Source organism: Notamacropus eugenii, chromosome 3, assembly GCF_028372415.1.
Source record: "Notamacropus eugenii isolate mMacEug1 chromosome 3, mMacEug1.pri_v2, whole genome shotgun sequence".
Taxonomy (NCBI): Eukaryota; Metazoa; Chordata; class Mammalia; order Diprotodontia; family Macropodidae; genus Notamacropus; species Notamacropus eugenii.
Genome location: NC_092874.1, coordinates 71944419 through 72008703, shown reverse-complemented (window position 1 = coordinate 72008703; position 64285 = coordinate 71944419). Strand labels below are relative to the sequence as shown.

The 64285-nt window shown below is 42.2% G+C and overlaps 2 long non-coding RNA genes across 3 annotated transcripts; one reads left to right on the top strand and one right to left on the bottom strand.

The window, feature by feature from the left end:
* The first annotated feature begins 4813 nt into the window (after positions 1-4813).
* LOC140532871 (uncharacterized) lies at positions 4814-42680 on the top strand. 2 transcript variants are annotated; one of them, XR_011976710.1, is made up of 4 exons: positions 4814-5352; positions 7827-7933; positions 15327-15426; positions 16124-17578. It is a non-coding gene; the product is annotated as an uncharacterized lncRNA (long non-coding RNA). The 2 variants fall into 2 exon arrangements; XR_011976709.1 differs by lacking the exons at positions 15327-15426; positions 16124-17578 and adding exons at positions 39143-39255; positions 40398-42680 and having other exon boundaries at positions 4817-5352.
* LOC140532870 (uncharacterized) lies at positions 36176-55470 on the bottom strand. Its single transcript, XR_011976708.1, has 4 exons — positions 55384-55470; positions 48770-48891; positions 46647-46777; positions 36176-36310 (listed from the first exon to the last, which is right to left on the bottom strand). It is a non-coding gene; the product is annotated as an uncharacterized lncRNA (long non-coding RNA).
* Positions 55471-64285: the final 8815 nt, after the last annotated feature.

Here is a 64285-nt window from a genome sequence, read left to right as displayed (position 1 = left end):
TCAGGTCTCTTGGTTCTTTTTCCCATGCATTCTTCCTCCATACATACTTGAACAGCTGATGTAGAGATCTCTTTCTCTCTGTCTCTCTCTCCTCTTTTTCCATTACCATGCACATATCGGATTATGACTATATGGTTGGATCTCAGTGGTCATCTAGTCCAAGGGCCACTCAAATGGGAACAAGGGTATTTGTATTTTACCTCCCTCACAGGGATGTTGGAAGCAAAACACTTTGCAAAATTTTCAAGAGCTATTTTTTGGGGGATGGGGACATAGGATGTTCTAGCACAGAAACTCCCTCCACTGGTGAAGATCTTCAATTCCTCTAAAACTTAATGATCTTAGAGTTACTTGAGGCAATGAGAGGTTAAGTGACTTGCTCATTATTAGTCTCAGTTAGTGTACATCGGAGACAGGATTTGAACTCAGACCTTCTCAATTTTAAAGCTGACTCTCTAGATACACTACACCAAGCCACCTGACAAAGTGCTGTAAGTTATGGTATAGTGGTATTCCTCTACTCCAAAGACGCAAGGGAATTGAACTCTAGCAGAGGATAGATCAAAGATCTCCTAGGTATTACAAATGGACAAACAAATGAGCAGAATCTTAGAGGGTCCCAGAAACATTTTCCCTGCCTGGCCACAACAGGAGGAATCAGGGAGAGTATAACCCACTTCTTCTTTCATTTATATATTTGGCTGTTGCTTTTCTGGTCTGAAAAGAAAACTTAGGATCGGGTAGGGAAGGGTAGGATCATGTCTGCTAGGGGTTCTAAAAATCACTTGGGTCTTGCTAAGGTTGCAGGGTCACCACTATTTTCTCCCAGATTCCCTCTGGGATGGTTTGACCCTAACTGATCTCTAGAATTAGTGCTGGAGATGAGCCTGAATTTCTTTCTTTTCTTCTGTAGCAATGGTCTCTCCTTCCTTCCCTCCTCTCTCTTTCTCTTGGGAGTAGATGAGAGTGGTAGAGGTGATGATTGTAGCTGGGAATGGTCTTTTTGGCTGAGGGGATGAATGACCCTCTTTATAGTCCTGTGCATATGTTACAATTTACCTGTGCAGGGCTGAGACTTTAGGAACAATGAAAGGACAGACTAGTGTATTCCTCACTGGAATTCAGGGTCTTTTTTTAGATTCCAGTGCTCTTTCCTGCCTAACTTGTCTCCTCTTCAGAGACCTTTGGGACAGAGAAACATGCTCTAAATGGTCTGTCCTTAATGGCTGGCTGTGTTTCCTGCAGACATCACAAGCCTCCTATACACCCTAATCTGGCAGTACTTCCTCAGATCTGAGCAGAAAGTAATTTAGAAACTGAGAGGGGGTAGTCTGGGGTGAAGGTAGGGATAGAGAAGAAGAACTTTAGGTGGTGAATTTGCTGAATTCCCAAGATATCCCACAAACTGTTTCAGAATGATATAGAGGTGCTGTCCATCCTGGAGGAATGAGATCTGAGGATAACAGCCTGATTATAATCCTAGGTCTCATATACTTAAAAGAATTTCTTATTTGAGAGAATTCTTAGAAATCATCTGATCCAGCCTCTTACCTAATGCAAAAATTGCCTCTAGAACCTCCCTGACCTCTGCTTGAATACTACCAGTGATGGTGAACTTACTACCTCATAAGCCAGCCTACTTTACTATTGAACAACACTGGTTGTTAGAAAGTTCTTGCTTACATCACATTAAAGTCCTCTTTCTTGTACTGGTTGGTCCTAGGACTGCCCTCTGTAGTGACAGGGAATAATCATTGGTTCAGATTATTTTAGGGCAAGACTTTCCAACACTTCTACTGTTACATCATTTATCAATTTCTAAATTTGCCACAGCAGGAGGTGAGAGTAAGTACATATACAATGACCAAAAAAAGTGTGTGTGTGTGTGTGTGTGTGTGTGTGTGTGTGTGCGCGTGCACACGTGTGCGCATACGCAAGTACTCCTGAGTGAGTGTGGGTATGGGTGTGTACTATAGAAGTAAGACTAAGGGGGCAGCTAGGTGATGAAGTGGATAGAGCCCTGGCCCTGGAGTCAGGAGGACCTGAGTTTAAATCCAGACTCCTTAATAACTGAATTATATAAACTTGGGATCTCCCCTAGTACCTAGTTCAAAGCTGCATAAAAATGGATGCTTAATGTTGAAGTTAAGTGGAGACCTCCCTCCAGTCCTGTTGGTCCCAGCGGTTAGGGGGCATTGTGGTATGATAGAAAGCACTCTGGATTTAGTCAGAAGACCTAGGTTTCAATCCCTTCTTTGTTACCCACTAGATGTATGACATGGGATAAATTGCCTAATCTTTATGGATTTCTTCAACCTACAAAACAAAGGGGCTGAAGCAGTGGTTTCTGAGGGATCTTCCAATTGTAACTCTGTAAACTTACAGGTAGGGTTGGTGATGGTGATGACAGCATCACTTGGAAATTTCCCTTTATAAACCAGAGATGTCTCCAGTGGCCCCTCTGTTTTCCTGGAACTTGACAAGGTCTATCTAGGCCACCAGAGAAAGGCCAAATTGCAGTTTGGATCCTGTATAAATCAAATGTGGAAGGATATGTCAGACAAAGAGTATAGAAAGTCCTCGTTCCCATCCCTTATCCCATTTCTTATATACTTGATAACTTTAGTCCATGGTTAAGTAGATAGTCCAAGGTTTCCATAAGTTATAAACCCTTGGGAAAGTTGGGACTCAGCGCTGGCTGAGTTAGACAGTCCAGATGTTACAGGCCTGTAACCCTAACAAGATGCTGCAAACATAAAAATTCTAAAATTTCCCAATTGCTTAGAAAGTTCCTTCTTGGTTCTCTTGCTTAACCTGGGCCCAAAGGAATGTCTTGGAAAATATTTAGAATGTATTTTTCATCATTATTAGTAAAACACAACAACAATAATAATACTAATATTTTATATATATATATCCCAAGGAAAATGCTTTGGTGAGGTACTAATCTTATCAAGCACAGCCCAAGGAAACTGTGCTACACACACACATACACACGCAGACACACATACACACACTCTGTCTCTGTCTGTCTGTCTCTCACTCACTTTGATCTAAGTCTCTAGCCCCTAAGGCTCTCAGTTACTGTCTTAGGTCTGTGAACAAACCATGAAGAGAAGAAAGAAAGCAGTCTTTCTGAGGGGAGGAGAAAAGGAAAAATAGGAATGGGACCAGCAAATACCTATGATCACTGTTCAGTAAAAGCTCTGACAGGTTTATAATAAAAACTACCAGGGGCTCTGGTCATACCAGGGCCAGTCATTTCTACCAATTGGGATAAAAATCTGTCATTCTCCATAAATCTTGCCAACAGTAGGGTGTATGCATCATCCTTGCCTCGCTACATTAGAATATATTGCACCACGTGATATGATGGAAATGGATGTAAGCAAATGGGAAATGATGCATGGAACAGGCATTTACTCCCTGGAGGTAAAAGCTGGAGGAGAGAAGAGAATATTCCCAGACCTGAAGAGGATGGAAGCAGCAGGTATTTGGATAACCGAGGCCTTTTTTTTCCTCCCCATCCCCACTTGCCCCTCATCCCAAGGAGAGCTCCCTTTCTCTCTGGTGTTCAGGTCTTAGGGATTGATTGAAATAGCCAGTCTCTTCCTCTCCCTCCCTCTTCCCCTCCGTCCTCACCCCCGTCTCTAAGGGGAAATTCATAAACAAATAGGCAGGTTGCTACAGCCTCCAGGGATCGTGCAGCAAAAAGTATCTGGACAGTAAGAAAGCTCAGGAAAGCCAGGCTGATATTTAAGGCGCCTCCAGAGATTCCAGGCCCTTTAAGGGCGGCTTCCTTTGTAAGTGGGATCTGGTATAACCCAAGATGCCACATGAAGGGCTTGGCCCAGCTTTCCAAAAGAACACAGAGATGAGGGATTGTAATATATGCACATTTGAGCACTTAAGGAAAGGAAAACACACACATACACACATCCTGCAAACTGGAAACAGAGAAATCCATTTAAAAAATACATGAGCCTACTTTTGCCTTCACCAGGCAATGAATTAAAGATGACAAAGAAAAAAATGTCTTGCGGCTTGCTTTGTGTGTGTGTTGGTGGGGTGGGATTGAGAGGGGAACAGAAGGCATACAAAAAATTCTTTCCCCTGAGAGGCTAGCTTTACTACAGCGTATTAGTGGACATGAAAACAGCCCGATACCTAAACACCCAATAAGGACGTGGCCTCCTGGGCAGAGGATTCAGGGAGACTTTTCTCATCCCATTATAAAACTGAAAACAAAGTTGGAGCCCTCAGGAGCCTGCCCGACTTGCGGCAAACAGGAAAAGGACGAGTCCGACCTAACGTCAGATTTATAACGCCCCCCTGTCCCCGGGCTGCTCGGACCAGGAGCAGCCCAAGGGACAGGGGCATCGAGCCCGCAGAACTGGGGAGATGAAATACGGCCTTGCGAGGTACGAGGCGCTGCTCAGCATCTCTCGCAGACCTGCGGTGTGCGCTATGATTTACACCTCCAATACTGCATTCGGTTCAGAGGAGCCCTCCGGAGGGGCCGGGTCTGTTAGATTAGAGTCAGAGGTCTCTAACTGCAGAGAGTCCATCTCTGGGCCACACTCTCTAAACCAATGCCCTGGATTTATCGCTGCCCTAAGGAGAATACTGAGAGGCCTTCAAACTTAACACCCTTAGCTTGACCAGGATCTCCAGAGTGCACCAAGCCTCCCCGGAGACCCCAGCCTCCCCCTCCCCCTCCCGAAGGCCATCCCACCGGGCCTCCTCGGATGAGGTAGGCCGCCCCAATGAAGTAGGCTGCGCAGTTTTGTTTAAAGAAATCGCTCTGGGCTGAGCTACAGCTGGCCCAGCCTCCTGCTGGCTCTCCCTGACAGGCTTAGAGCAGCTGGAAAGATTCCTGCGGGTCATCCCTCTTGGCCCCGGCCTGCGTCTCCCTGGGCAGCAAGGGGGCCCGCCTCCTCCAGGACAGGACAAGGGTTCCCACAGAGAATCTGCCCTGGGAAAAGTCATTCTGGCTGCCCCCAGGGGCAGAGAGCTGGGCTCCCGGTGAATGCCGGGGCCAGTCACATGGCAGCCAGGGCTCAGGGCCTCCCGCTACTCTGGGGGCATTGGGAAGCGGTTTCTTTGTGTCCAGCGGAAGATACCAAAGTCCCCCCTCGGAGGGGGAGAGCCAACCAGACGGGGCAAACCATTTCCCCCGGCAAAATCCTCCTCCCGCCCTGACAGGCTCACAGGCACAAAAGTTCTTTCTTCCCAGCCAGTAAGTTGTGCATATTATGTAAGCAAGAGTGGATGGCCCGCTGGCGAGGCCTGTTAAGGAGGCAGGATTCAATTAGTTCGGTTCAGAGCTCTTCTTTGTGGAGTGACGGCGGGGTGAGCATCTGCCATTGTCTGACACGCAGGCCGCGGGCCTGGGAGAGGCTGCCCCTTGGCAAACCCAGGGCCGGCCTGGCCCGGCCCGACCCAGCCCCGCTCAGCCCAGCCCGCTCAGCCCATCCCGACCGGACCCAGCCCCCCTCAGCCCAGCCTGGCCCAGCCCGGCCAGACCCAGCTCGCTCAGCCCATCCCGGCCCGACCCAGCCCCGCTCAGCCCGGCCTGGCCCATCCCGGCCGGACCCAGCCCCGCTCAGCCCAGCCCAGCCCGGCCCGACCCAGCCCCGCTCAGCCCAGCCCGGCCCCGCCCTATCTAACCCATCCCATCCCAGCCCATTCTGGTCCATCCCGGCCACAATTATGCAGAGCACTCGGTCTATACACTAAATTGGCTCCCATCTGCTCTAAGACCTTGAATTTAGGCTGGTGTCACTGGCTTATAAATAGATGTCTAATCTAAGTGCTAAATTAAATTAGACTTAAAATATTCACATAGTCAACACCTGGTTTACTGCTAATGGCAACTAACAACTCCCACATTAGTAAATGTTCATTTGGGGTGGCGGGTCTTCTCTCCCCTCGCCGGGGATGCGGTGGGGAGGCAGGGTGAGGAGTCTGATGGATCCCTGCTGATGGCTAATTGTCCCCCTCCCCTTTCCCTGCCCGCCCCCTCCCAGCACCCAGAGCACAGGAGTACCCGCCTCCTTCCCCCTCCCCTCCCCAGCTCATTTACACCCATCTCTTCCTTTCTCTGAGCTAGTGGCTCTAGGGCCTGCCCAGGGATGCTCCTCTGTTTCCCAAAGTGTTGTGCTACAACAGGCCGTCCTTTATGTGGTTTGTTGTCGCTGTTTCCAGCCTTTTTTTTTTTCCAGTTATATCTGACTCTTTGTGACCCCATTTGGGGTTTTCTTGGCAAAGATACCAGAGTGGTTTGTCACTTCTTTCTCTGGTTCATTTTTACAGATGAGGAAACTGAGGCAAACAGGGTTAAGTGGCTTGCCCAGGGTCACACATCTAGTAACTGTCTAAAGCTGGATTTGAACTCTTGTCTTTCTGACTCCAGACCCGGATCTCTGTGTTACCTAGCTGCCCTATTTTGTGCTATTACTGCTGCAGAAAAACCATTTTTTTTCTTACTTTCTGTCTCAACCACAATCCTGGGTTGTCATTCACTCCTTCAGAAAAAATCTAATTTCTTCCCCTTAACGTTCAGGTTATGTCCATTATACCCGTTTATTTTAGTTATTTTCATCCATGCCTTATCTCCCCAGTAGACTAATGCCCATGAGAGTAGAGAATGGTCATAGGATCATAGAGTTGTAAAGGAAAGGAATACACATTTGTGAAATTGCTACTATGTGCCCAGTATTGTGCTAAACACTTTATTAATATTATCTCTTTTGATACAACAACCCTGGGAGGTAGGTGCTATTATGATTTACATTGTATAGTTGAAGAAACTCAGGCAAACAGGCTTAAGTGACTTGTTCAGGGTCACCAAGCTAGTAAGAGTCTGAAGCCAGATTAGAACTCTGGTCTTCCTGACCCCATGCCCAGAGTTCTAAACACCTAGAAGTCGTCTAGTCCAACCCTTTTATTTTAGAGGTGAGGAAACTGAGGCCTAGAGATCTTTAGTGACTTTTTTGAGATCGCAGAGATAGCGATGATCAGAACTGGGAACTGAACGCAGGTCATTTCACTCCGAGCCCAGCCCTTTTCTATACCATTTCATTTCATTTTTTCATAGGTAGCAATAATAACTGACATTAATATAGCACTTTGAGGCTTAAAAAGCATATTATATTCATGATCCTCACATCAGCCCAGAGACATAGGTACCACAAGTAATATAATAATTATTTTATAATGAAGTTCATCAAAGTTAAGGTAGTGACTTGCCCAGAGTCACACAGCTAATACAAGTGCCAGAGATGAGATTCCAATTCAGGTCTTTGGCCCCAACTACCATTCTTTTTACATTATACTGCACTGGTGTTAATAGTAATTTCTGAGTAGTAGTTCAATTGAATAGGTGCACATATTCATATATATTGCTGATGTGTGTACTAACTAGGTGGCAATGTGGATAGAGCTCTGGACTGGAAATCAGGAAGACTCATCTTCCTGAGTTCAAATCTGGCCTCAGTCACTTACTAGCTGTATGACCCTAGGCAAGTCATTTAACTCTGCTTCAATTTCCTCATCTGTCAAATGGCAAACCACTCCAATATCTCTGCCAAGGAAACCCCAAATGGGATCATGAAGAGTTAGACAAGACGGAAACAACTCAACAAGTACTCCTTCCACTGATGCAGACTTAGTTGATAATTTGAGAGCTATCTCCAAAATATTAGTCTCTCCAACCTTAGCTAGGCCACTCCTTAGATAACAGGCACATTGTCATAAGGTCATAGATCTGTAAGGGAAAGGAAGGGAGGTCAGAGCTCATCTAATCTAATCTCTACATTTTACAGATGAGTAAACTGAGACCCACTGACTTGGCCAACGTTGTACAGAGGCAGTGTTTAATCAAAGGATATGGTATAACTATCTAATTTTCTCTTCAGTCCTGCCAGTAAAGGTGTGTACTACTCTAGGGAAATCTGCAGGAGACATCTGTCTCCTATTGGCCATTGATCATGACAGTGTGAATGCCTTCAGCAGTAGTATGATTTGAAGCTGAAATGCTGAAAGCTTATTTTTATAGCTTATCAATAAAGTTTCCCTTTTAATCTGGCCTTGAAGGTTTTGGGCATCTGCTAGAGATCACAGGACAAGTAGCTGGGCTCATAGGAGGTCTTTCTGAATTCGTGGTGGGTCTTTTAGGCAGCTCAGCTTTTCAACAGCCTTGAGAGTTGGTTGTTATTTTCACTGAGAGGAATGTTTCTAGGGCGGGTGTTCATAATTATTCTGAGACCTTCAAGAAGTTGCTGTTATCTTAGAGCTGGACAGAGAAAGCCTGCATGGTAAGTCTTCTCACAAAAATTACAAAGGGGGAAAAAAACTGTTGACCTGTTAAGAGGCAAACGAAAAGGTTACAAGCAGTTGTGATAAATCTTTCAGAGAAAACTACTAAGTTGACGGTAACCAAAAGGGTTACAATTAGGGGTGTGGTGGAGCCAATTTGAACAGAGAGCTGATTGGTAAATTTTCAGTGTAAGCATTTACACTTCAGAAACTGGTAAATGCTACAAATCACAGTTTTGTTGATTGTCTAGACTAAAAAAAAAGTGATGGCTAACGTGTTAATAATACAGATTAAATTTAAAAGTGTTTTGTGGGCACATTTCCTCCCTTCTCTCCACCCCTTTCCCCCACAAACTGGTGGTTCAACATTTACCGGCACACCCTTAGTTATTCTATATCATACAAGAAAAAAGTGTTTTTGTATCAACAATGGGAAGGAGGACTTTCCTAAAATGGAAGTTTTATTGGTGTTTTCACATGGATGCAGTCTCTTACAAGGGCTTGGTCTATAACATGGTCTTGTTTCTACAGGTAGAAATTCATACATTTTGAATCTTGAGATTTCTGCAGCAATCATACAAGGCACTAGCCAGTAACCTTCCCCCTCCCCCCTCCCCCGCCCAGTATTCTTTTCCTCCATATTCTTCCAAAGCTTTACTCTGATTCCTCATCTCTATGTGGAAATTATCATGGGTTTCTTCTTGGCATCTTCTGTGTAATCTTGGGAAAGTTGCTTCACTACTCTGTGCCTCAATTTCCTTATTTGTAAATTAAGAGTATTGAACTGGATGACCTTTTTTTTTAAATTTTCTTTTTTTATTAATTTATTTGTTTTCAGTTTTCTACAATCACTTCCATAAGTCTTAGATTTTCTACCCCTCCTTCCCCCCTCCCTCCTCAAGATGACATGCAATCTTAAATGGATTCTACACAGACATTCTTATTAAACACATATTCACATGCATGGAGGAATTAAAATGAATAGGAGAAACCATGAGAAAAACCCAAATGAAACAAAACATAACACAAGAGAAAATATTCTGCTTCATTCTGCATTCCAATTGCACAGTTCTTTCTCTGGATGTAGATGGCATTTTGCCTCAAGAGTTCTTTAGGAATGTTTTAGGTCCTTGCATTGCTGTGAAGGGCTAAGTCTACCAGAAAAATGCCTCACACACTGTGGTTGTTACAGTGTACAGTGATCTCCTGATTCTGCTCCTTTCACTAAGCATCAGTTCATATAAGTCCTTTCAGGTCTCTCTGAAGTCTTCCTGTTTGTCATTTCTTATAGCACAATAGTATTATTTCCTTACATTCATATACCATAACTTCTTCAGCCATTTCCCAATTGATGGGCATCTCCTTGATTTCCAGTTTTTGGTCACCACAAAGAGAGCTGCTATAAATATTTTTGTACATGTGGGACCCTATCCCATTTTTATTTGGGATTGATTGATTTCTTTGGGATACAGTTCTAGAAGTGATATTGCTGGATCAAAAGGTATGTATGTTTTTGTAGCCCTTTGGGCATAGTTCCAAATTGCTCTCCAGAATGGTTGGATTAGCTCACAGCTCCACCAACAATGAATTAGTGTTCCAACTTTCCCGCATCTTCTTCAACATTTATCATCTTTCTGTTTTGTCATGTTAGTCAATCTGATAGGTGACTATCAGACTGTTTTTTATTTGCATCTCTCCAATCAATAGTGATTCAGAGCATTTTTGTATGATTATAGATAGCTTTAATTTCTTCCTCTGAAATTCCTTTCTCCCTGTTCATATCCTTTGACTATTTATCAATGGGGGAATGACTTGTATTCTTGTACATTTGACTCAGTTCTCTGTATATTTTAGAAATGAGGCCTTTATCACAGACACTAGTTGCAAAAAATTTGTTCCCAGTTTTCTGCTTCCCTCCTAATCTTGGTCACATTAGGTTTGTTTGTGCAAAAACTTTTCAATTTAAGGTAATCAAAATTATCCATTTTGCACTTCATAATGTTCTCTGTCTCTTGTTTGGTCATAAATTTCTTCATTCTCCATAAATCTGACAAATACACTATTCCTTGCTCCCCTAGTTTGTTTATAGTATCAGTCTTTATACCTAGACCATGTACCCCTTTGGACTTTATTCTTGTGTACGGTGTCAGGCATTGGTCTATGCCCAGTTTTGGACTGGATGATCTCTAACATTCCTTCCAACTCTGATCCTCTTGACTCTAAGGCCTACTAAGTCAGAAAGGTTTGGGTCTGGTGACAGACTATATGTTGTTGGATGACTAATTTAAGTTAAGGAACTGTTAACTCAGTTATACTGCCTAACTTCATTTGTGGTATAGCTCAATGACTGAATGAAAACATTAAGATAAAAAACTATTTCAGTGGGCTAGAAGGATGAGTCAGATCCAATCAAATGAAATATAATAGGGATAAATTGGGTTAAAAAAACCCAATTGTACTAGTGCAAGGTAGACAGGCCTGGATTGTGTGTGTGTGTGTGTGTTTTAAGGCATCCTGAATAGATGGACAGCAGTTCGTGTGAGAAGAAACAATAGGGGTAATAGACTTCATATTCAATGAGACAACAGTGGAAACCAAAATAAAGGAACTGGGACCAAGGGCTGTCTTTGTCAAAGTACGTGGGATGAGGGAAATGAGGGTAGCTCTGATATAGTCTGTCCTATCAGACTACATCAGGAAAATTGTGTTCAGATCTGGATGACACATTTCAGGAAAGTCATTCTATAAACAGGCATGTATTTAGAGGAGACTGAGGGAATTCAAAACCATCCCACAGGCTGATTGGCTGAAGGAACTGGGAATGTTTAGCCTGAACAGGAGATTTTGTTGGGGACAGGATAACTATCTTCTGGTATTTGAAGAAGGCTTAGGTTTGTCTCACCTGTCTACAGTAGTTCTATAGGGTGAAACTAGGAAAAATGAGAATTTATAGAGAGACATTTCTTCTTGATAAGAAGGAAAAAATTCCCAACAGTTAAAGTTGTCCAAAAGTGTTGCCTTAGAAAACAGTGAGCTCCAAGTGAATGTTGAAAACTAAAACTAAATTAATTAATTTTTTAAAAAAAGGAAAACAAAGAAAGTAGTGAACTCTTCCTCATCTCTGGAAACCTGCAAGCAGAATTTGGGTGACTATTTATTGGGAATGTTTTAGAAGAGATTCTTTTTCAGGTATGGGTTGTATGAAGTGGATTTGTGGCACCCCTTCTAATTCAGAGACTCAGAGTTTCTGAAAGTTTGGAGAGTCTCAGTGTCAAAAAGTCTCTCTCCAAATAATTAATTTTTTGGCCATAGCAATTCATGAAATAGTCTAATGAAGCATAAAGTAGTTGCATTTTGTAGTAGTGAAAGATAGATCCTAACTATTTAAATAATGGGCCACTGACATATTGAAGTACCATAACAGAACCCAAGGAATATAGTGAAGTTCACAGAGGTCACTGGAACAATATCCTGAGCCTGGAAATGTGTAGACAGACCTAAAAAATGGTACTCCTGAGCTTTGGGAAAGAGACAGAACCCCCCACTGCCTTCTCCTGCACCTTAAGACCCACACCAGGTCTTTATTTTTCCATCAAGTCTTCCCACAGGGATATCTCCCTCCTCTGGAGTCATAACACTTACTGCCTGTATGACGTAGTTGAAAATTAATTATGTAAGCTTTTGTGATGTCTCTTAAAATTTTGTCTTTTCTTGTTATTTAATTTTTCATGTAATGTATTTAGACTTTATGTTCCCTGCTAGAGACTGAGAATATTTTCTACTCTCTTCAATTGAGGGTTTAGTAATTAAAACCTTATACATAATTTCACGACATCATAGAAGTTTAGATCTGTAAGGGACCCATATAACTTCCTTATTTTATAAATGAATTTAACTGAAACCCAGAGAAATTAATTGACGTGCTCAAAGTCAGACAACTGATTAGTGGCACGAAGCCTGAATTAGAATTCAGATTTCAAAAGCCCTCTTTCCCCAGGCTATGTCTGTACCTCCAGCAATGCTCCTAGAACTTAGCACATTATTTTAGTTAGGACCTCTGCAAGATTGCATATGTATGTATGTATGTGTGCATGTATGTTCCTATCTTCTATAGCTAAGCTTTGGCCCCTATGGTTGAGTCATTCTGAGCTGTAATGGAAAGCAGGATTATGGAAAATCCCAAGGTTTTAGATAGTGAGAGGATGGGAGTGGGAGGGGAAGGCCAAGTGTGTCCTCAGATTCCAGGAGAGGAAAGTAAGCAGTTTTGAAAGGCAGTTTGGAGGATTGAAATATAAAACCAGAATTGGCCCTAGATAATTATAACAAGTCTTATTTATATAGCACTTTATGGTTATAAAGGACTTTACATAGATTATCTCATTTCATAGGGTATGATTTGGAGCTGGAAAGCACCTTAGAGATCATCTAGTTTAACCTCTTTTACCTTTCAAAGGAGGAAACTGAGGCTCAAAGGGTCAAATGGCTCATCCTGAGCCAAACAACTAGTAAGAGGCATTTTAGAGCCGAGATCTTCCAAGACAGTAAAGTAAATAGGGTTTATTTTTGGCTTCTACCCATGTTCCTTTGGCCAATCCCTACTCTCCCTTGAACCCAACTCCTTCCCAGATCCCCAGGTTCCTTTTTCACCTAAGCATCTCCCCCTCCTCTCCATTGGGGTTACCTTTCCCTGAAGAGCTTGTAAGTTCCAAATTATACCCATCCCCTGACCCTGAAACCCTGGAGTCTCATTTTCTCAGGGCCATGTGTAATGTTAATGTAAGGTTAATGGTGGGTGAGGGGAAGAGTTAAAGGTCTTCCCCAGCAGGTCTCAATACCTTTCGTTAATTTCTATTGAGGCACTAAGTCTGAGGGTCCTGCCCTCCTCTGAAAAAATATATAAATGCTCTGGTGGTACAGTAGATAGAGCACCAGTGCAGGAGTCAGGAGGACCTGAGTTCATATCTCACCTCAGATGCTTGACACTCACACTTAACCCCAATTGCCTCATCCTGGGTCATCTCCAGTCATCCTGATGAATATCTGGTCACTGAATTCAGATGGCTCTGGAGGAGAAGTGAAGCTGGTGACCTGCACAGCCCTCCCTCACTCAAAACAAAGTCAAGTGCAAGTCATGTCATCATTTCTCTGATGACATGGTCTTCTTCGGCAACGAAGGACGAACACACACACACACACACACACACACACACACACACACACACACTCTGAGGTGAGGTTTTATTTTGGGGCTTCTCATTGGAAGTGTTTGTTTGGCCAGACTAGACTCTGGGTAGTCATTAAGGAGCCCCCCAGTTTTGAAAACCCAGATGTTGGTGCTTCTCTCTCTGGTAACTATGTATGTATGTAATGGTCAGACAGTTGGATCTGTCTGTCAATCTGTGATGTATGTATTGCTTATGGTCACACAGTTGGAAGCCCTGCCTGTTGGTCTTTATTTCTCTGTATTTTCTCTGAAGTTCAAGGTGCTGACTTTTTCCCCTGAACTAAGTGAATGATATATGTGCTTGATTAAAGTAGATTGTTGACCCCTCTAAAGTTGCTTTCCATTTAGAAAAGCAGGTCTAAGAACTTGTCCAGCAGGCCCTCCTGGGTATGCTGGGGTCCTTGCTGTTACACCATGCTAGCCCACTAAGGAGAACCTGATTGTCCTCTTCATGCTAAGGTGGTCTGGGCTGCTAGTGGCCCAAGATGACCCCACCCACTTGAGTTTCTATGTCTCAACTCAAACAAGAGACTGAAAGGGGAGGGGGGAAGTCATTGGGAAGCATATTATAGTCAGAAGTCTTGATTTAAAGGCTCTACTGTGGGAGTTTGGGCAAATCATTTCATATTCTGTACCTTAGTTTTCTCAGCTAAAAGATAATACAGGTGAAAGATGTGATTTTTCAGATCTTTCCCATCTCACATTCTACAACATGGCCTTAGGAGGGACATGAAGGGACACAGGGAATGGTTGTACAAGGGAGGATTTTGGATGATTAGAGTCTCGGTGCCTCTCAAAAAAATCCACACAAATGATGTAAAGCTGGTCCTTCATGAAGATGACAAAACTGAGCAACACTTAGGGAGGCTGATGAAATATTGACCAAGTGCCTGAGGAAGTGGCGTTCAGCAGCTCTTTCCCTGTGTGGGACTCTGGCCAGCATAAAGCCCACTCAAGTGCTTGGATCCTTCGACAAGTGTTTCCAATAAACAGATTCAGGTGGTACTAATGGAATAGTATTTATTTCTGTGGCTTGAGGGCCAAGGTATTTAGATAATTCTGGGGACATCAAAATGTAAACACCTTAACATTTGCATTTCTTCCAGGAAAAAGTATCGCTCTGTGTGTGTCTGTGTATGCACATATGTGTAGATGTATGTATGTGTATATGTACATATATATTATCGACTTAGATATGTATACATATATTATCAACTTAGCAGGCTCCTTGTCTACATTTGTCAGCCCTAATCAGACAAACCTTGATGGGTTTAGATTTAAGCTCACTTAAGTCCCAGAAAACTCTTCTGAAGCTGTCATCAGACTTGTGAAATTGGAGAATATTTAACTTGTTGATTAGGTACTTAACATTACAAATGAATGCAAAACTGTCTATCAGTTGGAGTGTGACTATGTTGGCAGTGTTGGAAGTTTCTACTTTGGTGATAACGAATGACCTAACAATCTTTCAGCCTCAGTGCAACAGCCAGGCTCCTTGCCTCCCACCCTAGCTCTCTACCTAAGCCTTAGGAACTGTTCAGTTCAGCTTATTTCTCTTCATAGGGAACTTTGGATGATGTTTGGAGCTGCATTGGGGCTGGATAAGAAAGGGCAGAATTAGAACATGCATGCTTGTTTTTGCATCTATGAGTAGATAGAAAATAACAAAGACAAAGGAATATTCTAAGGACACAGGAGGAAAAGTTGGTGGGGGGTAGTTGGTGGGAGAGAAACAGAACAATTAAGTTGTTATTATTAGATGTTATTTTGTTACATTTTATAGGTGTCTCTGCAAGATAGCATGGCATCAATGGAAACCAAAGTATTAGGCATAGAGGCTGGAGACCTGGCTTTGGATCCTGCCTCAGACATTTATTTACCAGGTGTGTAATTGTGGGCAAAACATTTAACTTTTCAGAGCCTCATCTGTGAAGTGGGAACGAAATGTACCACCCTTGTACTCACAGAGTTCTTTTGAGGAAAATGCTTTGTGAAGATTAAGGGTTTTTGGTGGGGACCAGGAAAAGGGATTTCATTATTATAAGGAGCTCCTGGTGAGGAAACTCCCAACAACCAAACACTGACCACTAGGCTATAGCTTATTACCTTAGAAATCTGCATGGAGCACAGAGAGGTTAAAGACTTCCCTAGAGTCAGATGGTCAGTATGTGTCAGAAGTGGGCTTTGACCCCTAATCTTTCCGACCTTGTGGCCAAATCTCTAGCAGTTGTGAGTTATCAATATATAAATAGCTTGGCGTTTATGGTGTTGGTTGGGGTTTTATGGCAGCATGGTATATAGCAGATCACTTAGTTTTCCTAGGCCTCAGTTTCCTTATCTATAAAACGAGCAGATTGGACCAGATTGCTTCTGAGGTCTAATCTAAGTATAAATCTATGTTATTATTGTCCTCATTTTGTTTGCTTATCTCCGCCCCCCCTCCCCCCGCCCCTTTCTCTGCCTCTCTTTCTCTTTCTGTCTTCTCTCTAAGACTGGGTCAGAAGGGCAGGGTTACCTATAGGCAGATCTTATCATTTTATCATCACAGTTTCTGACATGGGCCATTTTGTTCCTCTTTAGGCAACCTGGTGGCCTCCCGCTCCCAGGGGCTCATCACATCCATGCTGGACTTAATGTGTACACCCAATTACTTCCATCCCCTGTAGTTCAGAACTTGCGAACCAAGAGATCCACTAGTCTCCACCTCCCTAGTAATAGTGATTACATACAAGTATCACCATGCTTGTCTGTTTGCTTATTTCATTGCATTTGTGGAGATTGTTACTAAGCTTTTTGTTTAAATTCTATTGAACACTTATTAAGCACTTAATATGCATGAGGAGACACCATCAAGTATAAGACAAAGTACCTGCCATCAAGGAGGTTCTGAGCTAATAAGGGGGAAACCACACATCTACAAGAACTAAGACACAGAGGAGAGAATAATAAATTGCAAGGCAAAAATTCCTGCAAAATGTTGTGAGGAATTTGAGGTAGGAGAGATCTTTTTTTAACAGGGGATGGTATCAGGGAAGGTGGCATGGAGGAAATGGCCTAAATACAATGGCAAGAGCCCCAGGAGACCTGGGAGCAATTCTGAGCTCCTCTGCTTATTCACGGCGTGAACTTGGGAAAACCACTTAATCTTTCAGGCCTCCGTTTCCTCATAGGTAGATCACCTAGACCAGAACAGGTACTGTCTCTCCCATGCTCAGCCTTGATTGTCCTGTATAGCACCCAGCATTAGAGGTAACAGTCAAGCTCTCTCAGGCTCTCAGGAAGCTGACTGCCTCTTCTTCTTTAGTGTGTGGCATCCTTTTTTACTCCTAGATGAGGTTCCCCAATCCTGTCCTAGAGGTCTGTGTTCCTATTAATCAGCTTGCCACCTCTGTTCTACTCTCTCCATCCCAATCTCTGTTATTTCCTAATTACTCTAGTTTCCATGAAGGTTACAATAAATGTTTAATTGAATTAATAAAAACATAGCAAAAAGGGTCAGCAGGCTCAGGGTCAGCATTAATGCTAAGCTTTAATTTCTGAGTACAATCAGGTCATTCTGCCCTTCAAAGACAGACCTAAAGGAGTGAAAGTCAGAATTGTGGGTAGATGCACTTGTTCCCTTACTGAAAAAGACATACAATTTGCACCCTCTGGGACTCACCTTACCTCGCTTGTCATGACAACCGGGCTCATTGAAGCCTCCAGTTCTTTTAGGCTCCATGGCAGTCCAGGATCCAGCTTTGCGTCCAGAAGACTCCAACCTCCCTCTCTTTAGTACTATGGCTCCCACCTCTGCCTATTTCTCAGGTTGTCTTGTATCAACTGCCTATACCAGTAGAGTTAGGAGTTTGAAGAAAGAAATGAAGGTCTGGAATAGCAATTTGGAGAATGTGCTAGAAAGTCAGTGAGATGATTGCACATGTATAACCTATGTCAAATGGTTTGCCTTCTCAATGGGAGAGAAGGGGAGAGAGGGAAAGAATTTGGAACTTAAAATTTGAAAAAAAGATTGTTAAAATTGTTTTTACATGGAATTGGGGGAAATTAAAATATTAAAGAAAAATGAAAGTCAATGAGAGATGAATCAAAGAATTATTGTAACAATGAGAGCTTGATTGAAATTAGATATTACACACCTTAGTGAACTAGTCAGGGCAATGGAATGATTTTCTTCGGCAATATTTGGCTGCTAGAGAATGGAAAAGGAGGTGGATGACAGGAGTTGGAGCAGCTAGATGGTGCAGTGGATAGAGCTATGAGCCTGGAGTCAGGAAGGTAGAGTCATCTTCTTGAGTTCAAATCCAGCCTCAGACACTTACTAGCTGTGTGACTCTGAGCAAGTCAGTTTGTTTGACTTACTTTCCTCTTCTGTAAAAGGAAATGGCAGACCACTCCAGTATCTTTGCCAAGAAAACCCTGAGTGGGGTCACAAAGAGTCAGCCATGACTGAACAACATTGACAGGAACCAGCCTGAGCTAGGGCTATCCATGTGGAATGGACAAAAGAAAAGAGAATCATACTTTTAGAGGTGGAGAGGTCAGCTAATCCAACCCTTAATTTTACAGATGGGGAAACTGAGGTCTAGGGAGACTGACTTGCCTAAAGTCCCCTGATTAGTAAGTTAGAGCCAAGTTCTGAACCCAAATTCTCTAAGCTTAGAGAAGCTAGAGAAGCTGAGACAACAAAGCTGCTCTTTGTGACACTGTCTCTCTCTGGGGGAGTAAAGGAGTTCAAGAGTAGAAGAGAGGGACATGATTGAAATAGCTAAACTGCAAGGTCAGGGCTGGGTAGGGAGGGAGATGGGGCCAGAGTATAGTTGATAGATTGGAAGGAGAGTGAGGAATAGGAGGGTAAAAGTGAATGTCAAATACAGGAATAGGTACAGAAGGTAGGAGCAGGAGAGGGGAGAAGACAGGAGACTGGAATCAGAGAGGGGAAATTTCAGAGTTTAGCATCCTGGAGCTAGGGCAGTTTCAAGAAATGCTAAGATCTTACAGTATAGAGGAAAGAATCTGGAACCAGAAGACCTGTGTTCAAATCTTGGCTCTGCTATTTAAAACTTATGTGACCTTAAGTCACACAAATCACTTTACCTGCCTAGGTCTCAGTTTCCTCATTTGTAAAGGGAGAGTGTTGGGTAAGATAATCTCCAAGGTACCTTTCAACTCTAAACCAATGGTCCTATGATCTTAAGATATACCTACCTTATATGGTGGGTATCTGAAAAAAAAAATGTGGTAATGGACTTCTGAGCATCATAGATTTAGTTCCAGAAGGGAAATTTAGAGATTATCTAGTTTAATGCCTTCATTTTATGGTGAAGAAACTAAAACCCAGGGAGGCTAAGCGTGCAAGAGGTCTAAGGTCTCACAGGAAATGAGAAGTTTTCTGGAGACAGGATTCTAGATGCATTGCCAATATAGAAAATTAAGCTGGTAGGGGAAAAGTAGTAAGGAAGGATGTTCAAAAGCAAAACCTATTATCAGAGACATAGAACTTGAGGGTGCACACATTTTTTAAAGGCCCCCATCTAGCATTTTCTGGGCATCTAGGTGACCCAGTGGATAGAGTACTGCTCCTGGAGTCAGGAAGACCTGAGTTCAAATCTAGCCTCAGATACTTACTAGCCATGTGACCCTGGGAAAGTCACTTAATTCTTTTTGTCTCCGTTCCTTATCTATAAAATGATGGATTTGAAGAAGGAATTGGCAAACAAGTTCAGTATCTTTGCCACGAAAACTCCAAATGGAGTCACAAAGAGTCAGACACCACTGAAATGACTGAACAACAAATTGAGCATTTTCCTGTTCTGTAACAGTATATGATAGTTGCTCATTCGCCATACCCTCTGCATGCCTGTGTTTATAGAATCCACATATTATAACTTACCTTCAAAATAAAAAGGCAAGGAATTTCAGGTTGCATTTACACTAAGAGTGAAACAAGTTGAAGGAATTTAGAAGATAATTTGCCTTTAGGGAAAAGCTGCCAACTATGTCTGCATCAATCTGAAGCCACCCAAACAGTCCCACTTCAGTCCCCAAACAGTCAGATTGACTGCCGGGTGTCACAGAGACAAAACATCTGCTTTTCCACACTTTACAGCTGTTTGCTTTGGCAGCAGAGAGATGCAGACATTGACTCAACTCACTTGAAAATTGCTTTAGTGGTGAAAAAGCTTTACCTGTGTAGATGCAGGTTAAACATGGGAGGAGGAGGAGGAGGGAGAAAAACGAAATATCCATTTAATTATTTTAAAGGCAGTAGTCACTGGAACTGTAATTTGGATTAATGAAGTCAGCAAGTGCCTTTTCCGCTCTTTATTGTTAGCATTTCAAAGATTCCCTCTGAAGGAAGAAGATATTTTCTGCTAGGATCTAGTAATAAACACAAATTACCAGGAAAATAAATCAAGATTAAGAGAGAGTAGCTATTATTGTTATTTTAAAAAGGTTTTTATGGGTGCAATCTTCTGGGCAAGAGATAAACACAGAAGCATAAACCAGTCTGAGCAGGTGTCCTTGGAAGAGAAGGAGAAGCAGAGGAAGCTGCTTTGCTGATTGGAGACATGATTTGCATCTGTGTTTAGCAAGCATCTAGAAATATGTTGGAAACCAATTGAAAAGCCGTATGACCCCTAAATTTTGCCCGGCGGCATATTCCGTCAAATCTTGTTCTGCTCCAGTTCCCCAGCTATTGGATTCACCACAACCTCAGTGAGTGTCTTTGATTCACGCTAGTTCAATGACCTGACATAGGACTTGGTAATGAGTGCGAATAATTAGCTGCTGTCTAGTCAAGAGGGCAGTGATGGCATCAACTCTGTCCAGGCTTTAGAAGAAAGGGACAAATTAGCTTTCTATTATGCCAGGGAGTGGCCAATGTCCCTGTGTTTTATCAACTGAACATTGACTAAGCCTTTCCTCATTAGGGTAATTGTCTCTCAGACAAAGTCTTGTGTCAAGTTGTTACCTCCTTATTCTAGGGACAGCTGCTTTAGGTACAATACAATTTAATGATTACGAATAAGCTTCAAGTTGAAAGGGAAGGGACAGATGAGCTGGGCAGATATTGAAATCTGGAAATGTTAGCTTGCTTTTAGATTGGGCTTTAAGGCTTACAAAGCCCTTTCTACATAACTCTATGAGGTAAGCAGTATAAGCAATATTGCCTTGATTTTACAGATGAGGAAACTGAGGATGAAAGAGGTGAGTTAGAGAGTCCAGACTGCAACTCAAACCCAAGACTCCTGGCTTTCCACTAAATATATTTGTATCTCCTAGTCAGGATGAAGTTGGTATCTATCTTTTTAAAAAAATGTTCGGTTTTAAATAATATTTTATTTCCCCCAATTACATGTAAAGATAGTTTTTAACTTTCATTTAAATAATTTTTGAGTTCCAAATTTTCTCCCTCTTTTATTCCCCCCTCCCTGAGAAGCAAGCAATTGATATAGGCTATACATGTGCAATCATGCTAAACATATTTCCATATTGGTCATGTTATTAAAGAAGACTAACAGAAAAAAACATGAAAAATAATATGCTTTCATTTTCATTTACACTCCATCAGTTCTTTTTTTGGATGTGGAGAGCATTTTTTATCATAAGTCCTTTGGAATTGTCTTGGATCATCTTATTGGTGAGAATAAGTCACTCACAGTTGATCATTGTACGGTGTTGCTGTTACCGTGTACAATGTTTTCCTGGTTCTGCTCACTTCATTTTGCATCAGTTCATGTAAGTCTTTCCAGGTTTTTCTGAAATCAGCCTGCTCATCAGTTCTTACAGCATAGTAATATTGTATTACAATCATGTCATGATTGTTGAACCATTCCCCAGTGGATGGGCATCCCCTCAATTTCCAACACAGGAAAGAGCTGCTATAAATATTTTTGTACAAATAGGTCCCTTTCCTTTTCTAAAAAAATCTCTTTGGGATATAGGTATAGTAGAGATATTGCTGGATCAAGGGTATTATTCACAATTTGATGACCCTTTGGGCATAGTTGAGTTGGCATCTATGTACAGATGTCAGCTGTCACTGCTTACTCTCTGATCCCTTGGTCCACTCTCCTTCCCTCAACACTCCAACTAAGACCTGACATTCTTTTCCCCTTGACATTTAACAAAGATCCCAGTTAAGCTTCTGGTCAGCTCTACTTCAGTCTGCTGCTGCCAGTTCCAAGGTTCACCTGGGCAGCCAACAGAGACTCCTGGTTTTGATAGAACTTCCCCCCCCCAAATTCTCTCTCCAAAGCCCCTTGTTAAGTTTACTATGAAGCTTGAGCCCAGTGCTTAACCTGAGTATAAAAAGGCATGAGAGCTCCTGTGTAAGCCACCTGTTAAGCCGCATTGCATCATGTGCCATTTGAAATGCTTGACAGCTATTTTTAGAAGTCAACTGATCTAGCTTTAACTACCTGATCTATCCCTATCACAATGTCAGGTCTTTGGTTTTCACTAGGAGAAACAAAAACATATAAATAAATGCTTATAGGATACATATTAAATGCCAATGCAAATATTGGTTGGGATTTTTTTATGTGTTAAGATGATGGTAGTAGCTTCCATTAAATAATCCTTTCATATAACAATGTTGCTTAGTGGTTAGAGTGTTGGGCTTTTAGTCAGAAAAACCTGTGAAGTCCAAATCTTAACTCTGGAACTTACTAGGTGGCCTTGAGCAAGACACAACTCTCTGAGTCTCAGACAAACCCCTAGGACTTTGTGCTATTCCATGTTGTAATTCCATGGGTAGAGGAACTTTGGACATCCATAGTTCACTTTTGAGGCAATCAAAATCCTGTGAATATATTCATATTGACATACATTATTTCAAGTGGTTCTCTCCAAAACTATATGAAGCAAGCAGGGCTGGTATATTTATTTTGTCTTCTTTACAGATGAAGGAGGGGAGAAAGAACATTCAGGGAAAGGTATATTTCTCTGAAATCTATGGAAGACATTTTTAGCGAGCCATCTTTTGCATGAACTTGTCACAGGACCCTCTTCCTGTTTTTTTTAATCAACTAACGTCTCCAGGGGATGGAGAATTTGATCTTATCTCGGTAGAGCCTGGAATGTATTGAACTCTGGCCTTTCTACTTAGCAGTATCGCAGCTGAGCATCATTCCTGCAGTTTCCTGGGGATCTCATAATTTTTATTGGGGCCTAGAAAACAAGTCCTCCTGCAACCCCAGCCTATATATGTGATATCCTTTATTTTGGACCTCATACCAGTTATTCAGCTCCATGTTTTATGTATCCAGTATTCTACTAGAGGCAGCTGGTGGTGCAGTGAAAAGAGTGCTAGACCCTGTTAGGAAGACCTGAGTTCAAATCTAACTTCAGATACTTACTAGCTGTGGGACCCTATGGAAGTCTCTCAACCTCTGTTTGCTTCAGTTTCCTCCACTATAAAATAGAGATCAAAACAGCACCTAACTCTTAGTGAAGAGCAAATGAAGTAATATTTGTTAAAATAAAGCCATTTAGCACAGAGCCTGATAGGTAGTAGGCACTGTATAAATACCTATTCCCTCCCCCTCCATTACTAGGTACTTTATTAAATATGGAAAAAACTAAAACAGCGTCCTTGCCCTCAAGGAATTGGTAATAATATGCAGTATTACTCTCCCCTTTTCTTGGCCCCACCCCATGTGACATAGAAAACTTGTGTACAGTCTGCAGTTCTACTATTTGTATAAATAAATGGTATAAAATGACAGCTTGGCATAAAAATGACAAAGTGCCAAAGACTAAGAAAGTAGTAATGATGAAAAGGAATAAAGCATTTAATTTAAAATATAAGAAATGCATAGGAAATATATTTTATAAAGTAACTGTAATTATTTTTCAGTATCTGCTTATACAGAGTGTCCGAAAAGTCTTATTGCGGTAAAAGTGCACTCTTGTCTATTTCCATATTCACCTTTCAAAGAGATCTCATTTCAGGATATGGCCTCAGGGCTATTTGGGACTATTTTTGGACCAACCTTGACAGGAGAATGAACATTAAAGTTCAATTCCAGATTATGAACCATTCTGACCTTGTGATTTGAGCCTTATAGTAGTTGAAGAGATAAGTTGTGAAGGCAAACAACTGGAGTAACACAGTGTAGAATTATGTGCTACTAGTATGGTGTAGTATCTATACTATAGACTCTAGGCTGATGGAGTTCTGAATGGCTCATTGTGGGCTGGAATAGTCAGGAGAGGCTTCATGGAAGAAATGCAACTTGAGCATCTCAGAAGAACCATTTTCACATGCTATAACGGAGTGGGGATCAGTCTTCTTGAAACTTCTCAAGGGCTGTGACTATACCTATTCCTTAATACATCTCTCATTCTTATGAACCTGGGGTTGATATTTGTTGATTGACTCAGGTAACAATTGTTATTTTCAGATAATAATCCTACTCAATTGTTAGTCTCAGCTCAACTTGCAGTTAGCTTTGTTCTGATAAACAGCATTTGGGGGCTCCTTAGATATGTAACCAAGCTTTATAACCATATATATCTAAGTATTCATTATTTAAAAAATATATAATGTATAACTATGCACCAAAAAATTAAGTAGCTTGCCAGAGATGTACAGTGTATGTGTGTGTGTGTGTGTGTGTGTGTGTGTGTGTGTGTGTGTGTGATGTTTATCAGGACAGAACTTGAACCCAAGGCTTCCTATGTGACTGGTTCTCTAACCACCATGACACACTGACTCTGTATCCAGTCTTTAAGACTACAAATGGCAGAATATTCCCATGGAGACAAGCAACTGTCCAGAGATTTTGGTGAGGGTTGAGGGTGGGGGTAGGAGGAGTGGAAGATGGAAATATTGTTTCCAATGACAGTTGCCAGCATAGGAATACTGTTTTCTCCTCTCCATGGTGCTGAAGAATTTGACTAGGCAAATGAACATCTCAGTTAAATTCCATCTTCTGGACCACGCTGACCTTGTATTTAGAGCCTTAGAGTAAACCCACTATTCCTGGTTCTTGCTTGTCTCTGTTTTAACAAGGACATCCATTTTAACTTCCCTTTCCTCCTCATTCTCATGCTTCAAATAACCTCAGCATCCTCCTCCATCCTTTCCTCCTTTGCTCCAGACTTTGAGGAGGATGGGACTCTTTTTGCCAGCTTCCAAATATACATACCCAGCTCTCATTTCTCTCCTGAGGATTTCAAGCTGCCCTTTGGAACATCTTGAACTGTACGTCCCACAGGCATTTCAAACATGTCCAAAACAGTCATCTTTCCTCCTAAACTTCCCTATTTCCATCCAGGGTATCCACCAATCTCCCAGTCACCCATCGGAGGCATCTTTGAGGGCCACTTCCTCCTCTACACAGAACCAAATCTATTGCCAAATCTGGTCAGTTCTACCTTTTTCTCACATTTGTGTCCCGCTTCTCTATTCACATTTAACCACCTTGTCCACGTCTTTATTAACCTCCTCTCTGTAATTCATCCTCCATATAGCTACTGAATTAATATTCTTTACTATTTGTACATGGCTTTCTCCTGCTCAAGAAGCTTTAGTGGCTCCCTACTGCTTTTGGTTTAAAGTACAAACTCCTTTGTTTGGTATCTAAAGGCATTTCACAGTCTGTCTCTAGCACATCTTTTTTGGTAATTTTGATAAAGTGACTTGCCCAGAGTCACACAGTAGTAAGTGTCTGAGGCTGGATTTGAACTCAGGTTTTCCTGACTTCAAGGCTGGTGCTCTATCCACTTCACCACCCTGCTGCCCCTCCTGCACATCTTTTCAGTGCACATTACTTCCCCATACATTCCTTCCCCTTATGCTGCAGCCAAGCTCACCTATTAGCTGAACCTTACACATGACATCCCATCTTCTTCTGCCTCTCTGCTTTCACATAGACTGTCTCTCATGCCTGCAATATTCTCCCTCCTCACTTTGGCCTCTTTGAACCCTTGACTCTTTCCTGGGGCAACTAGGTGCCACGATGGATAATTTTAGCTTTGGAATAGGGGAGACCTGAGTTCAAATATTGCCACAGACACTTACTAGTTATGTGACATTAGGCAAGTCAAAGAACATTCTCAGCCTCAGTTTACTCCTCTGTAAAATGGTAATAATACTAGCCCTCACCTCACAAGGTTTTTGTGAGAATCATGTGTATGTAAAGTGATTTTCAAATCCTAAAGCACAATTATTATTAATATTATCAAGGTTCACCTTAAGTGTCATTTCGTTTCCTAATTTCCAACACTCATCAGTGTTCCCACTCCCCACACCCCACATCACTATGTATTTATTCCTAATATATCTTGTATTTACTCATCTGTGAATTCATGGAATCCCCACAGTTGAATGAAAGGGATTTGATGATAGGGATTGATTAGCTTCTGTATTTGTGTTCCCAGCAACTAACACAGTGCTTGGCACGTAGTAGGCACTCAGTCAGGGCTTGCTGATTGTTCGATTAAATTGAATTACATCTAAGATGCAGTAGTTTGGTTCTGTTTACTTTGGACAATCTGATTCTACTGTGTCACTTGTCCTCAGGGCATCTCTGGCTTGCCTTTGGATGAGTTATAGAAGCTGCCCTTGATTTTGGCCCATGTTCAGCCCAGTTTCCCAACAGGGTAGTCTAAAGGAGACTGACATCCCACTTTATAGATGATAAGTATACATCAGGGTAACAAACTCTGAGGCTGGAGCAGCCATAGACTTTTATTAGCGCAGATAAGTTCTTTTATTGAATGAAGAGGGAACACTTAGAAGGAAGACCCTGGAGAGTAAAACAATTAAGTAATTTTAAAACATTTTGCTTTTCTTAGTTGGAGAGATGAGACATTGTGGCAGTCATCTTGATTTCCCTTCATTATAGTGATGGGGAAAGGCAGGAGCAGAGTCAGAGTGAACCTCGTTGATATTATGAAGTTATCTAAAAATTCCAAGCAAATGCTGCTCAAAGTAGAACTTTGAGAAAGCAGAATACAGGAAGGATGGAGTACTTTTTGATTAAAAAGATTTTTTTGTGTGTGATCAACTAAGGGAGTTGACCCCTTAAGCACCATAGCTTAAAAAAAATGATTAAAGTATTTCTAAAAATGCTTAGCCCATTTTCCTGCCTTAGTAAACAGAGCATGCTATAATAATTGGATCCTTCTTTAATGAAAAAGGGTTTTGCTCTACTAAAAGTCATTGCATGTCATGGCACCACCTCCCTAATGTCATGGTCCTCTTCCAAAACAAAGGACAGACAACAACGAAATGAACTGGAGAAGGAAATAGCAAACTATTACAGTATCTTTGCCAGGAAAAACTCCAACGAGGTCATGAAGAGTTGAAATGATTGAACAACCAAAATGACAGTTATTATCATAGGTAAGCTCCAAGCCTGGGAGGGCACATCAGGAGGGATTATTATTATTTTTATTGTGGATGTGGTCATTACAGCGATCTTACTCTCATTTATTTGAGGAGGTTCTTACAGAAATGGTCTGAGGACAATTATTTGCCATTATTCTTTTATGTTTAATGTTAATATTATGCAAGGGGATAAAATACTTTTTGTAATTGAATAAGGATATTGGAATACAAGCTCATCTTCTGTAAACTAACCTGAGGCATCTTTGGGACAACTCCAGTTAGAGGAAGGACAAGGGGGAATGAATGACATGTACCTTGTTCTGTTTCTATATGGTTTTAATTTCTTCTTATAGTTCTTTTTATTTTTAAAAAACTTCTCATTAGAGGCAGCTAGGTGGAGCAATAGATAGGCTGCTGGACTTGAAGTGCACAAGTTTGGAGTTCAAATACCACATCGAACATTCACAAGCATGTGTGTACTTGGGCAAGCTACTCAACATCTTTCAGCCTTAGTTTCCTTATCTGTAAAATGGGCATAATCATAGCACTTATCTCTTAGGGTTATTGTGAGGATCAAATGAAATGTCAAGTCAAGTAAAATTGAGTCAGCAGGCAGGTGCCAAGCACAGTATGAAATGCTTGGAAAATTAATACAGGAACAGGGAAAGACAGTCCCTGCACTTGAGGAAATTATATTCCAATGAGAGAAGACAACACATTAAAAGGAGGCTGACAGGAAGAGAGGGGAGGAAGGGTCCTTATGTGGGGGTAAGGCAGGGAAATTCCAGAGTCCAAAGGGGAGCCTGGAGAGGAATGAAGACATGGCTGGCCTGGGTATTTTCCTTAAAATGGAGGTCCTATGGGAAGGTAGCCAATCAATCCATCAGCAAACATTAAGCACCTACTATGTGCCAGGCAATCAGAGAAAGGTGCTATAGGGACAGAATGTACTCCCAGTGTGAGAAGTCCAGGGCCAGAGTGACCTTCCCTGGTCAGGAAGCATCTGTTGAAGACTGGAGAGAAAGTCCAGAGGGCGAGGAGCAATGCCTGGAGAAGAAGGAAATATAAGTAACATATGTAAAATGCTTTACAAAACTTAAAAGTGTTATATAAAGGCCAGCTATGTCTTATTCCATGTAGTTTGGAGATGAAAAGTACTTGCTATGGTGACATCTAAGAAAAATATTGGTCTTAAATTTTTATGGATCAATGTTATATATCTTGGTGATTATGGGCGACAGTTCTGTCTCTAGGAGTGACAGTTCTGTGTATTATCGTATTAATATATGAATAACAATATATTAATATTGGCATTAGTGTCTCTTATATAAAAAAAAAAGATCATCTAATACCCTTTCCCTCCTAATTCTGACTCTTTGAGTGTTGAAATTAAATAGGGAGTGTCTAAGAGGTAGTGCTGTTAGGAAGGTGATAATTGTCCCATTCTTGCATTGACACAGATGAAAACTGGAGGAAGGGGAGTGGAGTGGGAGGAAGATCAGCTTTCATTCCTTAATTTCAGTAGTTAGCAAGTATTGAAGAAATTCAACCCAAAGTTCTGAAATAGAAGGAGGGAATTACAAGGAAGTTTTTAATTGTAATTGTCATGAAAAGCCATGTGACTTTCAGAAATCCCATGTACAGTGGTTGCCCATTATATTCACGTGTCACAATTTGTTTAGCTATTTTTCACTTGGTGGGTACTTTACTTTGTTTCCAGGTCCTTGCTTTCCCCAAAGCTCTGCTATAAATGTTTTGGTGTCTATGAGATCTTTCTTTTTGTCGGTGACTTTCTGGAGGCATAAACTTATCAGTAGTACCTGTGGGTCAACGTGTATGGACGTTTAGTCATTTTATCTACCTAATTCCAGATCACTGTTTCCAGAATAATTGTAGCGATTTATAGCTCCATTTTCTTTTATAACTCAACTACCGTTGAGTATTCCCATTCTCTGTCATTTTGTTCATTTACTGAGTGTGAGGTAAATACTCAGGGTTGTTTTGATTTATATTTCTTTTAGTGCTCTGGAATATTGTTTCACAGGGTTGCTAATACTTTGCAATTTTTCATTTAAGAACTGCTTGTTTATATCCTTTTGTGCATCTGAAGTTTACAATGTTGGTTCCATTTTTTTGTTGTTTTTGTCCTTTCCGTTTATGTTATTGTCATTACATGTATTGTATTTCTGCTTACTTCACTTTTCATTAGTTCAGGTACGTCTTCCCATATTTCTCTGTATTCACACTACTTATAACTTCTTGCTTCAACATTCCATTATAATCATGTACCACAACTTGTTTAACCATTCCACAATTGATGGGCAACTACTTTAATGTAAAATAATTTCAATAGTGAGAGATGGCTGATAACTGGCCCCAATCAGGGAAGGTGGTGTGGAGGAAGTGGCATCTGGGCTAAGATGATTCTACAAAGCAGAGGTGTCATATAGAACAATGGCCAAAGCTGTTGCTACTTTCACAGAGAAAGTGAAATTGATGACCAGAGTAGGTCATATCCTAAGTTGGGCAACAGTAGGTGGTGTTAGAGCAAGAGACTTGAGAATAGAAATTATTTTGGGTGCATGAAGGCATTTCCTCTTTCTGTAACCCCATGTGTCCCTATTCCTCTCCCCACTTGCCATTCCTCAAAGCATTCACATCGTTTCCCTACTTAGGAAGTGTTGGTCATCACCCGAGGCTCATTGGTGTTAACTGACAACCTGTATTCTGTTCCCAATCCTGCTCTTTCACCCCACCCTAGTTATGCTATGACTAAAAGAATCTTTTTCTTTAGACAAATAAAATTAGGCATGTGTCTCTGTTTCCAGTGGGGCTGCTATTGAGAACTCAACAACAAAAATTAGCCCTGATGGGCCACTGGTTGAAGAGATTAGTGGGGGTGTCTATGTTTATTCACATTTTCAAACAAATTTAATATACTCTTTTGAAGTTACAGTAATGTAAATATGATCAATCATTTTTTAAGTCTTTGAATGTTTAATCGCAAAATAGTCTTTTATAGGTGACATTTTTCTGTTTGACAAATGATTGGGATTTTCTGTTGACCTTCTTCTTGGTGTTTAATTTTTTTTTTCTGTAATGAGGGAACTCTTGTCCCCAAGTCACTGATGCTTAGGGTGGATGAGGTAATGATAATGGATGATGATGAGAAGACAGAGTTGTTCAGCATTTATTTTGTTTTTGTCTTTACTTCATGAAGAATTTAAGCTCCTTGGGCACAGGAGTGATTTTGGTTTTGCCTTTGTGTCTCCAGGACTTAGCAAGTGTCTGCCTTATTGCAGACATTAATAAATGTTCTTTGGGTTAAATTGATTTGAATGAGAATAATCTTTGGACTAAAAAGTATAGAATAAAAATAGCTGAAAGGGACTTGATACTTCAGAAGAAGAAGGTGGGAAGTAAGAGAGCCACCAATCCTTGATGGACTATAGCTTAGGATGTTGACAAAATTAGATGTCATGGCTGAGGCATGGTCAAGATCTTTGAAAATTTGTAGTGCATGGGGGGCTTAGTTTTTGGAAGAAACTTTGTGTGCCAGACAAGACTCTCGGAAGCCACTGAGGAGCCCCCTGGCTTTGAAAATCCAGATGTTGGTGCTTCCCTCTCTGACAACTATGGTCAGACGGTTGGACTTGTCTGTTGATTTGTGATATATGTATTGCTTGTGTCAGACAGTTTGGAAGCCCTGTCTGTTGATTTCCTGAACTAAGTAAATGATATATGTGCTTGATTAAAGGAGAATGTTAACCCCTCAAAAGTTGCCTTTCTTTAGAAAAACAGATCAAAGAACCTGTGATAGCAGGCTCCCCTGTGTATGTTGGGGTGTTTACTGTTACACCTCTGCATGCAGTAGTAAGCTTTTGTATTAGGAGTCCATGTCTTTCCAAAAGTTTGAAACAAATGTCGTTAAGGGCAAAAAAATTATAGTGTATGGGAAAAGTGCCACAGGATTTAGGAAGGGCAAATGTTGTCCTGAATCTTTAAAAAGATAAGAACATGGTCAGTGACCTTGGGAGAATGTATTATAAAGAGATGATTAATGAACATTATTATCAATGCAGCTAGGTAGTATAGTGGATAGAGAACTGGACCTAGAGTCAGAAAGACCTGAGTTTGAATCCTGCCTCAGACACTTCCTAGCTAGGTGATCCTGGGCAAGTCATTTAACCTCTGTTTGCTTCAGTTTCCTCAACTGTAAAATGGGGATCATAATAGCACCTACCTCCCAGGGTTGTCATGAGGATCAAATGAGATCATATTTGTAAAGCACTTAGCACAGTGTTTGGCACGTGTTATTAAAATTATAATCTACTAACATGACAAAACAGGAAGATGATAAATGTTGGAGAATATGTGGGAGAGTTGGAACACACTAATTGATTACTGATGGAGCTATGAGCTGATCCAACCATTCTAGAGAGCAATTTGGAACTATGCCCAAAGGGCTACAAAAATGTGCATACCCTTTGACCCAGCAATATCACTTCTAGGACTGTATCCCAAAGAGATCATAAAAATGGGAAATGGCCCCACATGTACAAAAATATTTATAGCAACTCTCTTTGAGGTGGCCAAAAACTGGAAATCAAGGGAATGCCCATCAATTGGGGAATGGCTGAACAAGTTGTGGTATATGAATGTAATGGAATACTATTGTGCTATAAGAAATGATGAACTAGAAGATTTCAGAGAGGCCTGGGAGGACTTATATGAACTGATGCTGAGTGAAAGGAGCAGAACCAGGAGAACTTTGTACACGGCAACAACCACAGTGTGCGAGGAATTTTTCTGGTAGACTTAGTTCATCACAACAATGCAAGGACCTAAAAAATTCCCAATGGACTCTTGAGGCAAATGCCACCCACATCCAGAGAAAGAACTATGGAATTGGATTGCAGAATGAAGCAGATAATTTTCTCTTGTGTTATGTTTTGTTTTATGGTTTCTCCCATTCATTTTAATTCTTTTATGCAACATGACTAAGGTGAAAATGTATTTAATAAGAATGTATGTATAGAACTTATATAATATTGCACACTCTCTTGGGGAGGGAGCGGGGAGGAAGGGGAAGAAAATCTGAGACTTATGGGAGTGATTGTGGAAAACTGGAAACAAAATAATTTAAAAAAATAATTATATATCTAGAATAAAAAAGAATGGTCCCAAAGAGACATCTTGGCTTCATCAAGAACAAATCATGCCAACCTCCATTTCAACAGTTGCTGGACTGGACAAGGAATCACTGTAGAAATAGGCTGAATTACAGCACAATGCTTGACAAAGTCTCTCATGCTATTCTAATGCAAAAGATGAATGTGGGCTAGATTCTTACTATAGGGAGTGGATTCAGAATTGACTGAATGTCCATACCCAAAGTGTGATCATTATGATTCAATGTCATCTTGGAAGGAGGTCTCCAGAGGTGTGCACAAAGGCTCTGGGCTTGATCTATGCCATTAAACATTTTTATTGGTGACTAGTGAAAAAAGGTGTAGATAGAATGCTTTTCAAATTTCAAATGACACAAAGCTGGGAGGAATAGCTAATAGAAAGGAAAGAGTTAGAATTCAAAAAGCTCTTGACAGTCTAGTTGGGCTGAATTGAATAAGATGAATTTAATTGAGTTAAGTGAGTACAAAATAGGGGAAGCATGGATAGCTTATATGATAAAGATTGGAGCATTTTAGGGGACTACACGCTCAATATTAATGATACGAGTCAATGAGCTAATGGGAAAAAAGCTAATGGAATTTTACGTTGCATTAAGAACAGTATATTTAAATACATTTCCTATAAGTATACTTATACTTAAGCTTAAGAGAAGTATGTATCAAAAGAAAGATATCTTAGAAAAAAGATAGTCTCTTTTCTGCCCTGGTCAGGTTCCATTTGGACTACTGGGTTCAACCAGTAGTTTACATTATATTACGTTATTCTATATTATATTATAATAGGGTATTACGCTTTAGGAAGAACATTAATAAGCTATAGTGTGTCCAGAGGATGTTACATGTACCAGGATGACAAAGGACCATCCATGTGGGATAGAAGTGGGAATGGTTAGCCTATGGAAGAGATGCTTCTGGGGGTACATGATAACTATCTTCAAGTACTTGGAAGGTTGCCATATGGAAAAGGGAGTAGATTTGTTGTGCCAGGAGGAAAAAACTAGAAACATCAGGTAGAATTTACAAAGAGGCCATTGAAGCTTGAGGTGAAGAAACACTTCCTAAAAATCAGAAGTGTCCAAACCTGGAATGGCAATAGGTTTTTCCTAACTTGAGGTCTTCAAACAAAGTCTGGCTGACCATTTCTCAGATGTGTTGGAGCAGGAATTCTTTTTCAGGTATGGTTTAGACTAGATGGGCACTGAGGCCCCTTTTGATTGTGAGATTCCTCAATCTTTTCACTCAAAGTAATACTAAAGTGCAGAGGGGCTTAACCTTGTGTGTGGGTATGATGGACCCCTCTGGCAGTCTGATGAAGCCTACAGACCCCTTCTCAGAATCATGTCTTTAAGAGCAAAAAATATGATGCTTAGGATTACAAAGCAAATCAGTTATATTGAGATAAAGATTTAATTTTTTTCTCATCCAGGTTCACAGATCTGAAATTTTCACAGGTACTCCTGGATGGGGGGTGGTCTGTGGATCCCAGATTAAGAATCTGTGATGTAAAGTATTCAAGGTTGGAGAGCAGAGGAATAAAAGAATTATGCCTAGAAGGTATATTTCTTGACCCTGGCTTAATGTTCTTTCAAGACATGATGTTGTCCTTTATCCTTATCAAACTATAATAGGTGAGATCTGTTAAATACTTTGAGTTCCTTTACCAAATTTCATCTTCAGGAGATTTGCAATTTCACTGGGCTCAGAGTTTCTTCAACCAGCACAGATTGCAACCCCACACCAACTTTGTGAGTTGACTGTGGCTAAGAAATAGTGTGTATATAAAAATACACACACATACATGTGTATGTACATATATGTATGTATAGGTATATATGTACATGTGTATATATACATGTATGTGTATGTATGCATATAAGTACATATAAAATTTAGCTGTTTTTTGTTGCTGTTGTTTTCTTCACCAAATGGATTACTTTTTAAGTGCACTGACTTAAAGGGGAAGATTTTTTTTTTTGCTAATAGACTCAACTTGTGGTTTTTTGTTTCCTAGAAACTGGCTTTTCTTTGGGTGGGACCTCTCCAAGTCCTATGTTCTTCACGTGGGATTGAGTCAGAGGCCTGTCTGCTGATAGGAGAGTGAGGAGGAATGTGGCAAACATGCTATAAAATGTCTGTCAGTTTTTATTTTCTTGATGGTTGACCAATGTTTACTCAGTTCCATAGCAGTTTCCTTCCTTCCTTCCTTTCTTTTTTTTTTTAAATTTGAGATATTTTTCTTTTCTAAAATTTCCTCCATTTTTAAAAGCATTCTTTTTATCCCTGAAGAATACTCCTTGAATATTTGTAGGCACAACACTTCGACGCTCTCTCCTTAGTCTTCCTAACCAGTAGACCACACAACCTTACATGATAATAGTGACTGACTTCTTGTCCTTATGTATGCCCAGGGCATTGCCACTTACTTCCTTGAATAATCTTGGGCAAATCACTTCACGTCCCTGGCCCTTAGTTTCTTCATCTGTTAAATGAAGAAGACTTTAGACTAGGTGGCTTCTGGAGTCCCTTGCAGCTCTCAATCTAGGAGTTTGGTGCCACTTAGGAGACATTTAGCAAATGTTTGCTGAATGGAATTTAGTTTGGTGTACCTGAGTTGACTTTCTGAAAAGGACATAAGTGAAATGTTATTAGAGCTAAGTCCCAGTGAGTGCAAATAATGAATGATTCTAATTCACACATATTTCCAGTGGGCTGGAACCAATTTCCTTATTTCACATACTTATAACTTTGATGTGGTAGGATTTTTAAAGGAAAATTTATGCTTAATCAAGGGACCAGGGAACTAGACCTTCAAGTAAGAACATTCTAGATTGCTAGAGTGTGAGACTCTTAGAAAAGATATAATGAATGTCTCAGATAAACTGCAAATAGCAGGTCATGATTGCATTAGAATTAAGCAAGACTTAATGATTTTGATAGCTACTGTGAAGGAGTTACAAGTTTCTTCTAAGGCACAGGGTATCTTTGGGTACAGAGGGAACTCAAGGCAGAGGGACACAGGCTAGGATATTCACAGAACCTGTACTTACTAGAGCCTGAGGAAAGGGAGGAAGTCTTAATAATATTCTGTGTTTGGCTCCAAAGTTGTAGTGAGTGATCCCAGCTGGGGAAGTATTAGTGTATTTAAAATTGCCCACACAGGAAATATCTCAGTCAATTTGAACATGCAGTTGACTTTGTCATTTTTTGCTCAAACACTCTCTGTTGCTTTTATTATAAAGTGCCAGGTCCTTAGCCTGACATGTCAAAGTCCCCATAATCTGACACCAACCCACCTTTCAGACTCATTTTCACATGACTCCCCTTCACATACTATCCATTCCAGCCAAGTTGTTTGGCATTCCAATCTCCTCTATAGTTTTGTACAGACTATGCTTCTCATGCCTGGACTTCATTTCTACTCTGACTTGGTTTCTTTCAAGGCTCTACTCAGGGGGTAATTTCTTTAGGAATCCTTCCCTCATTTCACCAGTTGTGAATCTGCTCCCCTTCTCCAATAGCTGTGTCTTTGGTGACCTGTATGTTTTCTTCCCTCAGTAGAATAATAATGATTGATATTTACACAGTTTTAAAGTTTTCAAAACAAATGTAGAACTATATCCCCAAAATGACTAAACTGTGAATACCTTTTGACCCAGCTATGTCACTACGAGGTCTATAATCCAAAGAGATCAATGGAAGAAAAAAATGATCTTTATGTACAATACTGTTTATTATAACTCTTTTTGCAGTAGCCTCAATCTAGAGAACAAGGAGTACCCACCTTTACCTTTATCATTTGTTTGCCACCTTTGGCAAAACAATGATTTTTCATGAGTATAATAGGATATTACTGTGCCATAAGAAAGGATGAAATGGCAATTTCAGAGGAAACTAGGAAGAGCTCTGTCAACTGATGAAGAGAGAAGTGAGTCGAACCAGGAGAACAACTTATGTCCTGACAACATTTTAGAATAAAATAACTTTGAAAGACTTTAGAATGCGAGTTAACACAATGATAAATTATGAGTCCAGAGGACTGAAGATGAAACAGGACAGAGAGGTAATGAGAAAGAAAATGTACAACTTAAAAATGACCAAGGTAGAAATTTGTTTTCTTGGATTATGCATATTTATTATGAATTTTTTCTTCTTCTTGTTCCATGGGAGGATGTGGGAAGGAGGTTGCAAAGCACTTTACAAAAGCTGCCTACTCAGCTGGTCCTCACAAAAATCCTAGGAAGTAAAAAGTATAGATAGTGTTATCCCATTTTACAGATGAGAAAGCTGAGGATCAGAGAGGTTAAGTAATTTGCCTGTCCTCACACTGCTAGTGAGGTGTTAAAACCCAGTTTTCATCACTCCAAGTTTAGTCCTGGGTCCACTGAACCATCAGATATAAACTCTTTGTTTTTCTGCTATTATTATTATTTGTAACTCCAGCATATACCATGCAGCCTCATACAGAGTAGGCACTTAAAAGATATTGCTGGCTAAAGGAACTCAGTCCAGGATATAGTTGTACAATGTGAGCCATTGTCATGATGACATTTCCTGTTCTTTTCTTGCTTTTTCCCCTCTGACTCCATTCTGAATTCCCTGGCTTTGGGCCATTGCTCTGGATTCCTTCCTGGCCTTCTGCCTGGCTCCTTGGACTTGGCTACCAGTGAACTCTGGCTTGACCCAGAAAGGCATCCTGTTTATTCCCTCTATCATGACTTGAACCACACCCTTTTAACCCAGTTCAAATTTATGAGAAGACCTTGGAAGGAATGACTCCACAGTTGGAAATTTCAGGTGTTCTGATCTGCTGTGGTGTTTGGGGGTACGAATAATCAGGGGCTAAGGGTGACTTTTCCCTAAACTTCAAATTATATCCCATGGAGAAGCTACCTGTGCTTACTCATAAGACCAGCTTGCTCAACATACCAAGTTGCTCTGGCATAAGTAATATTCTTTACACTAAACTCTGGGACCGTACTTCTACCTCTGAAGAAATGATAGTGCCCTCACGTGCTTTTCTGTAACCCAAGAAGGGCAGAATCAATTCCTTTCCAAGAGGTAGAAAATAGTATGTTAGGTTGTAGATGCATTTAAAGGAAGCCAGCAACAAGGAGGCAAAGTGATATCACAGGAAGGTCATTGGGTTGTGTGTTAGGAGAGCCAATTTTTTGCTCTGACTTGAGTCATTCAGCCAACAGTAAGTCATTCCCCATATTTGGTCTTTGGTTTTTTCTCATTGACAGAATGAGAAGATTAGATTAGACTAGGAGTTCTTAAATTTTTGTGTGTCCCTCTGTCACTTTGGCAGTCTGATGAAACCCTTCTCAAAATAAGATTTTTAAATGAATAAAATAAAATTTATAGGATTACAAAGGAAACCAATTATATTGAAATATAATTTTTTCCTATCTGGGTTTCAGGGATCCCTTCTCACACAAAAAACCTAACTCTATCCACTGATATTTTGGAAGTTTGTGGACTTTAGGCTAAGGACCTTTGGGTTACATGATCTCTAAGATTCCTTTAAGCTCTGACATTCTTTGATTTTCTGAAAATCAGATGAGTCTTGGGGCAAAGAGAAAATCTGATTAGTTCACCATACCACAGGGATTTGTTTGACTCAGTTTCGAGAGGCTTTAAGTAATTTGCTGAGTGTTGGAGGCCTGAAAGCATATTGGGGAGAAAGGAGTCAAGAAAAGCAGGGCATAAGGGAGGGGAGAGATATCCAATATCTCATCTCTACAACCTCCATGATCACGGGGTTATGGATAAGAACTCATATTTCCCAGCATCACCACAGTCACAGGATGAAAAGCAGCTTTCCACACGTCCTCACCCAGACCCTGCCAAAGTTCAAAGCATGGCACCTGGAATGCAATACTTACCAATTAGCCACCTGCCAAGGATTCTAACTGGCTCAAGGAAGAGAGAGAAGGCAGATTGCCTGCGTATGTCTGCATCACAGAGTCATTCTGAGAACTTAGTGATACCATCCAAATCCAACACTTGACAAAGCCCAGCATCACCTCTTTGGTGTGGGGGAAGGGAGCTCTCCCTGTCCTGTGTAGGTATATGGGGTGGGGGTGTAATCAGGGGCTGGGGAACCAATAGCTGTGAAATCAATAGTCCCTAGACCTGATGACACTGAGAAGCCTTGACAGTACAGACTTCCTGAGTGGTTACTCTGTGCTGCTCCCCAGTGTGAACACTAACAGGATGGTTAGCTCCATTCCAAATCACATCAATAAAGCACTGAAGTTGATCTGGCTCACAGTCTCCTCCAGGAGCCTGCAACACTCTGGTGACCAAGGGCTTTGGAACACCTGCAGCCCTATCTGTGTGACACTTCATGTGACCAAGTGGGCCCTGGCCCACTTCTGAGAGCTGAAGTCTTTCGTCTCAATAGTCCCTGAGTTGTGACAGATAGATGCTGGAAGATCTGGGTGACAGATGAGCCAAACCAAGGCTGAGAAGGAATAGTAAACATAAAATCTAGCGCTAAACCAGACCTAGGAGCTTTCCAGAATTAAAATGGAGATAGCAGGTGGGGGGTGATCAGAAGCAAAGTGAGTCATTAGGGATTGGAGACCATATGAAGTCCTGGAACTCCAGGTAAAGGTCAGAAACCTCCAGCAGCCTTTGCAGAAGTATTTATTTTGTTCACTCATTTGATATTGCTTTCCTGTCTATTGTATCTGAGATTGTAAATTTTCAGAGGAACAGGGACAAGAACAGTTTACCAGTGACATCGTGTTCGTCCTTCGTTGCCGAAGAAGATCATGCTATCAGAGAAATGATGACATGACTTGCACTTGACTTTGTTTTGAGTGAGGGAGGGCTGTGCAGGTCACCAGCCTCACTTCTCTTTCAAAGTCATCTGAATCCAGTGACCTGATATTCCTCAGGATGACTGGAGATGGCCCAGGATGCACTAGGATATGCAGCTAGATGGATGCTAAGGAAATATCTGCAGTGGTTGGTAGAGGTAGAGAAGTCATTCATTTCAGAGCAATTTTTGTCACCAGGGCAAGTGACACTTTGATCCTATAGTTTTGTGTTTTTCAGGGAGTCTGAGAGAGGACAAACACAATGAATACAGAGAAATATGGAAGGACTTATATGAACTGATGCAGAATGAAGTAAGCAGGATGAGGAAAGCAATATAGATAATGACTACAGTAAGTTAAATGGAAAGAAAGGCCACTACAAAGCAATCAAAACTGAATGTTATAAAATTGTAAAGAATAAACTTGACCTCAAAGACACCTTCCCCATTCCTTCACAGAGGTTGGAGTCCATCGATGTAGTAGATCAGATTTTGTTTTAATGTGTTGATTGGTTTTGTTGAATTTTTTTCCTCTTCATCCTCTTTTTATTATCTTTTTTCAAAAAAATTCTATGTCATAAGATACAGCTTTCTGGAAAGAGGAAAGGGGAGGGACACCAGGAGAAATCTAGGCAATATTAAAAAAGGATTATTAATAAAGATCTACTTTTTAAAAACCCTAGAACTGATAACCACAGTCAAGACAGTTCAACAAATGAGGTCTTCTCATCATCAGTCTCTCAATCTCTTCAGTAAGTGGAAGTTTGGTCATTGTGGTTGGTTACCTTGGTTACCTCCTGAGATCTGGTACACCCCAGATTTTCTGGGTCTCCTTAAGACCCCTTTATCTGAAATGACACCCAGACAAAGTTTCTTCCCTTGGTTATACCCTGGGATTATTCAGAGACAGCAACCTATCCAATTTAAAAGGAAGGTGAAGGCTACTCTAGGAAAATGAATTTAGCAGAAGCAAGAAACAATCAGGCCCCTGGACCTGACGTGGAATTGAGGAGGGATTGTATGTTAGCACTGGCAGTCCAGCACTGAGGAAGGACTCACTTCTGCCACCTCAATCCTCCATACCTTGTTACTATTGATTTCCACCAAGGAGGTCAACATGGCCTCAGGGGAAATTTAGCTCTGCACCTGGACCTCTTCTCTTTTCCCAAACATAACATGGGGCCAGCCTGTATCACTTCTAGCCTGTTACTTCAAAGGTATTTTTTTCCTCTATTACATTTAGACTCTGGGTATATTTAATGGGGTGTGTTCGAGCAGAACAGTTTGTAACTTGGGAGCTTTCTATCAAGATTAAACAGGTGCATAATCCTTCTTTAGCAAGGCCTGGCAGCTGCAACAGCTGGAAGATTTCCCTTCCCAATACGCAGACCTAGTTCCTCCACTTTATCCTCTGGTGTTTCTGGTGGTGGCTCTCAGTGGCTTTCTTTGGGGGGCAGTCAAAGAGCCTTCTGATTGATTTCTTCCCTCTTGCAGGGAAAAGCTGCCCATCTTGAAAAAAGGGTCTGAGGCAAAATCAAGAAATGACGTTCCCATAAGTAGACACCTCTTTCCCCCTCATCCCACGTTAAAGCAAGTTCTAAGAAGAAATTCTGGGAACCTTTACTATAGAATCTCTCAGCCCCCTGGGATGATGGTGAGTACTTTTCTCCAATCTTGAATTCTGGGACGCTCTCATGGGCCAGCTCATGCCCTGTGCAGGAACACCACCTCTGAAGCATCTTTGGTGTGAGTCAAGGCTGCTCATCTGGCCTGGGCCTCTGGATTCCCTTTTTTCTTTTTGCTAGAGGAGTCTCATATCATCCCTTAATGTAAACAGTATTGTAAAAGAGTCTGACAGCCCCACAGGATTTCCATTGGGAAGTGATTGATGGACCCGAGGATGGAATTGCAGGGATCCTGCATTGGGCACACCTCTCTCCTGGCTCTAAAACTGACCCTGTTAGCACAGTCTGACTTGGATCATTTGTCTCAGAAGTACCAGGGGATTTTCAAACAGCTGTGGATCCAACCATTTCAAACGGGAACATATTTCTGGTTTGTGGTGAGAATAACACACACGGCATGTGCTGGAGAAACCAGGCCTCTGAATTCCTGGAGCACTGGGTGGGGCAGATGTCTTCTGGGCTGTCCTGAGTCCCCAAGCAGTCCCCTTTGCAGATCGGGTCATTTATTCCTTCTGTCCTCCCTTCACCCTTTCCCCTACTGTCCATGCAAACTAACAAGTTTAAGTGGAGGAAATATCTGCTAATTCCTCTTTAATGTAATCCCAACTGACCACATGTCTCCAATGCTGGGCTGAGGGTGGGGTAAGGAGCCACCATCTTTGTTCCCACTGGTAGCTGGGATTCCGCTTGCTGGCCAGAGCTGGGCCAGCTTGGGCCTCAGATCTGAGGACACACTTAGCAGAAGAGCAAAGTGCTTCTCATTTTATATTTCTCTTCTCTGATTTCCTCTTCCCTTTCTCCTTTCCTCTTCTCTGCTTCTTTTTCTCTCCTTTTGGTTTTTTCTTCTCTCCCTTTTTCTCTCGTTCCCTTTCTCCTTTCTCATTCGTCTCATCCATTGCCCTCTTTTCTCTCCTTTTGTTTTTGTCTTCTCTCCCTTTCCTGTCTCTTTCCCTTTCTGCCTTTTCCTCCTCTCTTTCCTCTACCTATAAGATTCTGTGCCCCCTTTCTCATCTTTCCCTGTCCTGCTCTTCTCCCCATCTTTCTTTTCCTCATTACCCTCTCTTCTCTTTCTTCATCTTCTCCCACTTTCCATCTCCGCTCCTTCCCTCCTCTCTCCATTCCCTGTATTTCCTGTTTCCTCTTCTTCTTTTTCTCTTTAGTGGGATTCTCCTCACTTACCCTCCCCAGGGATGCCTGGGCCTGAGGAGTGATGAGTTCTGACCCCAGTCATGTGGCTGGATCCAGCCTGTGGTGTGAGTATTAAAAATGCAAAGGCTGAAAAGTCAACAGGATATAGCAAGCAGCCAAGCCTCCCAACTCATCCCTGTACACCCGAGCTAGGAAATCATTACCACAATAACAAGGACTGGACTTCTCATTTACATGGCCTGTATCTCATTCAAGCAAAAACCTAATGAACACAGCCTGGCTCCCTCCCTGGTGGGTGACTCAGCGGCCTCACTAATGAGGTTGCCTGGCTCCTCTTAAGAATCCGTAAGTTTTAGCTCAATCATCTCTGACTACTCAGGTAAGGGAGAGGCCATGAATTCCACTGCCAGCCTCCTCAAGTGCTCAGACCAAGGCATGTGCTCCTGCCTCTCCTCCTCACGCCTTGGGTGTCTCAGCAGACCCTGGGGATCTGCTCTGTTTGTGTTCCAGATGGAGATGTAGGAAGCCAAGCTAGAATGCTGTACATGGATAAATATGAGGGAAGGAAAGAGAGAGAGGATGAGAGAGGGGAAGAGAGAGAAGTATAAGAGAAGTGAGACAGAAATGAGAAAGAGAGGTGAGAGAGACATGAGAGAATAACAGAGAAGGTGTGGGAGGTAGAATCAGGAACAGAGAGAAAATGGAAGTAAAATGAGTCACAGAAGGGGAGGAAGGTAGGAAAACACAGAAGGAGCAAATGGGAAAGAGACCGAGATAGACAAGCAGAGAGATAAAGGTGAGGAGCAGAAGGGGAGGGAAGGAACAAGTTAGAAGGAGCAAAGGGGAGAGAGACAGGCAGAGACAAAGACAAATAAAAGAGGGTAACAGAGAAAGGAGAAAACAAAAGAGGGAGAGAGAGGTAGAGACAGAAAGAGGTGGAAAAGATAAGGAACAGTCACAGAACAGGAGGGAGGCAGAAATAGACATGAAGAACAAGTAAGAGAAAACAACAGAAAAGAGAAAAGCAGAGATGAGAGACAGACAGACAGACAGACTGACAGACCTACGCAGATGTAGCCCAGTGCCCAGGGCTGGGCAGTGTCTACCCTCCTTTTACATAACGTCAGTCACACCACCTGAAGTAAGAACACCTTGGAACAGCTTCGCCAGCCGCATCAGTTGGGCGCAGTCCAGTCAGGGCCATCAGGCTGAGACTGGGTGTTTCCCATCTGCACCTCCAGGTGAAGGAAAAGAAAAAGTCCTGTTGCCCTGGCTCCCTTCCCCACCCCACCCCCACCCCACCCCCATCTCTCTGCCTGTGATTTCTCCAAATTGGGCTTTGTACACAGGCCCTCCCTCCTTTGTGAGCTGGCTGGGCTCTTTCATTCCTCCCAGACAGCCTGGTTCCAGGAGAACTAGAGGCTGGCCTTTAGCGTCCGTGTGAGCTTCGCCAGGCGAACAGCGAGTGAGCAGGGCGGCCAGCAGTTTGTGAAAGGGCTCCCATGTATAGCTTCCCTGCCCTGATCCAGCCATAGTTGAATCAATGCCATTGTTACCACTTAGGGAGACTTGCAGGTGGCAGGACTTCCCTGGAGACCTGCCCAAAGAGAGTTTTTTTCCTCCAGTTGTATTTCTGGGAAGTTGGGGTTGATTATTCCAGGCACCGCTAAGGCAGAAGCTATGTATGAGTCCAATTCCACATAGAATTCAGAGCTAAGCTTGCAGAGTCCAAGAGTTGGCAAAGCCCCACCTTTCATGCCAAAGATGGTAGGCAGGGTCATTTTCTTTGGCAACTATACTTCCCTCCCTTCCATCTGGAAGACCTGCTTCCAACCTCAAATACTGGCAGCTGTCATATGTGCCCCTTTTCCCACTTGTAAATTGGTGGTTGGCATCTCCTGGACTGACCCCCCCCTACTCCTCATTCCATTTCAGCAAACAGCAGTTACCAAGTACCATTCTTCCCCTTGACACCTCTGCCCGCCCATCATCCCACACTGTCATTAGGAAAGTAGTTGTAGCTTGGCACATCACTTTGAAAAGGTCAGAGGGGCATGAAAGTTAAGAGAAGGAAGTTATGACTTTCGGAGGAGGTGGAATTATGAGCAAAGGTTTCATAGAAGAGGAGTCATTGGAACTGAGCCTGGAAGGAAAAGATCCATTTTAGTAAGAAGGGGGATGTTGGGGGCTGGAGAGTCCTTTAAGGTATGGGATACTATGTGTGCAAATACATGGAGGTGTGAGAAGATGGCATGAAGGTTGGAGTCAGATTGTCAAACCATTGGTTTAAAGTTGATCAGAGGGAGCTGAGTAGCTATGCCATGATTCTCTGCCACCTGGGTTTCCACTAGGCTGCCTTTAGGATGGCATTGAGGATTAGGAGGGAGGATGCCTTAAATCCTGGGAATGTATTGGGTGGGGTGGGCATGGGGGAGTGGGGCTCACAGAAAGGGAGCTGTCTTTAAATGACAGCGATGTTTGAATGATTCTTCTGACATGGGGATGTGCCTCACACTTTGAGAGACCTTTTAATCTCAGTTTGTGAAGCATCTTTGGTGTAAAGAACCTGGGTGGGGGAGGGGAAGACCTGGCTTGGCTGGGCCACCTGGGGAAAGTCACTTTAACATCTCTGCCTTGATTTGGGCTTTTCTCCAGCTTTTAAAATTCTAACCAGAAGAGCCATTGAATTAAAATCAGCACTTTGACTAGATGTGAAAATGAACCCTAAAGCACAATGACTTCTATTCTCGGGAGGCCCTTTCTAGTCTCAGGACTGCTAGCTTAATCCTTCCATTCCTGTAAGCTTCAGTTTGAAGGAAGAGAATGGATTGTTTAGTTAGGGACCCGCAACTCATTAGAGTATATCATTTAGTGAACAGTTGTTCCAGGTTCAAATTAACCTGTGGGTCTTACAAGCCCCCTCCCCCATGTGTTTTCCTTTTATAGATAGTCAGAAGACAGTTCAAATCAAAGGCAAACGGTAACACAACATTTCCCCCCAAGCCCAGGACACACTCACCTACAAATACACACCAAGTCAGTAAGAGGAGCGGACACACTAGAGAACACAAGTGGAGACACAGACAAGTGGGGCCACGGCACACATGTGGAGGGATGCACATATAGGAAGCATTTGGCTAGGGCACACAGGGGTAACCTGTGCCTCACACAGGGATGTCTTCAAGTCATGTAGCTGTCCTGTTCTAGCTGATACTGGTATTGTCACTACTCTGGACACTGTGAGTCAAGGTAGATAAATTACTATACAATGTCCTCATCATTTGCATTATAGTGCACAAGAGTCAGGCAGAATGGTATAATAAATGAAACCCGATTTGGAGTCTGGAGGCAAACCTGGATTTGAATTCAGCCTCAGACCCAGAGTAACAGTATAATAATTTACTAGCTGGATAAGTCACCTAATGTCAGTTTCCTTATCTGTCAAACAGAAATAATACTTACTTCACAGGGTTGTTATGAAGATGAGATGACACAATGAACTTAAAATACTTTGTAAATCTTAAAACCCTAAATAACATTTCTACAAATAAAATGAATGTAATATAAATTAATCTTAATATAAATAAAATCCCTGGTACTGAACCAGTGATTTTGTTGATAGAGGGAAGTCTTAAGGAAACCCTCACTCCCTCTCTAGGTCAGTGCTACCTTCTCTGAAATGCATAGTCTTAAGTACATTGCTTTGAGTACTGAGAGGTAAAGTGATTTCCTCAGGAGCAAATAACCTGTATGTGTCAAAGAGGAGACTTGAACTAAGCCTTCCTGGCTTTGAAGCTACCATGCCAGATGGCTTCTGTATGTCATTACGGATGGTCATAAAAGGTCAATTGAAATCTTATGGACATGGTTCTTCTTGTTCAGTCATTTTTCAGTTGTTTCACCTCTTTGTGACCACATTTGGTTTTTGTTTTGTGCAAAAATACTGGAGTAGTTTGCCATTTCCTTCTCCAGCAGGCCTGGTTCTACCATTGACCAATTCCTTTCATGAGCGTTTATTAGGCACATAGGTGCTAGGCACCAGTAATACACGGACAAAAGTGAGACAGTCCTTGTTCTCAAGGAGTTAATTCCATTGGCAAAGGAGCTAAGAAAATTCTCTAGGAAGCTGGCTAGGAGAACTGTGAGATCATATGCAATAAACTTTTTGGAATGTCCAACCCAACGGATATTTATGAAGGACCTACAATGTGGTACAGTGGAAAGATTGTTAGATTTGTGGCCAGACGACCTGGACTCACATTCCAGCACCGTCATTTATTTCTGCAGTCTTGGCAAGTCACACTACTTCTGTGAGACTCAGTTTCCTCACTTGTCAAAATGAGGGGGCCGGACCAGGTGACCTCTGGGTCCTGTATCTGTGTTTGGTGTGCACAGTTTTGCTCGGGAGATGGGTGGGGGCACGGGGATGATGATAAGATGCTTCCCCTACCCTTGAGAAGCTTATTAGCCCCTGAGGGTCTGTATTGCTTTCCCCAAAGGCAAGAGCCCAGAAATTAACCTGGCAGCTGCTTCCTTTGGAAAGTAAGGTTTCAAAATGAAAACTATTCATAGGCATCTGATTTAGCCCTTTCATTCCTTAGATTGTTTTTATTAACTTTGTAGTCCTAGACAACATACTGCAAGCAATCCCCTCATGCTTACCCTTGCTCTGCCTGGCCTGATTCCTTCTCCTTTCTTTCTTTCCTGCATGGCCTCCCCAGTCTGCTTGCATACGCCTGGTCTGTTCACCTCCTGGCCTCTACAGTCCCTTCCTAGGCCTCTGCATTTTCTCTGGGCTCTTAGGTGCCTGAGACATGCAGCTGTCTCATCAAGCCTGTGTTTCTGCTAAGGTCACATTTTAGTAAAACCGTCCCAGTATTCCCCTCTTCGGGGCCTCTTTGAAGCTCACCCTTTCTAGATGTTTAGATTCCAGGGCTCCACAAGCAACAGAGGAGGTACCTTTGTGACTCCATCGGAGGCAGATCTCTTTGTCCACTGACATCCCAGGATACTACTACTGCTGCTGCAGCCGCCGTATACCTGCGAGCGTAAGCCCAGCAGTCCTTAACCACAGACACTCAGAATGTTGTTTTTGTTTTCTGGCCAACCCGGGGCTAGACACAGTTTGCAACCCTTTTCTTATTCTTGGAGACTCTCTGACTCCTTTACCCCAGTTACCACTCCTTCCCAGACTCCCTGGTTCTTCTGTTTGCTTCTTATTCATAGAGATACATGGGGCTGCTGGGCCTGGGCCTCTGGTCTGATCTTTGCCCCAGAATGGGGCCAAGTACACAAGGAGGCTAGTTAAGGACCTAGGGTTGGGAAGGCTAGGTTGTGAGGCGGGACTCTAGGGTTCTCTGTTTGATTAGCCTGTTATCGCTCTGCCTTATAACTTATGAGTTTGGTTCAAAATGTGACCTATCCTAGGACCTGGCTCTTAAAAATTTAAATGCTTATGGAAAAAACTATTAAAATGTTTATTTGTATTATAAAAATTCCTAATTGACTATATTTGTGCATATGTCTTCTTATTGACTAAGTATGTATATATATCCATAGATAATTATGTATATATGTATGTAGGCATGTTTCTATCTATTATCTGTCTACCTGTCCATCCATTCATCCATCCATCCATCCATCCATCCATCCATCCATCCATCCATCCATCTATCTTTCTTTCTTTCTTTCTTAGTTTGTTTCTTTCTGTCTATCCATCCACTTACTTACCTTTCTATCTATCCATCCATTCATCTATCTACCTACCTATCTAACTTTTTATATCTTTCTCATCTATCTATCCTTTCATCCATCTTTCTAATCTGTCATCTATCTCTCCGTCCATCCATTTATTTATCTACCCATCCATCCATCCACCTACTTTTCTATCTCTCTATCATCGATCTGTTCATCTATCCATCCATCTATCCATCCATTTCTGTTTTTTATATCAAACCTGTGATTTTAACTAGGTAGGGACATAGGATTATCCATCAAGGGCTGGAAGGGACCTCACAGGTCATTTTGCAGGTGAGGAATTGAGATCTAGGATGGTTCAGTGAGTTGCCCAAGGTCATGCAGGTAAGTGCCAGAGGTCAATTTTGTTGATGTGGGTAAAAAAATAACAGTTTTGGGGAGGATAGAATCCTAGGTTCATGTATGCAGTGCCTTGCAAATACTAAAGGATGGCTTTTGCCAACTCTTTGTCAGAAACCCAGCATTTTTAATTTATATTGTTGATAGGGTAAATTATAATTGGGTTAGGGATGACTCAGTTTGTTTATCAAGCATCTCCAGATATAGATCTAAACACAAATGAGGTGACTCTGCTCAGGACCCCAACCTTCTAGTTTCCTTCTTATCTTTGGTATGTTGTTGAGTTGTTTCACTCTTGTCCAACCTTTCATGAGCCCATTTGGGGTTTTCTTGGCAAGGTGGTTTGCCATTTCCCTCTCCATTACAGATGGGGAAACTGAGGCAAACAGAGTTAAGTGACTTGCCCTGGGTTGTATAGCTAAAATGTGCCTGAGGTTGGATTTGAACTCATGAAAATGAGTCTTGCTAATTCTAAGACTAGTGCTTCATCCACTGTATCACTTCTGGTTTATGTTGTTGGTGTATTTAGCTTTTACCTTATACTTTGGCTTAACTTTCTGTTGCTGCTCCAACTACAGTTAAGTAAAAGAACCCTTTTCCCCAAGTGAGTCATCCATCCGCTCATAGGCAGAGCTTATCTGGACTATCTGAGAAAAGAACACTGAGAGGTGGTGAATATCAGGGCTTGGTCTGAATGTGTCAGAAGCTTAGAGAAGAGGCACCCCTTCACACACCACCCTGTCTCCTCCTCTCTCTTTTTTAAAAATGAAAATTTTTTCAATTAACAAGCATATATTTTCTCCCCTCTCCCCTGAAGAAAATTTAACAAACTACATTATTGTAACAAAAATATATGCATATATATTTTCAAGCAAACCCAGTTCCAGCAGTGGCCATGTCCAAAAATGTATCTCATTCTGTATCTTGACTCTTTACCTCTCTTTCAGATGGTAGGTGGTGTTCTTCATCTTCGGTCTTCAAGAATCATGGCTGATCATTAGTTCTTACTATAACCAGTTGCCATTTGTCTTTTGTCTTGCCACTGAACTTCGATGACTCTGGAACAGAGAATGAGGCTGATGGCTTTGCTAAATTCTGCCTCATTTAAATCCAATTTACTCAAAAGTCAAGACATCCCCCCCATGCCGCCATCATTCATCTTTGATACCAAGGGAGGACCACCCCCAATATGTCTTTCAAAATTATTCACTTTTACAATGTTTCTGTGATATAAATTGTTCTTCTCTGATGCTCTGCATCAGGCCGTACCACTCTTCCCAGGTTTCTCAGAAAACTTTTTCTCCATTTCTTGCAATACAGTAGTATTCTCTTATATTCACATACCATAATTTGTTCAGCCATTTCTCAATTGATAGGCATTTCTCCCTCTCAAATCCCCTTCTGTGGCTGTCTCTTCCTCTTTCTCCCCATCTATCCCTGTTTTTTGTCTGTTAACTGCTCCCTTTCCCTCACCCTAGAAAACCATCAAGATTCTGGAAATGGTCTCTTTTGGAAAAAGATCACCCTCTTACATGATACCTTTTCCTCCTATACTATTATCATCCTGAGAGGATAAAGACCCAGACAGTCTGGCTGCTTTTATGGACTTCCAGAGAGAACAGTGCCCCAGGGAGCATTGGGGTGGATCCAGCAGGTCTAAGAATTGAGGAAATGGATGCAATTTGCCAAGCTACGGCTCTATACAATAAATGTCAAAGTGCATCGAGACCATCAGTACACTGCAAAACAAAGACCCAGCACAACAAAACACACAAGATCATTTTCTGAGAAAAATTCTGTTTCCTCATAGTGGTACATAATTCAGTCTGACTTTTCTGCCAGGGCAGGTTTCTGCAAACTTTGCATCAGAGACTTACTTTCTTCTTTTGTTTTTAATAGATTTTTATCGATATCTTTTGTTTTTCATTACCTAGACTTCTCCCCTAATCCAAAAGCCATCCTTTTAACAAAGAATGCTTCTAAGGAAGAAAAGTAGAAAAAAAATCAGTAAAACCAATGAATGCATTGAAAAATGTTTGACATTCTATGTAATGTTTCACAACTGTTTCACAACCTCTGTTCCCCCAGCTGCCCAAGAATGCACTGGGAGACTCATTATTTGAACCTAGGTTCTTTAACTTCAAATCTAATACTTTCCCTTCTGCACCTAACAGCTTCCCATCAATGAAACAGCTCTTGCTTCTCCCTCCAATAGCTCACAGTCTGTCAGAAGAAACACTATGCATACGTATAAATGTATGAAAAATAAATGCAAAGGAATTTTTCAGGGGAAGCACTGGTAATCAGGGAGATAAGTATAGGTAGGCCTCATCTAGTACGTGGCATTTGAGCTGAGCTTTGAAGGAAACCTGGGAGAAGAGGATTAAATCATATTAAAAAAATTTAAATGGGTCTTTCAGTCACTCAGCTGGAATACTTCTCTCCCCGTTCCAAATGCCCAGGAAGTTTTTCTCCCTTCAGGAGCGGAACGTGGGTCAGCCTCATGCTCCAAGGCGCTACTAGCCCAATAAAATGACACTTGCTGTCATCTGCATGAGATAAATGTGAGAATGAAAGGGACTTCAGCTGGGACTGGACAGCAGGCTCCCTCCTTGAGCTGGTGCGGCTTAGGATAAAACTATGAAGGAGGATGTTTGCATTTTACCGGACTTCTGCTCTCCAAATAGACTCAGTCTCTTTCCCAGCCCTTTCCCAGTCCTTCCCAGCCTGGCTAGGCTGCTCTCTTAATGGGTGGGTGTTCCAGACTTCCCAACCACTCTTCAAAAGGCCCCTGCCCTGTTTCTTCAGGACCTTCGGTGATCAGGCCGTTTGAACAAGGGTCTGACTTGTTACCTCTCCTAGATAACATTTAAATTTCAATTGGACCCTCAGCAACTTAACTGGAAGGTGAGTATTTAAGGTGCTCCACAGGGCCTGGAGTGGGGGTGGGGAATCACTTTGGGAAGGACCTAGAGCTCCCCAAAATAGACCACGTGGGGGACACTGGCTCTCTCCCTAAATGGGCATAAATTTTGCCCGAGGGATTGCACTGCTTCTCAGTAGATAATAAGCCTGGAAGACTGCCAGAGGCAGAGGGAGGGGAGGGAACTTGGTCATCAGGAGGCTGGTCAATCTCAATGTCAAGGCTGTGATTAGGCCTTACACCTGATCCTGGGGCTCTGGTCCCAGGCTCCTTCCTGACTCCTCTGGCTCTGCCCAGTAGAAGCATCTTTGGCCTTCTTGCTTCTCCTCACATGTGAGGTTTCATTTCCCCTCTTCACCTTGGCATTGGTCATTCCTGTGTCTGGAATACAGACCCCCCCCCCCCCAAACTTCCCAGAATCCCTTGTTTCCTTCACAGCTCTTCTCAGGTGCCACCTTCTATCCCAGTCCTCCTCTTGTCCTCAGAGCTGCTGCCTTCTTTCTTTATATTTATTTGGTATTTCCTTATTTATGTAAGGCACCCCCGCCCATGAAAGCTCCGTGAGGTCAGGGGCTTGTGTTCTTTTTGTCCAGTGCCCAGGAAACAGAAGACCTTTAATGAATGCTTGTTGAGTGATTGATTGTTGTTCTGAACCTGGGTTCCCAATCTTGCCATGCTTTCAAATAGAGTTCTCTTTCTTGGTCACTTGGTACAATTTTGAGAAACGTTCACCTTGGGCACCTCTTTTCCCCCATGCCCATTTCAGCTGGTGGCCATGTCTACATTTGTGGCCTTCACAGGCTGTGACCATTCTTTGTACCACCATTCCTCTTGTGTCGTGAGTTCAGATGTACCCCCTTCCACCCCCTGGCCTGCACCGCCACACGAGGGGAGCATCTGATGAGTCCTTGGGTATCTGTATTGTTAGATGAATGTCCACTGGACTCTATTTGTTCCTTCTTCTGCCCAGGTGGAATCTCCCACATGACAAAGTTCTGACCCAGTGCTGGCATGTATGGAAAAGATCACAAAGGCAAATGTCCTCTGACTCAGACATTCCATTGTTAGGTATATAGGCCGAGGTAGGAAACAGAAAGGCCCTATATACATGGAAACATTTATAGTAGCATTGTGTACATTGTATGTGTGTTAGCAAAGAATTGGAAACAAAATAGATGCCCATTGGTTCTAGAATGGCTAAACAGTTGCGGTACATAAATGCTTTAAGAAGCAATAAATGTGATGGGCAGGATCACCCTTTTTAGCCTTAATTTTATCATATTACTCATCTGTAAAATGGGATAATAACATCTGTCTAGACTCTGTCATGGGAGAAATTGGAGTAAGGCATGTACTTTGAAGACTGTAATATGCTACATAAGTGATTGTATATACATGTATGTACATATAATATTGTATAAGTACAATGATTGAAGGAATTAACAAAATAGAACTTTTCTGGGAAATAAGGTCAACCAAGAAAGTTTAGAACTGAGTTGGTTTACCTTGCAATGGAGAAGGCTTGGGGCTTCCTCAATTATTCCCAAGTGTATAAGCACATTAATATACCTTAATATTTTATTAATTAACATATAATTAATATACAATTATGTATAATTAATATACCTTCCTAATAGTGCTGTTTTCTCTGCCAGTGTTCCCCCCTGACTCTTTTGCATATCTGCCCTGTTTTGAAGAAAGTCTTCCCAGCATTCTGCTTGTCTGTATTCCCAGGATCTATTTCTGAGCCCCCTCCCCTGCTCCCATCTGACCAAGGACCTCTCACAGGGTGTGTCTGTCTTGCCTTCCCAGCTGTAAGGAGAAGTGTGTAAATCATCGATACCTGAGAGGCCCCTGTCCTCTGATTTCACAAAGACTGTGATCTCTCACTCCTTGGAGAAGTCCTAATTGATTAATCCATGGTCAGTTTCCTCTCCTCTCCCCAAAAGCTGCTGTTGTGCCCATCCATCATGGTGCCCCAATCACTGAGGTGATCCACCTGCGTTTAGGGTCACACCCTGGGTAATAACCCTTGCTTGGAGACCCATTGTTGTATCCCTGTGGAATCACTCTTTCCATGTGACTACCTTAGGCAGTTCTCGGACTGACATATGATCCCAACTTTTCTACCAGATTTCCCTGCCCAACCCCATTTTCTTTAGAGTCCTCATGTATCATTATCTCCCATTTCCTATAAGACACTTTTCAGTTCACATGCCCAACCAAATTCCTCCCTAATGGATGCTCATTTTAAAAATGATTACTTATTTATTTTAAACATTCTTTTTTTTTAAAATTGAGTCTCCCTAATGAATTACAAGATTGTCAAAGATAGGACTCCATATTTTAAAAATCTTTGCATCCTTCTTATCATTCCTTATACATAGTAGGCACTTAACTGAATTAGTGCTCGGTGGTTTGGCTGTTCAGTCATTTTGCAGTCATGTCCAGCTCTTCATGACCTCATTTGTTTTGTTTTGTTTTGTTTTTTGCAAAGATACTAGCGTGGTTTGCCATTTCTTTCTCCAGCTCATTTTATAAAGGAGGAAACTGAGGCAAAAAGGGTTAAATGACTTGCCCAGGGTCACACAGCTAGTAAGTGTCTGAGGCTGGATTTGAATTCAAGTCCTCCTGATTCCAGGGCCAGTACTTTATCTACTATACCACCTAGCTGGCCCAATCCATGTAGTTTTGAAAAGTATCACGTTCATAACTCTGCTCAAACTGAATGTGCCTGATGTTTTCAGGTTTAATAAATGGCTTATATGCTAAACAGACCATACCCATGCCCTCTAGGAAACAATTCAGCAGGTAGGACCCCCAAATGTTTGAAGATCTCCATAAGAACTGCTAGATGCTGATGAGATTACCCCACTATGCACAGGACATTCAAAGACCTCACCTCTACCTACAAGATAAAATCCAAATGCTTCAGCCTGGCCTTCAGGGTCCTCTACAAAACGGCCCTCCCTTACATTTGGCTTTCGTCTTCCATTTCTCCCCCTCAGGAAACCTCTGCCCAAGCCAGACCTGTACCCCATACCCCTTTCTTCCTTGGGGCCTTGCCAACACAAAAATGTCATAATTCCTTGGCTAATGATGCGTGTATGTGGTCCAGAGGCTGGGGGATAACACTTTACATTTACATATGGTGCTAGAGACTTTTCACAGTTGGTGTATCTGTGGTCTCATTTGATTTTCATAGCCATTCCCCCTTCTAGATGGAGAAGTCATTACTCCTCCCCTCCCACATCCCCCCCATTCATTTTCTAGGAGGAAGCTATGTACAAAGAGGGTTTACAGAATTACTTAAAGTCACAAAACTTGGAAGTGGTGGCATTGAGATTTTTTAATTTGGGTCTTTTGACTCTAATTCCAGGGATTTCCATAGGCTCACTGCATTTCCCATGGAACTCTGTGAGTCCATGAAGATCTAACTGTGTCTGACTAGTTCAGGAAATTGAATTCTATATACTTAGCATATCTATATCATGCATACACTCAGCATATCATAGTTCTACCTTTGTATCCAGTTGGGCAAACATCAAAATGGCCAGATATGCTGGCAGGGATGGGCAGTGGAATGGGGAAACAGAGCCCTGTATTGGTAGAGTTTGATGATCACTACGTCCCAGCCCTTGCCTATATTACCCCATCCAGATGATGTCACAGGTATTTCTTACAGGGTAAATCATGTCTATTCCCTGAATTCTGGTTTCTCCTCTTCGCTTAAAGTTTTGAAATGGGTCTGATTGAGGATAAGAATCCATAAGTCATCATTTCCCATGAAACTTAGGATTTAGAGAACAATGCTTATTGGGAACAATTTCCTGGACTACATTTTCCAGAAGGCCATATTTCTGGGGACAGAAAAGAATTCTTAGCAGGTGTATTCTGATTAGTAGGGGGGAGGTCTCCTCCTAAGTGTGAAGTTTAAAAAATGGGACAGTTAAAGATGGAAGAAAGCAAGAGGGAGAGGTGAACAACGGGCTGCAGCTGGAGTAGTGAGACGGAAGGGCAACACATGGACCCCAATAATCAAGATATTGCCAAACCCAGGAATCCTGGAAGAATCTTTTACCCGGCTTTGGCAGATTGCTAAATTGTCCCAAGGGGCTTCAAGCAGTTATCAGTCTGATCTGAGATAGATCCAGTCTGATCAGCCTGGATCACTACGCACAAGGTGGAAGTCAGGAAACTAAGCTTTTACCACTGGGCCTTGAGTTTTAAAGAAAATATATGTCTCCCCTGATATTCTGAAAGGTTTACATGCAGAATTAGATTATAATTCTCTGGAGTGTACCTGTTTGCATATGGAAAAAAAAGAGAATTAATCTATAACTTGATTTTCTCTTGTTATTTGCACTATGCCTCTGTCTTAATTAAATGCTTTTACTATTGGATTTATGGCTTTCAGGGTCTGTTTGATGGAAAATTTGGCCATGATTGCATATCCAGGTACCCCAAACAACCCCTACTGAATCTAGCAAGTAAGTAAGAGTTGCCAGAGTCAGATTGCTTGGGGATTTTGGAGGCCAATGGTTAGAGTGCCAGGATAGTTTGTAGAATGCACTTCCTTAGCAAGAAACAGCACAGAGGAAGAGAGAGAGAAAAAAATCCCACTTACTCCTTCAGGATATGGATGAGCCAGATTCTGAGACTCCACGGTAGCTTATTGAAATAAAAGAGCTATTTCCTACCTCTTGTAGGTCTGAGTGTTTGGTGAACCAGAGTAAATGAAGAACTCTGGCCTCCAAATCACTTCTGTGAAATGGCTCCCCTATTCCCCAGTTTCAAAGTAAATTCCCTCTTTTAAGCTTCCTGGAAACATAACCTCCTGGGGCTTCTGGGAGGACACAGGGAGGAGGGTGTGGGGGTGGAAAAGGCAAGGATGTGAAGGCAGGCAGTAAAATAGAGTTCATGTACCCTGAGCGTATCCACCATTTTTGGTCATGATCCCCTGTGGTATACTGGTGAAATTTATGGAACTCTTCTGAGACTCATGTTCTTAAATACACAAAAGAAAATGCATAGAATTACAAAGGAAATCAATTAGGTTGAAATGCATTTATTAAAATACATATCTTTTTAAAAATTCACAGACCCCTGAAGTCTATCTTTAATCTAACCCAACTGCCTCACTTTATAGACGAGGAAACCCTGAATTAGAAAGGTTGAGACTTGCCCAAGGTCATGCAAACATTAAGGATCAGAGCTGCGATTCCAGAGCCTTTGATTTCAAATTCAGCCCTCTTTCCACTATAGCACAATGCTCTACCTGGCTTCTTTCACTGAATGAAGGGGCAAAGTGCAACATCAATCATAGTCTCAGTGGGATGGAAAAGTCTCCATTCTGATTGGCAACAGTACCAGAAATTCATTCCTCCTATCCACACTGGGTCCCCTCAGGGGCCACCTGATCTACTCTGGGCTTCTCATGGCAGGAAATGCCAATAACCACATGGGATTCCTGGCTACCCCTCCTACAACTCTGCTCCTACCAGGCAGTGGCTGCCTTTCCTAGATTTTTTTATGCCCCGTAGGTTAGACCAAGGTGCCATCCTGTCCTGGATAGTTACTCATGCCAGGCAATTTAGATGGAAGAGCCAAACCTGACCTGCCCACCTGCACTACAGTGAAGGAGGAAGCTGGGACAGAGTTTCCTCTTGACCCCAGCTGGTGAGCCGCTTATGCCTTGAAGCATCAGGATTAATAACCCTGGTAATTTTATCCCAGTCCGAATGTAACTACAGATGCGGTTTATTGGCCCAAACAGCTAATCCTTTCTGCATGCATTTCAGTTATGAAGTATGATGCTTGGGGCTGTCAAAGGCAATATTTCCTTATGCGCACTGGGCTGGCCCCTTGGCATTCTCTCCCTCTTCCCTCCTGGCGAGGGGAGGAAGCTCTTTGCCCACACTGAATTGTTTCCTGCCTCCTGGGTGTTCTGGCCCCTCAGTGAATTAGATCGGCGGTGGGAGGGAGAGAACAAGGAGGGATGGAGGATTGGGACGTCTGTTTGAAAAACCTAGCAGCAGTGCACAAAAGCGATGTGTTTGAGAAGCAGATAAGGAGATTTTTGTTGGTGTTGTTGGCAAAGCGTAATTTATTTGGGTGGGCATGAACAGAAATTGGGAGAAGAAAGTATTTTTTTGCTTAAAGATAGGGATAGGGAATTGAAACTGGATCCACCAGAACCCACACTGATGAGATCTAGATAGATGTAGAAATACGGGGTGGGGAGTAGGGACAAAGACTATTGACCTATGATTTCATTGGTGTGGGAAACTCATGGGTGCAAAATCTCCTTTACTAATGTAGGTTGCCACCTTCTCTGCAAGGGTTACCATAGGGCAGAGGAATCAAAGATAATTCCTAAAATGTAATTGGGAAATATTTGACAAAATAAATTAAAATACAATAAATCATAGATAATACAACATTTAAAAACTAAACCCACAGGTGGCCCATAAGGATCTTTCTGTATGGATTACTGTTTTTCAGTTGTGCCCAACTCTTCATGACCCCATGGACCATTGCACATCAGTACTATCCATGAGGTTTTCTTGGCAAGGATACTAGAGGGTTTTTTTTTCCATCTCTTTCTCCAGTGGATTAACTCAAACAGAAGTACAGTGATTTGCCCAGGGTCACACAGCTAGTCAATGTCTGAGGCCAGATTTGAGCTTAGGTCTTCCTAACTCCAGGTCCAGCACTCTATCTACTGAGCCACCTATCTGTCTTCAATTATGTATGGATTAGTGGCCCTCATTCTATTTGAGTTTGATGCCAGTGGACTTAGAGGACTGAGAAGCATTGACTTTGGTACAGTCACCAAGACGGTATTTGCCAGAGGCAGCCCTCAAACTCAGGTTTCTAGCTCCTAGATGGATTTTCTACCCATTGTACTCTAGTGTCTCCTTTCTTGTTGAGAATCTGAGATATTTGCTGCCTCAGAAGTGGGAAAGAGAAGGTGCTTGGGGAAGGAGCAGCAGGTGGGATGTGGGTGTAACAGATCAGGGTGATTTTCCCTGGATGTTGTAAGCCAGGCAACTGGAGTTGATCAAAGGGCTGCTGCCAATGAAAGAAGATGAAAGGCTTTCTGAGGCCAGGAGGTGATCTGCTTGGATTTCCTTCCTGGGCTATAGCTCAGGTTTTGTAACAGGAGAAGCTGCTCCCTTGTAACAAGAATGTGTGAGTCTGGGTGCTCTTGAGGCTCTCCTCACCACAGAAGAAGTCAGTCAGAGTTCAAAGAGTGCTCTCATCCCTTCCCGGCACAGAGGACACCGACCATGAGCCTACAAGGCTGGACAACGTGGTCAGGGTAGGACCTGCCAGTTCCCAGGAACGTGCTATCCAGGGGCAACAGGCCTCTGTTAATTCCTACCTTGGGGGAAAGAACTCAAAAGACCCAGTTTCCCAATCAGTCCGTGGGGTTCCTTGACCAAAGTAAGGGAGCATCTTTTGACTGGGGATGGTCACATAGGGAACTGTGCAGAGAAGAAAATTCAGAACAAAGAGCAAGAGAAGAAAGCAGGAGGTTTTTCTAGGGGCTTTCAGTCTTTGGCAGCAAGGAATTCTCCTGTCATCTGATTTCCCTAGGGCTCAGGTTCACCACTTCAGTGAACTTTCACCTGCTTCCCCAAGGTGATGGGCATATTCATGGCAGTCATCCTGGCCTGACTCAGATCCTGGACCCATCACTAGCTAAGCAGAAGATGTGACTCATATGAGGTCAAAGGCACTGGGCCTCTGACAGTTCCCCCTTGACGTATGACTTCAATATGTCCCATGGTCTCCCCTGACTCCCCACATTCTCCATGGTGAACTACCAGGCATTGTGCAGCCATCACTGCAGTGCCAGACCTCCTCCCCGAGTGGCTGAGCTCAGTTTCAGATCACTAACAAGGGCCAACCCTCTTCCCTTCCCCACCCCCATCTCCCATTCCTTCTTCCTTCCTCCCCTTCCTTTTCTTTTCAATTCCAGGCTCAGGGGGCAAGGGAGGTTAAACAAAGCTTTGGACATTCCAGAAACTAAAACAAGCAAATAAGCAACACAAAAATGAATCTACCCCAGGGTCCTTGGAAGAAATTTAGAGAAGTAGACAGCAAGCACTCTCATTGATGTGGGAATCCTAGGCTGTCCTGTCTGCCTCTCTATCCAACTGGGCACCACATTTTATCGAGATTGCCAACAAGCTGGAAAGCTTCCAGAAGACCAGGATGGTGAAGGGAGGGTTAGAGACCCTACCAGATGAGATTTCTTAAAGGAGCTGTTGATGCTGAGGCTATTGTGGGGGAGAGGGGGAAACATGAGAGCTTCCATTATTTCAAGGGAACAAGAGCCATGGAACAAAGGCTCTTCTTTTTTTAACACCAAAATTTTACTGCCATTGTGTGACTTTAACTGGTTACAGCAGAATAATCTTCCTTCAACTATTGCCTTCATCTCCTAATTGTTCTCCATGTCTGAAATCTCTCACCACTCTGATCCTCCCTCTACCTGGCTGCCCAAGTGATTTTCCTAATGTTTAGGTCTTCCTGTGTCACTCCTGATCTCTATAAACTCCAGGGGCTCCCTATGACTTCAAAGATCAATTATCCAGCATTTAAAATTCTTGACAATGTAGCCCCCTTCTGCCTTTTTAGCCTCATTCCATGTTGTTCTCTTTCATTTATACTATGGTCCAGTCAAATTAACCCTCTTTCTTTCCTTCCTTATAAAATTCTATGTCCAGTCTCCATGCGTTTGCATTGGCTACCCCACTCCCCCATGCTGGGAATTCACTACCTCCTAACTGCTGCCTCTTAGCATCTCAAATTTCCTGAAAGGTTACAGTCAAATGCCAACTTTGGGGAATCTAGGTGGAGTAGTGGATAGAGTGCCAGGCTTGGACTCAGGAAGACTCATTTTCCTGAGTTCAAATCTGCAGACAGTTGCTAACTATGTGACCCTAGATAAATCACTTAACCCTGTTTGCCTCAGTTTCCTCATCTGTCAAATGAATTGGAGAAGGAAACAACAAACTACTCCAGTACCTTTGCCAAGAAAAACCCAAATGGGGTCATAAAGAATCGGACATGACTGAAAAACAATTGAACGTGAAACTAGAGTCTTTCCTAATCTCCCCAGGTGCTACCACCTTCTCCTTGCCCTCTCAATTACATTTTATTTTGGTATATACCTATGAACATGTCTCCACCAGTTCTATTTTAAACTCCCTAAGAATAGACACATGGTTTTACTTTGGGGCACCTAGCAGAATGCCTGATACATATTGGTTACTTTGTAAAGGCTTGTTGAATGATGATGATTCAGGAGGCAATGGAGAGGTATGTGGCGGATGTGACCAAGTTAAATCATAATAACCGATACAAAGAAGGAAGGACCTGAGTTGAGGATGGGATCAAAGAATGTAAGGCAGGAAAAAAAAAGAAGATGGGCTGGTGATGTGGCAAGTGAAAGGGAGAACCACTGATACCCTCATGATGTCAGAAGAAATGGAGGAGAGCCCCCAATACTGGGGAGCTGATGGAGAACATGGGTGAGCGTAACGACACAGGATGGACAGGCATAGATGGGTTGACTGACATCACTGGGGTGAATAGCCTCACAGGTGATTCCCCAGCCCCCCAGGAGCCTTTGACAGACAAACCCTGAGATCCATTCTAACTCAGGGACTCTGGGTCAACCTCTTAAACTGGAGAAAGCCCTTAGGTTAAAAAAAAGACTTTCAATACTCTCTACATCCTTTCCCCCCTTCTTCTCCCTCTCTCCCAGAAGTTAGAGAGGAATATCAGAACCTAGTGTAAACGTCAGCTCCGAGCCTCTGTCTCTCCTCAGTTACAATCCCGGCTTTTAGAGACTCAGCCCTCACAGGTTCAGCAAGAGACAGTAGTAGGTTTTGTAGGTATGGGGGAGGTGAGTGTTGGGCGTGTCACTAAGACGTCAGAATTGGGGTATTTACTTGGCCATAGAAATCAGCTTTCCTTAATTAATAAGGAATCAATAATCAATATTAAGCACCTACTATGTGCCAGTCACTGTGCTAAGTGTGGCGGATATAAAAGAGGTAAAAGACAGGTCCTGCCCCCCCACCCCCCCCCAAGGAGTTTACAGTGTAATGGGAGAGACAACATGCAAACAAATATATACAAAATGAGCTATATGCAGAATAACTAAGAGACAGTGAACATAGAGGGAAGGCACTAGAATGAAGAGGAGTTGGGGAAGGATTCCTGTAGAAGGTGGGGTTTTAGTTGGGACTTAATGGAAGCCACGGAGGGTGGTAGCCAGAATGGAGGAGGGCCAGAGAAGATGCTGGGAGTTGAAAGCTTTCCTTCCCATGGGAATCACTGAATTCCCAAATGCAGGGCAAACTGGAAGCAGGCCTTCCGGGTTCCAGCTGAGGCAGAGGTAGAGAACAATGAACACCAGGGCACTCCTGACTAACAGTGTCAAGGTCTTTATCTAGGCTTCATTCCTAGTTCTGGGGCTCTGAGGCCTTACGGCTTTCACTTACCATTGTTCCTTGGCTTTTCCTGCTGACTCACGTGGCCATCATTCAAAAGTTCTCTCTTAAGCCTTATTTTTTCCTCTCTCTCTACATCTTCCCTCCAAGATTCCATCTGCTCTATCACCTTTACCCAAGTGCAAAAAGCACTGGATTTGGAATTTGAGATCCTGGGTTCAAATCCTTGTTCAGCCACTTACTTGGGCAAATGACCTTCTCTCTCAGTTTCTTTATTTGTAAAATGAGAAGGTTGGACCAGATGATGTCCAAAATCTCTTCCAGTTTTAAATCTATGACTTCAATTCAACAAGCATTTATTAAATGCCCATTATACCCTAGGCATTGTAAGGTCAAGAATAAAGCCAAGAATGAAATAATTTCTGACCTCAAGGAAATTATATTCTTGTCCATGTGAGATGACTCCTAAGTTGACATCTTCTCCTCCCCAACTTCTCTTTTAAGTTTTGCCTGTATTTTCAGTTGCTTGCTCAGCATCTCTCTGTGTCTCACAGGCCCCTCAAGGTCTAAAAGCAAGTCTAGACTTTTCTTCCTCAAAGCATCTCCCCCTGGTTGCCATGTCTTTGATAGTCGGGTCATCCTTCTCTCAGTCTGCAAATATTAGGGTTATCTTTGATTACAGAGAGAAACGGGAAGCATATGTGAGGCTACTCAAACCACCATCAGCAACTCAACCACCACCTCCCCCTCAGTCCTGAAAGGACTCAGCCCAGTGCCTGGCACATAGTAGGTGCTTAACAAATACTTATTGACTGACTGATTCATTGACACTGAACTAAAGAGTCCAGAGAATATCAGGACTCTTAGACAACCAGCCTTGCTTCCAGAGCAGTACCCACAGCCATAATTCAGTGGGATAACCCTCGTGGAGAAAGGCTATCCATTCCCACTAATTGCCAGCCCAGTGTCCCAGAGAGGTAACTTGAGAGAGACAAGAGCAGGTGGGTGCCACCCTTAGGCTGTCTTCCATGCCTGGAATTCACTACCTCCTCTGGCTGTCTCTGGACCACTCAGACTCCATGGAGATAATCCAGGACCTTCCCAGTCATCCTGCAGATCAGCAATCCTTCTGCAGTTTCAATAGAGCTACTTCCCCCTCTGAAACAGAAAAAAAAGCTCTTGCCTCACCATCTTGGTCTTGTTAAATGGTTTAACCTCAGAAATAGAGATTTTTTATAAAGATTTATGAAAGAAAAGGCATTACCATCTGCTTTACCACAGCACCCTAAGGGACACAAGGATTTTCCACTGGAGCTTTTTGGGTTGTTTCCTATTTGGATATGATCTTGAAAGCAGGGACTCTTGAGTTTTTCTGTCTGTATCTCCAGTTTTGGTATAATACTTCGCACACAGTAAGTGTTTAATACTTGCATTTTCATTCGATTATTCAGACCTACTCTCTCACCCCTCCCAAATCCAATCTGCTACCAAGTCCTGCTGATTCTTTGTGTGCAGTATCTCTTGAGGTCATTCCTTTTTCTGCATTCCCATGACCAGTGCCATAGCTCAGGCCTTCCTGCCGTACCAGCTGGCTTGCTGCTGGCCTCTCTGTTCATGTGCTGGCCCCATCTACTTTTTTGAAAATAGTATTTTGATTATTTCATTCTCCTGTTCACTTTGCTTCAATTAAATTCACTTGTTCCCCACTGTATAGAGGATGAAGTCTAAAGTCCTTTGTCTGGCCTTCAAGGCTCTATATTACCAACCTTATATCACTACTCCCTAACACATATTTTCCACATGCTGGCTAAAATAGTCCATTCTCTGCCTGCCAAACACACAGGGTACTCTCCTATGTCTTTGACTTTATTCAATCTATTTTCCCCAATCTGGAAGGCTCTCTCTGATTCTCTTCCATTTATCTAAATCCTAAGATCTTATGAGGTCTGATCAAATTCCACTTTCTCCATGAAGCCTTCTCTGACAATAATTCATATGATTAGAATGGGAAGGCCCCTTAGAGATTCCCAGTCTAATGTCTCTGTATTACATATGAGCAAACTGAGGTCCATAGAGATGGAACAGTTTACTAGAGACTGTAGTTAGCCATTGGCTGAATGGGACTTTAATCTAAGTCATCTTATGCAAACCCCCTTTGTAGGACAACACAGAGTATTGGGGCATCAAAATACCATCATAAGGGTCTCCTGCATGTCCATGTTAGCATCATGTAAGTGCTCTGGACATGTTTAAGGAGTTAGGGAATACAGTTTCCCTGGAGGGGGTAGGGTCTGAGCTGAGCCTTTGGTGGTGGTGGGGGAATGATTCTGAAAGATTGTTGGGTTCTTCAACATCTTCTCTTTGTGTAGGTAACTCTAAGTAGGGTTCATTTACATTCCCCACTCCTGGGTGAAGTCCACATCCATATCTTTGAATGACATGTGATAGGATAGGGCAGGGCAGCTGGGGGGGCTCCCTGGATAGAGTACAGGACCTGGAATCAGGAAGACTCATCTTCCTGAGTTCAAATTTGGACCCAGACCCTTAGTAGCTGTATGACCCTGGGCAAGTCACTTAACCCTGTTTGCTTCAGTTTCCTCATCTGCAAAATGAATTGGAGGAGGAAGTGACAAACTATAATAACAACCACAGTAAAAAAAAGTCTAGGAGAAGATAATATGGAGTATATTATGGGTAGTATAGTATTATAGATGTATCACATACTATAGTATTAGATAGCATATATGTACATAGTATACATAGTATAATACACCATAGCATATTATAATATAGCACAGTACAATATATATGTAGTATAGCATATTATAGTATGGTATGGTAAGCTATGATATGTATGGTATAGTGCAGTATGGTATGGTATGGTCAGGTAAAGTATGGTATAATATAATACGGTAAGGTATGATATGTTGTTCGTCTTTCCTTTTCTTTTAAAATTTATTTAAGTTTTCAACATTCATTTCCACAGAAATTTTGAGTTCCAAATTTTTTCCCCATCTCTCCCCTCCCCCCACCCCAAAACACAGAGCATTCTGATTA